At 38.3% G+C, this 60,912-nt stretch overlaps 2 protein-coding genes across 22 annotated transcripts; one reads left to right on the top strand and one right to left on the bottom strand.

Annotated features, from left to right (window-relative positions):
- The first annotated feature begins 22,574 nt into the window (after window positions 1–22,574).
- On the top strand, window positions 22,575–50,373 carry LOC147509245 (Tetratricopeptide repeat (TPR)-like superfamily protein). 21 transcript variants are annotated; one of them, XM_086601580.1, is made up of 9 exons: window positions 22,575–24,261; window positions 24,608–24,690; window positions 24,796–24,836; window positions 25,153–25,312; window positions 32,464–32,520; window positions 33,447–33,496; window positions 33,721–33,828; window positions 35,270–35,345; window positions 49,665–50,373. In XM_086601580.1, the coding sequence occupies exon 1, from the start codon at window positions 22,674–22,676 to the stop codon at window positions 24,255–24,257; it is 1,584 nt and encodes a 527-aa protein (XP_086457706.1). In that variant the 5' UTR covers window positions 22,575–22,673; the 3' UTR covers window positions 24,258–24,261; window positions 24,608–24,690; window positions 24,796–24,836; window positions 25,153–25,312; window positions 32,464–32,520; window positions 33,447–33,496; window positions 33,721–33,828; window positions 35,270–35,345; window positions 49,665–50,373. The 21 variants fall into 21 exon arrangements, with proteins under 21 accessions (XP_086457706.1, XP_086457712.1, XP_086457709.1 ...); XM_086601586.1 differs by lacking the exon at window positions 33,447–33,496 and having other exon boundaries at window positions 33,790–33,828; XM_086601583.1 differs by lacking the exon at window positions 35,270–35,345.
- Window positions 44,058–52,353, bottom strand: LOC147509244 (desmethyl-deoxy-podophyllotoxin synthase-like). Its single transcript, XM_086601595.1, is given in 4 exon segments — window positions 44,058–50,747; window positions 50,749–51,059; window positions 51,062–51,143; window positions 51,268–52,353. Coding segments are annotated over 4 exon segments (1,422 nt in total). The 5' UTR covers window positions 52,174–52,353; the 3' UTR covers window positions 44,058–50,624.
- Window positions 52,354–60,912: the final 8,559 nt, after the last annotated feature.

Below are 60,912 nucleotides of genomic sequence, written 5' to 3'. Positions count from 1 at the left end.
GGTTGGCTAATTGCAATGTCAGGGTGGTAGGTGTAAGCTCGTGGAAACCGAGTTGTTTAAATAGGCAGTATGGAAGGAGGTTAACACTTGCTCCAAGATCAAGCAAGGCAGTTGTAGTGTACTTGTCTCCTATAGTGCAAGGGATGGTAGGACGACCAGGATCTTTATATTTGACGATTCTGTTGGTCTCTGTGAGGGATGGAAATTGTTCTGTAAGGAAGACATCTTTTGAAATGTTATTTTTCCTTTTGTTAGTGCACATATCCTTAAGAAACTTGGCATGCTTGGATAAATGTTTGATGGCATCGAGAAATGGTAGGTTTATGGTTAGACTTTTAAATGTTTATCTGATTTCATCAAAATTTTCATCCTCCTTGGGTGTCATTAGGCGAGCTGGAAAAGGTGCCTTTGGTTTGTATTGTCTAACTGGGTTAGGTGGACGAATTGATGGTTTAGGGACTGGAACATTGCTAGGGATATATGGAGGTATTTGGTTTTCAATTTCCGGTTCTAGTACTAGAATGGTTACCTCTATAGGTGTAGGGTCTTCTAGTAAGACTACTTTGTTGTCAACAGTTTTGCCAAATCGCAAGGTTGTGACTGCCTTAATGTCTTGGGTTTTAAGGTTTTGAACTTTTTGGCTTGGCAATAAACTTTTCTAGGTTTTATCTTGGGCTAACAAATTCAGAGATTGTTGCATGGATGCTAAGATTTGGGTTTGTTGTTGCATAACAAGTAGCATTATTTCGGTGAGCTTATCTGTTTGGACACTAGTTGATGGTGTAACGGGAACTAGGTCTCTTTCGTTATTGATAGTTCTAGTTAAACTGTGATGGAACCAATGCTCTATTCTGATTGTTATAGGTACCTTATCCTTGTCTTTGTCTGAATGTATTTGTTGGTTTGTTGAAACCTGGTGGTGTTTGGTTTTGTGGAATGTTGGTCCATGCGAAGTTTGGATGTTGTCTCCACGATGCATTTGGTACGTTGAAAGCACATACTTCTTCTGGCTGAAGTGATGATAGGTTTGCGATCAAGGGACAGGTGGCATCTATATGATTTAAGCTTAGACATAAATTGCATGGTGAGGTATTTACGTTCATGACAGGATGAGGTATTTGGTCTTTTTATTTGGTTGTGAGGGCATCTATCTTTCTTGTGAGGGTTTCGATTAAGGTTTTGATTTCTAGATCTGATTTCACTTCAAAAATACCGCTAGCCTTAGATATACTGGTTGGGCTATTCTGGAATTGTTTATGTCGCCCCAATGGGTACTCTTTTCAACTTGGTTTTCAAGAAAGGTTAATGATTCAGTTGCACCTCTATCCAAAAAATTACCATTACTCATGATGTCGAGGGTTACTTTATGATCTTGGAGAAGGCCTTTGAAGAATCATTGGACAATAGTGGATTTTTCTAGTTTATGGTGAGGACATGAATGGAGTAGGTCAAAGAATCTATCTCATGCTTCGGAAAATGTCTCACTCGGGCTCTATCTGAAGAACTGCATCTTGCTTCTTATCTCTTCTCTTTTCTTATGTGGAAAGTACTTCTTCATGAAGGAGAACACAATATTTTCCCATGTATCAAAAGATTCGGCCTTCTGTGAAAGAAGCCAAGCATAACTCCTACCAGCTAGACTGAAAGGAAACACTCGTAGCTTAACCTGATTGTCAATGACACCCAGATGATGAAAAGTATTACATACTTCATGTATCCGGCGTAGATGCTCGTACAGTAATTCATGTTTTAACCCTTAGGGCATCTCCAATGCGGGGTGTAAAATTACACCTCCACCTAGGCTCCACATAGGTGCCATTAGGATTTTACACCTCTAATTGTATACTATTATATAGCTTATAAATATCCACACTCTATACTCCCTAATGGAGAAGTGTAAAAAAAAATAGATTTTAAACTCGGACGTCACTTTAAGTGACGTCTAAAGTGACGTCCCTCTTTAATTTAAACTGGGACGTCACTTAAAGTGACGTCCGAGTTAAAAAATTACTTTAGAATTAGAAAGGGACGTCACTCCAAGTGACGTCCGAAAATTATTTCACTCAGACGTCAGTTCGAGTGTCGCCTGAGCTTTTTATTAACTAATAGCGAGAGGGGGAATTCCCCACCCTCTCTATTAGCTAATACACTATTGCCTATGATATAGCACCCCCATTGGAGAGAGTTTTTTATATTTGGAGTGTAAAATTTCCACTCTATACAGTTTACACCCCCCCCATTGGAGATGCCCTTAAAGGATGGGCAGAAGATTGAACACGTTCGGTGGAATGTGAAAATCCCTTGCGAGCAGTGTGAGTTGTATACAAGATGGAGGCCAATCTTGCAACGGTGTGTAGAAGTTGGAGAGAGGCTCTTCAGCTTGCACTACTTCTTCAGCCATCTTATGAGATGGAGGACAGAAACAGGAGATTGTACAGGGCGACGAGCTATCCTACATGAGTAAGTTTTATTCTTGCTAAAGCTAGAAGTGCCTGAACGCAGTATCATACACTTTTAGCAAGATCCCAAAACTATCCTAATATGTGCAAACGGTGCAATGTATGCTCAAGAATTCGAAATTCATTTTTGTAAGTATGGAGTTTTGAAAACTTTGCTTTTGGCCTATATTTTACTATGCCCTATTCAGAGGAACAATTAGGTGTAGGACTAGGATGGCTCTACTACGCATCTCAGAAGAGTAGGCGGTCACTTCACTAAGTGGTGCGCTACCAAGAATCTCACTCACGATGAATATGAGGGAGGGGAGTGAGGAAGGTAGTTGGTCCACCGGAATCTGGTAACTGATTACTCTAAATCCTCATGGCTATATTTTTGTCCTTTTCTAGAGAAACATGACTACTTTGGGCTCTAGTTGATTGATTTTAATTCATTTTTTTGGTCTAGGGGGCTTTCAAGAATCAAGCAACATCCAATTTACCTACATTATGTAATGACTTCCCAATGGTTGTTATGTGGCTCGGGTTCAGCCTTATGCACAAATGTAAATTACAATGTGGAAAGTAAATTTCAAACAATCATGTAAGCATGCTTGAACACACAAGGTATCATACTTGGGCTTCGAGGAGGTTTAGAATTTACCTCTCAAGCTGTGCTTACACGCTGCTTGAGGAGAAAGCAACGTCGGTTGGCGCATGATCTGAGAATCAGGCCCAACCTTTCGAGCTTTACCCTATTTTAAATTACAATAAAAGCCCACTTAGAAAAGCCCACAAGTTGGGTTTTTTATAATTTATACAACTTTGCTTTCAAGGGCCCAAACTTAAAACAAAACTAATATTATACTAATTTAATAGATTAACTAGTTTTAGATTGATAAGCTAAATTAACTATAGTCAAATGGACTTAGAGTATTGATTACCAAGTTGATTCATAGTGTATAAGCTATGATCCACAACTTGCCTCACACACTTGAACTTCCCAAGGGAATTAAAACTCTAATCCCTTGGTAAGTATATAATAACTTAAACCAAGTTTAACTCATGTTCATCATAAAGAATCAATCAAAAACCAATTTTTCCTAAATTTTTTTGTTTTTCTTTGTATCTCTAACTATTACAAACAAGTTCCACTAACTTCTCTTACTCTATTACAAAATCTGGGCTCGGTGTACAACTATTCATCAAAAACCAACTGAGCTGCCAAAAAACTGGACCCACGTCTCTGGAAGTGACTAGGCAGTCGCCCCCTAGTTAGCTCGTGATCGCCCGCGCGGTCACTTGCCGACACCGGAGAAGTTTGGTCGTCTTTTGGCTGTGTCTTCAGCTCCTCTCCAGGTTGTTGGTCTCATACCCTGATTTGCAAGAAAGTAGATCAGTACTGAAAAGCAATAAAATAAAATGACGAAAAATTGAAAAAAAAAATAGGAATGGAGGGATGAGAATGATGCTTCCTTCTTAGATTCTCAACCAAGCACTCTTTCTCCTTCAATCCATGACGGCGGCGCCATTTGAAGGCTATTGTATTGTGGTGTGTTACTTCAAAAAGTTTGTTTAGAAGTGAGGTTCATCCTAAATTGTTTAGAGGTTGAGTTTGGGAGTTGTGAAGAAGAAAGGTAGACTATTTGTATAGATTAGATTGGTTTTAAGCTAATGAAAACAAGAAAGCTTTAGTTGTTGGTATTGAAATGACTTGAAAACATTAAAAGAAAGATTGATGATGATTGAAACAAGAACAACAAAGATTGATTGAAGATTGAAATAATAACAAATGAAAATAACAAGTTTTAATTAAAAGGAAATGAAGAACAATAAAGTAAAAACTTGAATAGAAAAACTAGACAAGAAATTAAACAAACCAAATGGTTTGGATCCTAAGACAATGGATGTTTTCTCTTTCCCTTACTTTTGGATTATATACCCCTACTTTTGCCTTTTACAGATTTGTCCTTCTCCATTATAAATGAGACACCTCACACTTCACTTTTGCTTTTGCTTTTTAATTTCTTCTTGACCAAGGTAGGTTTTGGGAGAATGTCTTATTTTGAGATAAGGGCATCCATCTCTGGTCTTCTGATTTGAGGGCTTTGACTTTTGACCTTATCTTTTGACTTTGACCGTTGACTTTGACTTTTTCAGCACTTTTCCATAGCTGCTTCTGGTCTTCATAATAAGTGTGATTAAGGCTTCTTTTGGTGTTAAGAAGCAGCTTTTAGGATAAGTGGTCTGAAATACTCCATAACCTGAAAAATATAATAAAAGCTATGAGTTATCTTTTCGCTAAGCGTAAGACGGGCTATAATACGGCAATATATGGGTAATAAAATGGACATTTGGGAGCTGATCAGTAGCTAAGTTTGGTTTAGCCTTAACCCTCTTTATATAGGATAGGGTTAGGGTTACATTTTCACGCATGGACCAAAAAAGGAGACTTTGGGCCTCTAATGTGAGCCCAAAGTCCATTAGGTTAAGTCTAAAGAGGCCACAGCTGATGGAAATTACTTTAGTACACTTTTAGTCTACTTTTACAGATTTGGGCTTTAAATGTAAAAACTTCCTCAGCAATCATCTTGACTCATTTTCAATGCAAAATGACATCTTTAAGCACATAAACAACTTCAAGACCTTAAATACACAAAAACACATAAACATTACTAATTCTTATTTATTATAAACATAATTGGCCTAAATGTAATACTATTAAGGGACTTAAACTACACTTTTGGGTGCTTATCACACCACCCCCAAACAGTATTTTGCTTGTCCTCAAGCAAAGATGAGAAATAAAAACAGATAAGTGGCCAAAAATGTGGTTCTAATTAACTAATATCATTTCGCAGAGTGCGATTGCATTGACAATATGCAATAAGGCCTTAAACCACTAGGATTCCCTAGTAAACTAGTTATAGCCTCGTGAGAGTTTTCCAGAGGTGATACTCACAAACTTCATTTATACTACAACGACTAAATAATAAAAGTAATTGTCCCCTAATTTTATCTCAAATATCTATACATCTCATTAGCATTTAAACAATGATCATCAATCTAACTACTAAATTATTATATGCATAATAATCAAATCATCTTAAGATAAACAACTATACAATGAACTATGCTATGAAATGCAATGGCAGGTATGTTTATGAAACTTTTGGGTAGCGTGCCTAAGTAGGTTCTCACAAGGAATATGTCAAAACACATAACACTCTAACTTTTCTACTCAAGTTTGCTAACTCCAGTATGCAGTGGGCACACGTTTTCTCACAATCTCAATGACAATCTAAAGAAGCCGAGGTCGATCAAGCATATCTACCACTTACTATCACACCAACATATTCCTAATTGAGCTAAAGGTCTTTATTAGGTGATACGGGGTTTAGGTGTTTGTTAAAGAATGAAGGAAATGGATAATCAAAAAGACAAGTCTGAGATAATAAAGTCTTCAAAATATATATGTAACTAGAGAAAACTTTGTTCTTACTTTGCTTCTGCACTTTGTTTCCATCCTTAGCCCTTTTGTTTTGACTTTTGACTCCTTTGATTCTGTTTTTAGAGTTCTAATTTTTTATTTTATTTCTATTTTATTTTTATTTTCTTTGGATGGAAACTTTCTTTCTCTTTTCTTTTTTTCTATTTCTTTTTCTTTTGAAGCAGCTAATTAATTTTTGTTTACATAAGTTTTTCTCTTCTCTTTTCTTCACTCATCCTATTTCTCAGACTTATCTAGATAGGTAGGCTGATTTTATTTTATTTTTATTTTGTTTTATTGGGTAAAGGACTTGTGGTTTGTGAAAAGGTTAATGAAAAGGCTCAATGGGGCAACTACCGGATAATTACTTAGGTCAGAATTTCAGGCTATATCGATTCAAAGAGGGCCTAAATTCTCGCTTAGGATATAGTATGGTGATCAAGCAAGTGGATGTGTGATTTCTCTACTCGGATTTGACTTCTCCCTTGTGTTATCGCTCATATATATCACTCTTATGAGGCTTTTAGGCTAGATGCTCACAAGATATGTATTAAGTACTCTAACCTAGGTCTCAGAAAAATACTGCCAAATACATTCATAGATGCTCATGCAAGATGTTCAATAAAAGATACAATGACTATTACCTACATATTAATCTAAGTTTCAAAAATTAAATCCTAATTCAAGTACTACGTGAGATTTCTAGACTAATATCATCATGGAGAAGGGAACAATACCATTATCACTAAGTGCATTGTATAAACTATTTTTATGATTTTAACATTTTTATAAAGAAAAGTGCGTAATATACAACCTAATATATGCTTAAACATTTACAACATGTTTCTATCCCCCAAACAGATTCATGCTTTGTCCCCAAAGTATGGAATGAAATTAAAGGATAGAGAGTACCATAGAAACGTACTTGTAAATGGGAGCACCTGAAAAAAAAAAAAAAAAAAAAAAGGGTTAATCTATACTAATATAAATAAATAAAAACATACAGAACTCCTATATGAGTTCCTCGCGTTATAGGGATGACATGAAATAATAAATAGCGTTTGGGACATAAGCAGACTCTAACATAAATAAAATAATACTATAAATTCACAAATCAAGCATGCGCATATCGTGGCTCTTATAAGATTAGCTTCCGAAATTCCACTAAATAGTTAAATTTTATGAAATTAAGGTACCTAATTACATTATGCATCCCAATTAAATCAACAATGCACATGGGGTTCTATATTTTGATATTTATACATGCAATTTTAATACGTGAATGTACAATATGCTAAAATTAAATATACCACCCCCAAACAATTTGGGAGAAGGGGGTTCATGAAATAATTCAATATCACATTTAAATTACTTAACTAACTAACCTAGACTTTACTGGAGTAAACATGACAGGCAAAAAGATGGCAAAAAGTTTTGAAATGAAATACCAAAATACTCCACCCCCAAACAAAATTTGAAAACACTTTTTAAGTTTGAAAAATTTTGTTTGGCCTATACTCTAGAAAGGTGGTATTTTACAAAAACTTGGGTCTTTTAAAGTCAGATTCCCTAGACTTACTAATACATGTTTATGTTTTAATTTTTTAATCTTTATATGTTTGATTTTTGGAAAAACAAAATTACAAAGAAAAAATGAAAATGAAACTCATGGTGTATTCCCATAATATAATATTGGAATGGAGTACACTGAAGAATACTATAAGTCTTTTATAGTCAGATACTCGAGACTTTATCTAATATATATTAACATGCAGTTTACCATATATCAACAATCTAAAGAGTTGTGGGTCTTTCCATAAAAAAAATTAACACAGAAAGCACCCCCACACATAATTAGGCACCAAGATTTTATATAATGCAGCTTAGTGGAATGAGAGTGAAGTCTAATGGACCTAGAATCAAATCGAGCATGCAATTTTTTCTTTTTCCTCCATTGAAAGGGTCTTCAAGTAAATAATCGTGAGAAAAAGAATGGTTGTGGAAAATATGTTGAATCTGGATAAGTGTTAGAAAGAAGGGATGGAAAAAATGAGAAAGTGTCAAGTGGCTTGTCCATGGGTATTACTTCTTCACTAGATGGATTTAGAAAGTCATGAAGCACAGGAGAAACAAGAAGGTTTAATGCAAACTCAAGGTGTTTTTGAAAAGGTAGAGGGAGCGGAATCAAGGTGGTGGTAAATGATTGGTATTTATTAGGGATTAGCTCATGTGGATGATGGTCAGGTGGTGCTCTAGGTAGTTCTGGAGAGGGTGGATCATCACAGGCTCTTAGAAACTCGTCGAATTTCTCATCTAGATTGTTCACATCTACATAATTATGGTAGTCATCTGCATCTTTAAGCAATTCATCTATCTCATCCATTGTGAGATTGACTCCATCTATCATAGGGTCGGAAGGCAGGGTGGAAAATTCGTCCTCTATTTTAGTTATGTTCAAAGAGTCAAAATTGTGATCATTGTCTTCTTCCCTAAGAAGGGTATCTATTAGTGTGGGAAGGAAAGTGTCGGAAGCACTAATGTGATATACAAAACTCTTAATAGATTTCACTTCTCCTTCTACAGGCAAACCTAGTTGTACATGCTTGAGTCTAAACATATTAACTTCCACAGAAATATTTCCAAATGAAAGAATCATTGATCCATCCCGACAATTAATTTGGGCATTGGCAGTTGCCAAGAAAGGGCGCCCAAAGATGATGGGAATAAAATCATGAGTAACTTATGTGTCAAGAATAATGAAGTCGGATGGGTAGCAAAAATCTTGAACTTTAACTAGAATATTTTCAACTACGCCTTTGGGATACTTAATAGAACGATCGGCTAATTGCAAAATCATTTTGGTTGGTTTAAGTTCATGTAGACCTAGTTGTTTATAAAGGTAAAATGGGAGTAAATTAACACTCGCCCCCAGGTCTAATAGTGCAACTGTTATGAAGTTATTGCCTAAGGTGCATTATACAGTAGGACGACCAGGGTCTTTGTACTTAACAATTCCGTTATGTTCAGATAAAGAGGGATATTATTCAGTTAAGAAGGCTTCTGTGGGTATGTTGGTTTTCCTCTTCGTGGTGCACAACTCTTTTAGAAACTTAGCGTGTCCAGGTAGACTTTTTATATCATCTAGAAAAGGTAGGTTTATAGTTTGATTTTTAAACACTTCCCTAATCTCATCAAAATTGTCGTCCTTTTTAGACACAACTAGTCTTTGGGGAAACTGTGGTTTTTCTCTATACTTAGCATATAGGTCAACATTAATATTAACCTTGTCTTTATCTTTGGCCATTTTCCAACTGGGTTTCCATATTGGAACCTCTACAGGTGTAGGATCATCAATTTCTATTATTGGGTCTTGTAAGGTTTTCCATTTTGGTTGTGGTTGGATTGGAACTTCTACAGTTATAGGGTCTTCAGTTTCCATGATAGTATTTGGTATGGTTTCATTCTTAGTTTGCCGGCAATCTTTAGGCATAGTCACTTGGTTATCACTTGGCCTTACCCGAACGAAGGGTAGTGACTGGCTATAGGTTCCCTTAGATTATATTACCATTATAGTGAATAATGTTTACTTCAAAGGTGATATTTGTATATTTAGGATTAGGCACTACTTGACCTGGAAACACGCCTGTTTGGTTATTATTTTCGTTAGGAGATAGGTCAATTACCTTTCGGCACAAAGACTGCATCATTTGCATCGTTTGTTGTAGCATGTTATAGTTTTGATCATGCTGATCTTTCATAAATTTGCAGTTTTGTTCATTTTGTTCCTTCATCAAGTTAGAGTTTTGTTGCATAATTTGATTTTGATGTTGCAGCAAAGTTACTACTACGTCCTTTGTAGATGGTTTAACTAGTGAAGTGGTCATAGGAGGAGTGACTGGAAATAAGGCTTGTTGAGGGTTAATGTCTGGATGTTGATAGTTCTCGGTCATGGGCACTAAACTTCTATTCTGGTCACCTAATTGTCCTTGTCCTAGATGTTGGTTAAATTGGTGGAAATTTGTAGTAGGCCTAACATTTTGATTATTAAAACCTGGAGGTGTATCTTGTTGTTGTGGATTATAATTAGTGTTTTGCCTCCATTATGTGTTAGGGTTGTTATTAAAAGCACAGACATTATCTGGTTGTGGTGGTGGTTGTTCATAGACAAGAGGACAATAGAAGTCGGAATGCTCAAAACTAAAACAAAAATTACAAAGAGGAGAGTTTATGTTCATGACAAGAGTGGGTTTCGCTTCTTATTTATGAACAGAGAGGGCATCGACCTTTTGAGTGAGGGATTCAATTAAAGTTTTAAGTGCAAGATTTGGTTTTACCTCAAACATACTAGTTGCCTTAACTATTGAAGAAGAAGTATTAGAGCAGGAGTAATTGTTACCTCCCCAATTGTTGCTTTTCTTGGATTGATTATCTAAGAAGTTATATGCATTTATGACTCCTTTACTTAAGAAATTACATCTGTTTATGATATCTAAAGTTTCCTTGTGGTGTCGGGATAGGCCTTTGAAGAAGGCACAAACTAGTGTGTCTTTACCAAGATTATGATGGGGATATTCTACTAGAAGATCAGTGAAACAATTCCAAGCCTCAAAAAAAGATTCTTGAAGCTTTTGGTGAAAGAAATGAATATGTGATAACATCTCATCAGTCTTCTGTGGTGGGTAAACTTTTTCCATAAATAATTCAACTAGTTTTTCCCATATGTCGACAGATTTTGGCTTTTGTGCTGTTAGCCAAGCTGCTGCTTTGTCAGCTAGGATGAAAGGAAACACCCTTAGCTTTATTTGTTCAGGTGTTACGTTAAGATGATGGAATGTAGTAATAACTTGTTGTATCCTACGTAAGTGTTGATAAGGCTTCTCATTGTCTAACCCATGGAAAATAGGTAGCGGATTAAATATATTGGGGGGGATTCTAAAATCTCCCATAGTATCTGCAAGAATTATGCAGGACGTAGGTCCATCGTTCAAAGCCTTATAAAAATCGGAGAGGGGTCTCTACTATTTCTTCACCCATTGTTACAAATGTAGTTGGGGGTGTAGGTGGTGTGTGTGTGGTGATGTGTGAATTTCTAGATAGACGATTATTTTTTAGTCGATGATAAACTAATAAGGCAGGTTTATGCGTACCAAATCTTAATCATATGCAAGTTTTAAGTCTAATAGGCAATTCCTAATGAGCATGCAAAAATAAGCCTGATTATAACTAGAAATAGAATCCTCTTATAGTAGATTCGAGGATGTAAAGAGGTGTTACCTAGAGCGTCCTTGCTACGCGTATAAATAACATCTTCAACAGCCTTGAAGCACGTCTACTAAAAACTTTTCAAACCAACGGCCAGGCCAATTAAGAATTGAGGGAAGTTGTCCGTGCGTGCACGTTCCTTAATTAGATAACCACCCCAATTCTTTGAGTTTTCTAGACACCGTAAAGTATGAAAAAAAAATTTATGCAATTACTTTAGCGGTTGGGCATATGAGTATTGTATTGTACTCGTGAGGTAATATTGCAATTAATATAAAAAAATAAATTTATTCTACTTAACCTAGGCGTACACTCAAAAATATGCTAAATTGGCCGCGGGTCGCGCTTTATTTTTTTTTCGTAAATTTAAAGGAGCGCGGGACGCGCTCTAGACATGCAAATTTAGGGTGCGGGTTGCGAATAAAAGTAGTGTGCAGGTCGCGCTCTATGAAGACAAAATGAGGCGCGAGCGCGCTGTCAAGTAAATAACGAAGTGTGAATTTTTTAGGATCAAGTCACGGGAGTGGAAGGAGTTTTTATCGCAACTTGTATGCACTCAGGCAGTAGCATAAATTTTTCAAAAAATTGTGAATAGTGAAAACAGTGTTTTGGTGGAAGAAATAGTAAACAGTTTTGATTATTCTAAACACACTATACGTAACAAAGCAAGATGGCAAACGCCGCCATTTGATAATTAAAATTTTGATAGCGTAAAAACAGTATTTCTACATACTAAAACATGCTAATCAATAGATAATAATACTCTCAATACATATTGATATATGAGAGCAATCGTTTTCGATCCACTCTTGTTTGCACGTACTTGACACGAATTTAGATTAAATAACTATTCAATAATGAGAGAACAATTTATAACATGAAAACAGTAGATAAAAGATACGAAATAGTAGATTTAAATGAGAGAAAGATAATTAGAGAGGTAATCCACCACGTGATTCGATTAGTTATTAGTTTAGTCATCGAATTGCTTTTCTTTGATCTCTAGTAAACAACCTACATCTCTATAGTCATTGTTTAACTAGCATGAGAGATTAGCACCCCCACAAATCTCTTTGATGGGGTTTCTAATCTCTAGTTCTCCGTTATGAGCTCTACCTCTAGACACTCACAACGAAGAACTTGAAGTTCTTATGCAAAACAATAATGAAAACTAATTTCTAACCATCCTCACGTGGCTTCATTAACACCTCTAATAGAGGTTTTAGCCTTGTGTCATTGGATTAATTAAATTAAGACAATACTGTAATGACAAGAATTGAAATTAACTAAAGGCTTTTATTGAATAGGGTTTAATGGAGGCTACACTATAGACTAATTAATTAAACCTAAACTAAACTAAAGAGGGAGAGAGAGAGAGAACCCTAATTACAACTAAACTAAAGTGGGAGTAGCCAAGTTAGGTTTAGCCTTAACCCTCTTTATATAGGAGAGGGTTAGGATTATATTTTCGTGCATGCATGGGCCAAAAATGGGGACTTTGGGCCTCTAATGTGAGCCCAAAGTACATTCCGTTAAGTCTAAAGATGCCACAACTGCTTGAAATTATTTAGTGCCCTTTTCATCCACTTTACAGATTTGATTGGGGAAAAGGTGGAACCATTGGGAAGATTATTCCGAGCCGGTCATTTTGCCATAAAGTAGGCCCAATTCCGAGGCCCAAGTCTAAAGATATGCCCATTTGAAGTTCTGTGGACTTTTATGTTCATTTTCTACCCAAATTGACTTTGACTGGACTTGAAAAAGGTTTTTCTTAATGATTCTTGGGTTTAAAACGTAGAACTTCTTTAGCAATCATCTTGACTCATTTTCCATGCAAAATGACGTCTTTAAGCACAAAAACAGCTTCAAGACCTGAAATACACAAAAACACGTAAATATTATTAACTCTTATTTCTTATAAATATAATTGGCCTAAATGTAATACTATTAAGGGTTTAAACTACACTTTTGGGTGCTTATCAGCTAGCAATGAAGACTCTCTATGGACTAGGTGGATAAATGAGTATTTATTGAAAAGGAAGTATTTTTGGACACTTAAGGAACATATAGATTGTTCATGGGTTTGGAGGGCAGTTCTTAAGTATAGAAAGAAGGTAGTCAAGTTCATTACTCACTTGATAGCAAATGGTCAGAGCACAAGTCTTTGGCACCAACCTTGGTCCGCAAATGAATGACTACACTTCAATGCAGAAGCAAGACAATACTTTCAATTACCAAAGGAGGCCATAGTAGCAAACCTGATTCTAGAAGGTCAGTGGAATGATAGGGTAATGAGTCTACCAGAAGGGGATCTAAAGAGGAACCTTCTGAGTATAAAACTCCAAAATAATTTCAAGAAGGATAAGATAGTGTGGAATGTACCTCCATTAGGGCATTATAGCACAAGGTCTGCATATATAGGGGCGGAACATTAGAGAAAAGATGAAATGGTACAACTTAGTATGGGGGAAGCTGATAGGGTTATATACTAAAAACATTACTTTTGTAATAACTCTAATTCTTTATATTTTGAATGAGAATCATATGGGCAAATGTTATGCATATTATATATGTTATTAGTTATATGTATGCGTCTAATACTTTATGTTGTAGATGATATGGTATGTGGTGACACACAGAAGATCATATTATCAGTACCTTATAAAGTATAAGTAAACGTTCACAACCTAGATGGATTTGGACAAACCATTGGTACGGTTGTAGTATAATATGGTATTAGTCTATCTTGACTATTGGATTACACTAGTACACTTTGTGTGTATTGAACAGGACTAAGTGAGATTATTTCTCTTTATACTGACTATATAAGAGAACAAATACGTCTGTTATTATGGATGCTTGTCCTCTTAATCCGGATATAATAACGGGCACTTACATGCATTGTACATTGCTTTAAATCATCAATGAGTGAGATTCATTTGTGAATCAACAAACTCGATAGATTGGATAATGACATTGTATGTAAGGTGTGTTGTTGATTATAGAAGGAATATGTGACCCGCAGGAAGTCGGGTTAATGATGTCCCCTTGAGAAGCTCATAAGGATTGTCATGTAAACCATGCAGGTAGATTTAATCCGACATAACAATGAGGTTGAGTGGTACTACTCAAGGACATAAGAAGTTTATTAATGTAGTTGTCAGTAACTTGACTTAATAAACAGGCATTCGATATCTTAAACACGGGGAGATCAACAAGCATATAATATGGAGCCCATAAACATAATTTTAGGATTAGGGCGGTAGTGCAACAATGGCGTTTAATGGAATAAGCCATTTGTTGACGGACTTGGGCCGTGTGTTCTGGGCGAACATGGGAAGCCCAAGCTCGTCAGGAGACCTAACCCTAATTTCTCCTCATGGTCCCTGTTGTAGCCTATATAAAGAAACCCCTCTTTCTTTGGCCGAAATACTCAGGTTTTGCTCAAGAAAAGTGAGATCCAAATTCGGTTCCAACTTTGTGAGTGAGAGAAGCCAAGAGAGAAAGAAGAGGCTGGAAGATCGTTGCCACACAACGTCCATTCTAAGGATAGGAATACAACAGAAGATCAAGAGGTTGCTGATTCATAGAGCTTGGATTCTCAGAGATAAGAAGTTGTTCTAAATGTATGATTCTAAACCAAACCGTGAACACCCCTTATTCCGCTACGCGTGGGTTTTCGCGGTTTGTAAATCATTCAATGCGACCATAACGGTTCCTACAATTGGTATCAGAGCATGTAGATCTGTTGGTAGATGTAGAACTACTCTAACTTGGTTTTGTAGGCATCTAGACCAACTGTTATGATCAGAATAATTTCTAGAAAAAAATGGATTGACTTTGTTAAAACAGCATGTTTTCAATTATTTTACAGTATTTGTTTATTGGTGGATGTAATTAAATCACAGTATGTATCGTGTTGGTTGTTTTTATCCATGATGTAATCTACTGTAAGATCAAAAGATCTAAAGATCAAGAATTGGATTTGTCAAAATCCAAAGTTGTGTTCTTTTTGGTGAAGCGCGGGTTGAGTACGGGCTGCGCTCTAGCATTTGCAAGTCGCCAAAGGCATGAGCGCGGGCTGCGCTCTAGCGTTTGGAAGTCGCCATAGGCATGAGCGCACCACGGGCCTTGTACAGGCGTAAAAAGGAGCGCGGGTCGCGCCCTAAACAACAGAAAGAGAGAAATTTTTTTTCTCTACAAAGTGATAACTATTTGCTGTTCAAGGGGTCTATGCAGTGATTTCGTGAGGTTTCCAGTGAAGGAAACCGGCCACGGTTTCTAAAAAAATAAAATCGGGGTGCTGCCTCGAACCCCGCCGAACTATGCAAAGGCAACTAAAAGAGTTCGGCGAATAGGAAAAAGCAATGGATATGGCTATAACAGTTGGGAATTTATTTTCCTTTTTATTCTTCATATTTGCTTATTCGATATGCATGTTTTTATTTGTGGATGTTTGCTAAAAACTAAGCCCTCATGAATAATAGATAACATGAACATAGGCCTGACCAGTAAACAGAAAGATCCTCAGTTCTAAATAACTAAGGGGAACGGGAATTTTGTTTCGTATAAATCCCACGGTCTCCATTACTAGTTTGTTGGTAATGTAATTATACTTGAGCGTCGGTTTTAGTGCCTTCCTCCATATCGGATGAGTCTAATTAAGGATTACCAGAACAAACTTCTAAAGGACAACTATATGAAATTATTAATGAATGGATTCACTTCTCCATCTGAAGGGATTCATTACAAATAATGGACTTAGTGTTGAGTAATGGTATACACTTAGATGCAAGTAATGGTATCCTCCCCATCGGAGTCACTACTATTATTTGTAGGACCGAAGAAAGGTCAGCAGATTACTTTTACTTGTCTAGTCCACTCTAACAAGTGGTGTACTGTCAAGTTGACGAGAAATAGAACTAATAGGAAAAACCTCTCTACACGAATGTAGAATGGTAAACGTCCACACTATCGTGGCTTACTACTTCTCGGTGTGTAGGGTGCTGACGGGTTAATTAATTAATTTTTAAGTTAACTCCAAAAGTATTTCCACGAATGTAGAATGGTAAACGTCCACACTATCGTGGCTTACTACTTCTCGGTGTGTAGGGTGCTGACGGGTTGATTAATTAATTAATTTTTGTTATTAACTCAAAAAGTTTTTGCCCTACATAATAGTTATTTTATGTGATTCTTATTACTTTCAACCCACTAGAAACTATTCTTAAGGAAAACAAACTCCTTGGCCCTAATTACATAGACTGGAAACGCAACTTAGATATCGTGTTGACTGCTGAAGAGTACAAATTTGTACTCAATGAGGAATGCCCACCTAAGCCTAAAAATGATGTTGGAGAAGAGGAGAAATGAACATATAAGAAGTGGATCAAGGCAGATGAGATGTCGCAGTGTTACATTCTGGCATCTATGTGGGGTGTGCCGCGCAACATCGACGATCGCCATGACCACGGCTTATGATATGATGATCAATCTCACAGAACTCTTTAGACACCAGAATAGGGATGCTAGGCAAACTGCCATGAAAAACTTGATGAACACAACTATGACTGAAGGGACTCCTGTAAGGGATCATATACTCAAGATGATGGCTTATCTGAATGAGTTGGAGATCCTTGGAGCTGATATCGATGCGGAAACGCAAGTCGATATCATTCTCATGACGCTGCCTGAAAGATTTGAACCGTTCCGCCTAAACTACAACATGAACAAAAGGTTATATTCTTTGGTGGAACTTATGACAGAACTTCAGTCAGCTGAGAGTCTCCTTAAGCAGAGTTATGTTTAGGTTTATGCTACTAAGAAGGTTTCTACTTCTATGCCAAATGGCGGTAAGAAGAAGAATAATGTTAAGAAGCATAGGAATATGGCAAAGAAGGGCATGGGACCTCAAGGAGCTATGAAAAAGCCTAAGGGCAAGTGCTTCAAATGCAAGCAGTCAGGACACTAGAAGCCAGATTGTCCTCTTCTCAACCAAGAGAATAATGGAGGTATGTCTCATGCACTAATCGTTTAACATGTTTAGCGGTGTTATCTACCAATACCTGGTGTGAAGATACGGAAGCCACTAACCATGTCTGCATTTCATTACAGAGGTTCCAGGAAACCAGAAAACTTAGTGCTAGAGAGATTACCATATCTTTGGGGATGCTACGATAGTAGTAGCTGTTGCAGTGGGAGATGTTTGTTTATCTTTTGGTAGAAATAAGACTATGGTGTTAAAGAATTGTCCTTATGTGCCTAATTTTAGAAAGAACTTGATTTCAGTTTCTATGTTAATTAAGAATGGGTATCCTATTTCTTTTAAATGACAAGATCGTCATTAAGAAAAATAAGCATTTTATCTGTTCTAGTACATTAGAAGGCAATTTATACATCATTAATCTTATTCCACCCACAGTGCATTAAATTATTACCCCGAGTAGTATTATTCTAGAAGTATTGAGAGGAGAGACATTAAACTCCTTCAGTACCAATAGTACAGGAACAGGAACCACAACGTGTCACTAATGACGTACAAGAACAAGAGGTGCTTTATCGTAGTGGGAGGGTTGTTAGACAACCTGATAGGTGGATTGGTTTGGGAATGTCTTCAGACATAACCACTGATAACCAAGATCCTGATCCCTGGACCTACAATGAAGCACTCCAAGATAGAGATGTAGAATCTTGGCAAAAGGCAATGAATTCTGAGATAGAATCTATGGATTCTAATCAGGTCTGAGAGCTTGTAGAGCCACCCAATTGTGTAAAACCCACTGGATGCAAGTGGGTCTATAAAATGGATATCAAGACAGTTTTCCTTAATAGAAGTCTTGAGGAAACCATCTATATGAAGCAACCATGAGGATTCATTGAAAAAGGTCAAGAGTATCTTGTTTGTACAAGAAATTTGATGGAAACGTAGTGGTATTTCTTGTGCTTTATGTAGATGACATCTTACTCATTGGAAATAATATGAAAGTGTTGTCGACATAAGGGTATGGTTATCAAAGCAATTTGATATGAAGGACCTTGGGAGAAGCGGGTCACATCCTTGGGATCAAAATTATAAGAGATCGCAAGAAAAGGATGTTGTGCTTATCTCAGGCTACCTATATTAATACTGTGTTGACTCATTTTAACTTGCAAAACTCCAAGAAAGGTTTCTTGCCTTTCAGGCATGGAGTTCCTCTATCAAAGGATATGTGTCCCAAGACACCAAAAGAGATAGAGGACATGAAAACGGTTCCTTATGCTTTGGTTGTACGAAGCTTAATGTACGCCATGCTATGCACGAGGCCAGACATCTGCTTTGACGTTGGCATGGTTAGCAGATATTAGAAAAACCCAGGACAAGAGCAGTGGACTGCGGTAAAACATATTCTGAAGTACTTGAAAAGGACTAAGGATTATATGTTAGTATACCATGCAGATAGTTTGGCTCCCTTAGGGTATACAGATTCTGATTTTCAGTCAAATAGGGACAAGAGTAAGTCTACCTCAGGTTGTGTGTTTACCTTGTGAGGTGGAACCATAGTATGGAGGAGTGTGAAGCAAAAATGCATGTCTGACTCCACCATGGAAGCTGAATATGTGGCAGCTACTAAGGCAGCCAAAGAGTCAGTTTGGCTCTGGAACTTCTTGTAAGCAAGTAAACACATTGAGCGCAAGTACCACCTGGTACGATCAATCATAAAAAAAGGAGATGTTATTGTTACCAAGATAGCATCAGAAGATAACCTAGCTGACCCCTTTACAAAGAGCTTAACGGCTAAGTCTTTTGATAGGCATGTTGAGGGGATGAGAATCAGATGCTTGGGAGCATAACTTTAAGTATAAGTGGGAGATTTGTTAGTAGTATACTAAAAAGCATTGCTTTGAGTATAAGTGGGAGATTGATATGGTTATATACTAAAAGCATTATTTTTGTAATAACTCTAATTCTTTATATTTTGAATGAGAATCATATGTGCAAATATTATGCATATTATATATGTTATTAGTTATATGCATGCGTCTAATACTTTATGTTGTAGATGATATGGTGTGTGGTGACACACAGAAGATCATATCATCAGTACTTTATAAAGTATAAGTAAACATTCACAACCTAGATGGATTTGGAGAAACCATTGGTACAGTTGTAGTATAATCTGGTATTAGTCTATCTTGACTACAGGATTACATTATCTTGACTCTGGCCGAAATACTCAGGTTTTGCTCAAGAAAAGTGAGATCCAAATTCGGTTCCAACTTTGTAAGTGAGAGAAGCCAAGAGAGAAAGAAAAGGCTAGAAGAATAGTAATACAACAGAAGATCAAGAGGTTGCTGATTCATAGAGCTTGGATTCTCAGAGATAAGATGTTGATCTAAAGGTATGATTTTAAACCAAATCGTGAACACCCCTTATTCCACTGCGCGGGGGTTTTCGCGGTTTGTAAATCATTCGATGCAACCATAACGATTCCTACAGAAGCTATGTGTGCCTAAACATTCTTTTGTTGTGTGGCAACTTTGTAGTGGAAGCTTGTCAACTCATGATAAGCTCGTTAAAAAAAACATTCTTCACCACTCAGAGTGCATTTTCTGTAACAGAGCACGAGAGAATTCCCACCATCTCTTTTTTTATTGTCCCTATTCAAAAGAGGTATGGTCATGAGCTAGGAAAACTTTGGGCTTGTCCCCCAACTGTGATCGCTGAAGTTGTTAGTTGTGTGGTAAGTAAGGTTTTAAGAAGATTGAAGATGAGGTTCACCATAAATTGTTTAGAAGATAGATTGATGGGAGTTTATGAAGAAGAGAATGTAGTATTCTTAACTTTCATGACTTGTTTTTTAATGACTCAAACTTTGTATTGAATGAACAAACTTAAATGAAACAACCTTGATTAATGAAAGAAAACTTGTACTGAAGATTGAAATATAAACTTGAAATGAAAAACAACTTGATTGAAGATTGAAACATAAACTTGAAATGAAAAGATTGAATTGAAAATAACTTGAAAAATAAATCCTAATCTACTCCTACATGACACTAGAATAAGTCTAGGTGCATTCTCTCCTCACACTTTTTGACATTTATACTACACATTTTGCCAAAGACTGATTTGCCCTTTCCCTCTACAATCAAGACACCTCACTATGTTGTTTTATGCTTTTGCTTTTGCTTTTGCTTTTTCATATCTTCTTGAGCAAGCTAGGTTTATGACAAAGTTTTCTTTTGTAGCAAAGTCATCCATCTCTAGTCTTCTGAGTTAAGGACGTGACTTTTAGTTATCTGGTTTTGAGTCATTGACCTTTGACTTTGACTTTTTCAGCACTTTTTTATAGCAGCTTTAAGTCTTTATAATAAACGTTAATAAGGCTCCTTTTAGCGCTAAAATGCAATTTTTATGATAAGTGGTCTGAAATGCTTTGTAACCTGAAAAAAGCAATAAAAGCTATGAGTTGTCTTTTCATTATGTGTATGAAGGGCTGTAATACAGTAATGTAAAGGTAATAAAATGCATATTTGGGAGATGATCAATCACTTCTAATCAAGAATGGTATTTAGTTTTGAGAAGAACCAGGAATAATACAACTGATTCAGAAAATCATAAGGGGAATGGTTTGCGCAGTGATTTATGCTTTGTGGAATGAAAGGAATTGTAGAACGTTCAAACATAGATTTCACTCATCTTCTCAAGTTTCGAGTGATATTATGAAGAAAATGAGATTGTACTTTCAGCAGGTGATGAAAGGTGCAGAGAATACAGGAGCAACAAGGCTAATAATGGACATACTTTGTATTCTTACTCATTTCAATGACAAGGTACAACAACAAGTGTTATGGAAGAAACCACCAAATGGTAGTATTATATATGCTGAACACAGATGGAATGCTGCAAGCACTCAAAGTTGGCTATGGAGGAGTGTTTAGAGACACGGATGGGAGAGTGTTACCCTTATACAGTGGTGGATCGAAAAGTAAGTCGATATTATTTTTGGAATTGTTAGCTATTAAGATAGGTCTGAGAATAGCAGTTAGAATGGGATACCAGCTACTGATGGTGAACTTTGACTTAGAGAGGGCAATCAACATTGTCAATGGGACAAAATCAACTCCTTGGTAGTGTTTGAATCTTATGTAGGCTATCAAGACACATCAACAGCACATTTCTACCTTAATGGTAGAACATATCTTTAGAGAAGGAAATAGGGTTGCTGATTGTATAACTAAATCTTGTAATTTTGAAGATATAAATGTAATATGCACTATAGGTCTTTTGGAGGAAAAGCTAACGAGAATAATGTCAGAGAATGCATATACAGAAGGAGTTAAATGAATACAGGTTTGGGTCAGCCTAACCCATTACTGTTTTTTTTTTTTTTTAAAAAAACGAGTTCTATTACTGACGGACCCCATATTGTGTTGGGCAGACAAAAAAAAAACAATTATTACAAGTGTGTCATTGGTCCCAAAAAGTCCAAAAAAAAAATAATATTACAAGTGTGTCATTGGTCCCAAAAAATTGAATTCGAAAACCCCAAGCTTAAACGACCCGGCTAGGTCATTCATTGTGCAAACCCAACGATATGACCACACTGTTTGGGACTTAGTCTCCAACGATAGTCCCAAACAGTGTGGCCATATCGTTGGAGACTTAGTCCAAACGGTGTGCCCACACCGGTCAAGAGAACAAAAATTATAACTTTATATTTTTTCAAAGTTCAAATCCCAAACAGTGTGACCATATCGTTGGGGACTTAGTCCAAACGGTCACACCGTTTGGGATTTGAACTTTGAAAAAATATAAAGTTCTATTTTTTGGCATCTTAACCGGTGTGGGCACATCGTTTGGACTAAGTCCCAAACGGTGTGGCCAAGTCGTTTGGGACTTAGTCCAAACGATGTGACCATATCGTTGGAGACTTAGTCCAAACGGTGTGGCCATATCGTTGGGCTTGCACAATGAACGACCTAGCCAGTTCGTTTAAACTTGGGGTTTTCGAATCCAATTTTTTAGGACTAATGGTACACTTGTAATAATTGTTTTTTTTTTAATTTTTGGTACTAATGACACTTGTAATAATTGTTTTTTTTTTGGGTCTGCCCAACACAATATATGTCCGTCAATAACAAATACCAAAAAAATGAAGTTTCAACTGTCACGACTCAAACGTGGAAAAAGGAGGATGATATTTTGAGTGGTGCTTCGATATAACTCTCATATATACACTTTAAAACCAGCGTCGGTGTTTCAGAGTCCACTAATTTTCGACTACCCAATGTGCATATTTAACCGACCCGACATTCTGAAATCTCAATTCTCAGATTTTATCTCTGACTAAAAATTTATCCGTCCCACATTTTTCCCGTAAAACCGAAATCTCGACATTTCGCCAAACTATAAAGAAAATTGCCACGAGCACATGAAAGTTGAAACTCCACTTCTCACTTAGAGAGAATCCAAGCTCCTCCTCAATTCTAATACACAACACACCATGTATCTGTCGCGTCGTCCATTTTCCACCACATCAACCACATCCAATATTTTTATCAAAATTTGGAACCCACTCCCCGTGCCCCACCGAACCATCCCAGACCCAAAAGGTGCAGACCTCGATTTCATAAACATTGCACACAGTCATCTTCTCCACACCGAATGGACTAACCTCAATTTAATATCAACTCATTTAACCACATTTCGTGTCAAACACATTTTATTAAAAGTCCAAAATGACCCTGTCCTTTCCTATGAATTCTTCAACTGGGTTGAACAAAAACCAAATAATTTACATACCCTCGAAACGGTTTCCATTATTCTTCACATTTTAACTAAAGCTAAAAAGTTTAAATCCGCTGAGGCTATTTTAAAACGTGGGGTTATTACTACAAAGTCTTTGGATTCTTGTTTCAAGGTATTTGATGCTTTGATATATTCTTACCGGTTATGTAATTCTTCCCCACGTGTTTTTGACTCGTTGTTTAAGACTTGTGCTCATATGAATAAGTTTAGGAATGCTACGGATGTTTTTTGTAGAATGAAAGAGTATGGGTTTTTACCAAACGTGGAGTCATGTAATGCGTATATTAGTTCGTTGTTGAAGTTAAGTCGTTGGGATATTGCGTTAAGGTTTTTTAGAGAAATGAGGAGGTGTAGAATTAGTCCGAATGTATATACGTTTAATATGGTCATGTACGCGTTTTGTAAGTCTGGGAAGTTGGAAAAGGCTGTGGAGGTGTTTAAGGAGATGGAGAGTGTGGGGTGTAGTCCTACGTTGGAGTCGTTTAATACGTTGATTGCTGGGTATTGTAACTTGGGTCTGGTGGATTCAGGGATGAAGCTGAAGAATACAATGGGGAAGAGTGGGTGTCAGCGTAATATTATTACGTATAACACTCTTATCCATGGTTATTGCAAGGAAGAGAAATTAAATGATGCGAGTCGGATTTTCAATGAGATGAAAACAGTGGATGTGGCTCCTAACACCGTTACGTATAATACTCTTATAAATGGGTATAGCCAAGTCGGTAACAATGAGATGAGTGGCAGGTTGTACGAGGAGATGTTAGTTCATGGGGTTAAGGCTGATATTGTGACATATAATGCCTTGATATTGGGACTTTGCAAGGAGGGGAAGACAAAGAATGCGGCATATTTAGTTAAGGAACTAGATAAAGAGAACTTGGTGCCAAATGCCTCAACCTTTTCAAATCTTATTATGGGGCAGTGTGTGAGACAAAACTCGGAAAGGGCTTTTCAAATCTATAAAAGCATGAAAAAGAGTGGTTGCCATCCAAACTCAAATACTTTCAAGATGTTAATTTCTACTTTTTGCAAGAATGACGATTTTGATGGTGCTGTTCAAGTATTAAACGAAATGATGGAGAGATGCTTGACTCCTGAATCTGGTCTCCTAGTTGAGCTTTGTGAGGGACTACGTAGGTACAGAAAATTTAATTTGGCAACAAAAGTGTGCACGGATTTACAGAGAAGACGCCTTTTGCCAAAAGGTTTTGAAGAGCCTCAAATGATCACAGTTGATGGTGAAACTGACGATGATGATAAACATGAGAAGTTCTAATGTTGTAAGTTTTAGCATCACATATTTTTTGAATTTCCATATACTTCAAATATTGTCTGTGACTTTTCCACCTCTGATTTTATCTGTGCATTGCATTCCAATCTATGTTGTACTACAGTGTATCTTTCCTGTGGGAGAAAATAGAGTAGACTCTTTAACGTATTCAAATTAGAATTTTGTGTTAGGCATATCAGTATATGCTTGGTATTAACCGAGACAAGTGTTGGAATAATATTCTTAATAGATTTGACAATGAATGATTTGAAATCAGATAACAATCCAAATGTCTCTGTGATTTTCTACTTCTTTGGTTTCATTCTGTGGGAATGTTTTTTGTCTCGTTGCCACAGATGGGCAGTCTTGCAAATTTAGTTCAGCTCTGGATAAGATTTGGTGACAATCTTCCATCTGCATCAAAAATTGATAAGCTGAAGTGAGGGATTTTTATATGGCATTCCTTCTTTTCCATATGCCCTTATGTGGCATTTATTATAAATGATAATACTTATATCACATTTCCCTTTGACATGTTCAACAGGATGTGCATGGGTGCATGACCACAAAATCATCTTATATCAGGTATTTGTCCTATCTTAGTATCTATGTTACATGGACGCACCATAATTTTAAAAATCCACGTGTCCATGTCAGACACACCATGAACACATGTTGTGTGTGATATACCTCAATTTTTGATATTTCGCCGTGTCTGACACCCCATCTCCGTGTTGGGTATGGACACACGTGTGAGTGTCAATGTAACTTAGCTTATTGTATATGTGTATGCTTTTCCTAGAAAAAGGCTTAGATGGACAAATCATTTACACATTATATGTATTTTCAATGAACTTTAAGCTCTTACTCATGTCAGATTAAAATTCCGTCATTGGGCCAGGTCCTGCTGAAGGTGGTAAGTTATAGCAGCTTAAAGTTCGATGGAGATGTTTAGGCAACATTCTTACCACTCTCTAATTGTATGGACTCAAAGCTCGGCCCCGTGAAGATAATTGAACTTGCAGCAATTCTCCTAGAGTCAACATCGATACTTCGGAGAAGTGAGTACTTGATGGTGGTTAAGTAAGCTAGCTGTACCAAGTGTTTGCTGGTAGATATTTTTTATTCATTAATTAAAACACCACTAGATTCTCTTGAAATTGCAAAGGCCAGAAATTGAAGGTTGGTAAAGAAAGTTACTTCTTCACTCAAGATTGGGAAACATGGCATGCACCATATTGTCATGTCTCTATGGGTTTCAGTTAATTCCATTAAACCAATTTTCCTTCCCGATTACTGTATCCTGCCTTCCGAGTCTTAGGTTCCCATTCCTCCTTTCTAAAATGGCCAAAGAAACTAAAACTGGTAAGTTTTAGGAAGAAACAAAGAAACTTTACGTGTAACTGGTATATGCTTGTGTCATAAAATGGGTTGTAATAAGGAATGAGGGTACCCCTAGTAGGTCGAGTAGCTCCTTTCTACAAGATTGACTTATTGTAATTGTGTTACTATGATACAAGAAATTGAATTCAACCGAACAAAAGAAAAAAAGAAAAGAAAAATACGCCTATTAGAATTTGGAATGTTACTCCTTAAGTTTATGTGTATTGCTCCTTAAGGGTAGATCAGTAGACTCATGTTGTTTAGTTTTCTCAACTTTGACAAAATTCCTCATGTTGTTTTGTTTTCTCAACTTTGACAAAATTCCATGAAAGTTCGTTTATTATTTACTTGTTTTTTATTTTCCTTAAAAGAGCCTTTTTGCAAACCATGCATCGATATGGAGTCCTTGGGAATTGTTCGCGTCATGTTTTTCTTATTTCTGTAGAGATATGTAGTCCAACATTGAGTATTTAAAGCCTTGCATCATCATATATAAGATATGTTAGGCCATTCCAGGTCCCACTAATTAGTTTTGAGTTTGATGCTCCAAATTTAAGATGGTATCAAAACCGATAGTTTGCTGGGCAAGGGGGAGATTGTTATGTATTGAGTGGCTACAAAGCAATTCTTTAAGCTAACTAGTGGGCTCTCACCCATATTGCTAAGGTATTTTGAGGTTCAACCCCACACAATGGAGGCGGCCCAAGGCCCCTTGTGGCCTAATGGTGGCTACAATCAGGGTTAGTATCGGGCTATGATGAGATTGTGGGCACCATTCGTGGACCAAGATCTGCTACATGTCAGGCCTGATAACTGATTGCCTATTGGTTTTCAGTTGAATGCTCGAAATTTATTGTAAAACCCCATATTTGGGCTTGATAGAAAAACAGAAAACAGATTGGCTTCATACTAATGGACATTTGAGTAGGTTCGAGTAAGGAGCCCATTAGCTTAGAGTTGGGTTTTCTAACCCATGAACCAACGGGTACAACCCGATAGACATGAAGTGGGAAAGAAACAGAAACCTCTCGACTCCTCTTGTTCCTTCTCTAGGATTCACGTACCAAAAGCGAGTCGGTTATTGAGGGAAACTCGAAGAGCTAATGGAGAAGATGATTAGGAATTTGTGGTTATGATTTTTCAATTCAATAACCTCCTTAGATCAACCCTCACAAAGAAGCTAATGGATGATTTTCGGTTTTGGTAAGATTTGACACCCTTTCACGAAAATAGGTATAACTTTCTCCACAAGGATCGGTTTCGGATGCCGTTTGGATCCTCATAATCTACATTCGAAGGGCTTTGTTTTGGTATATGGTTTCGTTGGTGGTTTCAGCTCGAGACGCGTCAGAATTTCAATTCTTTTGGGTAAATTCAGCCACCTTCTTTTGACGAAAAGAGATGTAATTGGAGACTTGTGACCAGGTCGTTGGAGACACTAATATATATATATATATATATATATATATATATATATATACATTGAAGAAGGGCTTTGTTTTGGTATATGGTTTTCGTTGGTGGTTTATTTCGAGACGCCAGCGTCAGAATTTCAATTCTTTTGGGTAAATTCAGCCACCTTCTTTTGAGGAAAAGAGATGTAATTGGAGACTTGTGACCAGGTCGTTGGAGACATATATATATATATATATATATATATATATATATATATATATATATATATATATATATTATTTTCGGTTTTTTTGATTTGAGGCAAAGTACATCTACATGTTTTTCTTTTTATTTCAAATAAATTGATAATGATTATAAGTATGGTGGTTTTGAAGTCACTCCTGAATATGGTGTTTGATTATTTTAGTATCTTGTTAGTGATTGTTGTTTTGAATTAGAAGTTGATACTATTAATAATCGAATCGTAATAGGTTGAACACATGACTAAGTTAATTATTATGTGATGTTTGATTGTTGAGTTTGAGCTGTTGAGTGGTTATGTTGGATTCCGACTTTGATTAGTCTGCCTTGTTTGTGGTTATTTCATCTGTTCTTATTGGTGGTTGGATTATTATGTTTGATGCAAATATATTTACACGGTAGTAATTACCCACTAAATATTTGGTAATTAATGTCATGTCTAAGAATATGGAATATAGTTGGCTTGTTGATTTGTTTTAACTGGATGTTAGGTTCGTATGTTATGTGAAGTGCTATGAAATATAATTTTTTTTTTATTATACTATGCTGTGTAACTCTTTTTATTTGGATGTAAAAGATTAGTTTGTAGGTGATACTTACTGGGCGCGTGGGTTTTACGCCCTTACAGATTTTGCAGGTGTTTGATTCTTGATCACGTGGAGAGAGAAATTGGGATATTATTCGGGTTAGAACTTAGACACTTTGTTTTTGTTTTATATTTATCAGTTATCACCCGTATTTGACTTATTATAATGGTTTCATTTTGTAAAACCGGTTACTTGACTGCTCTGGCACTTGTCGAGACGGTTAAGTAGCTGGGTTCTCTGACTCATTATATATTGGGTTGGTCAGCTAGGATATAGTGGGTTTGGGGCGTTACAAAGTGGTATCAGAGCTTTAAGTTTAAGTGTCCTCACGGGTAGGGTACCTCTAAAGAGTTTTCAAAACCACGCTTAGATTTTATTTTGAGGTGTACTAACTGAGTGAGGGGTGCTTGTTTAATGTTTGAAATGTTTGTTTGCATGTCATTGGACTTGTGTTTGCATATTTGAATCTTCGTCGTCCTCGTGTTTTAAATTTTGGTAGGTGTAGTTACTAACTTAGGCTTGGTGAAATGAGTTTGTCCTTTTCGAATTGTTATTATCTGTAAGTTATGATTAATTCATGCCTTATTGATTTGTCAGACTGAAATGGTTTGTTTTGCTGTGATTAAAATGTTTTATTATTTTGCTGAGTGAATTGGTGTTTTGAAAAAGAATTTGGTAGTATGTATTGTAATGGGAATGATGACTGCAGTGTTTGTATTGTGTTTGTGTATTGTTGCTCATTGAATCTCAGGCGGTTCATAACGATTGTTTTTGAGATATTGATTTTCGTGTTAATTATTTGTGTAATTAGAACTTGATTGAAAAATATATTTGTTTTTGGGTGATCGTTTTATACTTTTTGTTATTGTGGTGAACTTGATAGTAATGGATATTTAGTATTAGTTTTATTGATGTGTTGTTGGGTGCAATACAAATTGTATGGCAGTTGATAAAATGATGGATTTGGGTTCCCTTAGTTATATGTGAATATATGATAAGTTAAATGATGATATGGTGATTATATATGATTGGTCGTTAGTGGGAGGTATGTGTATGCGCATTTGGGGTTCATACCTCTCAACTTTCAGGGGGAAGATGACTGCTTGTGAGGCCATAGGGCACAAGTGACCCTAAAAGTTTTGTAATTGTTATATATGCATGTTTAGTGGGGGGCATGTGTGTGTGCTTTTGGGGCTGTACCTCTCAACTTTTAGGGGGGAAGATGACCACTTGTGCACAAGTGACCCCTGAAAGCTTTGTAATATTTCCAAGAGGGTGTATATTATTTTTAGCCATTTGCTTGCGAGGCGCCAAAGGGCTTTACCTCATTGGCGGGCTGCAAGTGTGATCCCTAGAAATATCTATATATATGGTTTGATATGGATGTTGAAAGCTTTGTAATATTTTCAGGAGGGTGTGTATTATTTTTTTTTGCCACTTGTCGAGGCCATAGGGTAGTACCTCCTCATTAGAGGGAGTTTTGTAGCAAGTGTGGTGGGCGGGCTGCAAGTGTGATCCCTAGAAATATCTATATATATGGTTTGATATGGATGTTGAAAGCTTTGTAATATTTTCAGGAGGGTGTGTATTATTTTTTTTGCCACTTGTCGAGGCCATAGGGTAGTACCTCCTCATTAGAGGGAGTTTTGTAGCAAGTGTGGTCCCTAAAATATCTATATATATGGTTTGATATGGATGTTGACACTATGTGTGACTGATTTCTAATATATATAATTTTGTGGTTAGTCAGGAGGAAGATCTTTCACTTGTGAGTGAGGTCTTTGTGTTAGTCCTCCTGAACAAGAGGGAGTCTTACAGCTTGTGAGGCCTTCGTTGGAAGGATTTTACCACAAGTGAGGTCCTACGGGGATGGTACCTCTTGTGAAAGATTATTAAGTTATTACTTTATTAATCTTGTAAAAGATTTTTAAGTGCAAAATTATTGTTTCGAAATTATATTTTATTAGATACTCTCCAATTTCAGTATGTTGTTTTGAAAATTCTGTAGTTACATTTTATTTTATTATGTACTTACGTCATTATTTATTTTTGGTGTGGTTATACTTGCCATATAGTGTTACGAACTATGTGTATATAATGTCAATGATATCGTTGGTTATCTTCTACATAAAACCTGAACAACATGTATGATGGAACCCCATATATGGTTGATTCTTACACGTGATTAAGGGAGGAAGGAGAACTTGGAGATCAAACACTTCGGTAGTGAAAATGAGCTTGCTAAAGATTTTGTGAATGTTAGTTTGTGGTTGGAATTAAACTTTTCTTAAAGGATTGACCGGAGGAGTTTTGTTTCATTCAATTTCGCGGTGAATTTTCACTTTTGAATTCAAGCTAATAATATAATTTGTGATTATTGATGATTATGAGATCTATTAGTGGTAAAAGCGACTATTGGGTAATCTAGTGGAGAATCGTGGAGTTGCTATGATTGAGTTAATACAGGTTAATATTTTAGTTTACATATTTGGATTTGGCTTTGGATATCTAATGTGAACTTTAAAGTAGGAGACTTCAATTGTTCTTATTGTCACCCGAGCCTTTTACGATTGTGATTGTCTTGTTGATTCCTTTCTCAGTAATTTTGAGTTTTGGGAAGCGCTTGTCGATAATGTATGCATCTTTTGTATATTGAGGTATGATATGGTTTTTTTAGTTCAAAGTTTTAAGAGTTCCTGTTACAGTCTGCCCCGGGTTTGATTTTGTGGTGAATTTCGTATTGTTGTTTAGAATTACCATGTTGATTTTGGATTGAAAGTAATGTCATCTAGTGATGATGATTGACGGTGAATCCCGTTGGCGATTGAAGGTAATGGATAATCTAGCAGGGAATTATGGGATGGTTTTAATTGAGGATTGTTTGGGTTACTATAAATTAATCTCTTAATTTTCATATTTGGAGTCGGTTATCAAATGTAAGTTTAGAGTTGGAGACTACTACTCTTATAGACCACTTGTTCTTTTGCAATTAGCGTTGTTCTATTCTCACAACTCTCGCGCTTTGGAGAGCGCTTGTCCATAATACATGCATCTTTTGTCTATCGAGATATGATACAGTTTTCTTAGTACACAATTTTAAGCGTTCTTATTGTAGCTGGTCTAGGGATTTGATTATGTATGGACTATCTAAAGGAATTTGTGGTCAAATAGCATATAGCGTATATTAATTGAACTAGCTGGGTAGCGTGACTCTGCTCACAGAAGTGATTATGGTGATTTGTTTGGTTTTGGGTAGCAACTTTAGAATGTGTTGAGCTAAGTGATATATCTCTTATTACTTTTGTATGGAGTATGACGTGATAGCTAATTTGATGAGGATTGTTATTCAATTGAATTTCGAGGATGATTTTTTTTTAAGGTGGGAAGAATGTAAAACCCCATATTTGGGCTTAATAGAAAAAATAGAAAACAGATGGGCTTCATACTAATGGACATTTGAGTGGGCTCGAGTAAGGAGCCCATTAGCTTAGAGTTGGGTTTTCTAACCCATGAACCAACTAATACAACCCGATAGACATGAAGTAGGAAAGAAACAGAAACCTCTCGACTCCTCTCGTTCCAAAAGCGAGTCGGTTATTGAGGGAAACTCGAAGAGATAATAGAGAAGATGATTAGGAACTTGTGCTTATGATTTTTCAATTCAATAACCTCCTTGGATCAACCCTCCCAAAAAAGCTAATGGATGATTTTCGGTTTTGGTAAGATTTGACACCCTTTCATGAAAACAGGTATAACTTTCTCCACAAGGATCGGTTTTGGATGCTGTTTGGATCCTCATAATCTAGATTCGAAGGGCTTTGTTTTGGTATATGGTTTGGTAGGTGGTTTCAGCTTGAGACGCGTCAGAATTTCAATTCTTTTGGGTAAATTCAGCCACCACCTTTTGAGGAAAAGAGATGAAATTGGAGACTTGTGACCAGGTTGTTGGAGACACTAATATATATATATATATATATATATATATATATATATATATGTATATGGGTTTTGCTGATTACAGGCAAGTACATCTACATGCTTTTCTTTTTATTTCAAATAAATTGATAACGAGTATAAGTATGGTGGTTTTGAAGTCACTCATGAATATGGTGTTTGATTATTTTAGTATCTTGTTAGTGATTGCTGTTTTGAATTAGAAGTTGATACTATTAATAATCGAATCGTAATAGGTTGAACACATGACTAAGTTAATTATTATGTGATGTTTGATTGTTGAGTTTGAGCTGTCGAGTGGTTATGTTGGATTCCGACTTTGATTAGTCTGTCTTGTTTGTGGTTATTTCTATCTGTTCTTATTGGTGGTTGGATTATTATGTTTGATGCAAATATATTTACACGGTAGTAATTACCCGCTAAATATTTGGTAATTAATGTCATGTCTAAGAATATGGAATATAGTTGGCTTGTTGATTTGTTTTAACTGGATGTTAGGTTCGTCTGTTATGTGAAGTGCTATGAAATATAATTTTTTTATTATACTATGTTGTGTAACTCTTTTTATTTGGATGTAAAAGATTAGTTTGTAGGTGATATTTACTGGGTGCGTGGTTTTTATGCCCTTACAGATTTTGCAGGTGTTTGATTCTTGATCACGTGGAGAGAGAAGTTGGGATATTATTCGGGTTAGAACTTGGACCTTTTGCTTTTGTTTTATATTTATTAGTTATCACCTGTATTTGACTTGTTGTAATGGTTTCATTTTGTAAAACCAGTTACTTAACTGCTCTGGCACTTGTCGAGACGGTTAAGTAACTGGGTTCTCTAACTCATTATATCTTGAGTTGGTCAGCTAGGATATAGTGGGTTTGGAGCGTTACATTTATCGTGGTATCATAACAAACTATCGTATCTAGCCCAACGAATCACGTACTCCACATCACCTAATAACATAAAACATGTGATTGGCTCAAGTTATGCCACACTTGCGGGGCGTGGTGAGATGTGTTTTCCATTATTTACATATAATTAACTGAAGTGGATGTCTCATATTTCATAGGATCCTGGGCCCGCTCCACTCATTTCGATTTGGTTTTGAGTTGGATGCCTCAAATTTAAGAATCTTATGATATTTTAGTTTTTGACAAGTCTGTTGATATGATAGCAGTAGCCAGTGGGTAGGTGCTGAGTATTACTTAAGAACTCTTTGAGTTGAAGCCATGAACTGGTGCAAGTTCCAATCTATGTATGGCATGCGATCCCCATGGATTTTTCTGAACTAATAGTAACCACTCTATGTCTATCAGATGGAACATCTTCTTTTTGTCACTTCATAAATTCTTATCTGAAAGTTCAAATATCGTTTTATTGATATATATTTCATACCCGCTATTGCCACTAAGACCTGGTGTGACCTTTGCTATAAATGATTATACATTTCCCTGTTGTTAATGAGCTGATTAAAAGTACATTCATAACAACGATATGGGCATGCATACTTATTCAGAGAGAGTTCAAGAGATGTAGTATATACTATATACACATGTCATGTTTTCAATAAACTCAATGTAAAGGTCTTTCATGACCAAATGTTGTTGCTTTGTTCGACCAGGAACTCCCGCTGAAGTGGGAAGTGTGGAAGCTACTACAAGTTCCATGGAGGCAAGCTAAATGACATATTTAGACAACCTTTTTTTTTTTTTTTTTTTTTTTTTTTTCCCGATAATCTAGACAACCTTCTTACCAATTTCAAATTGGACGGATTTAATGCTCTGCCCTCAGCAGTTTTTTCTTGACTAAAATGTCTCTCCCTCCATGAAGTCTCTAATGGTTGCTTGATAGTCCACTCTGCACCAAGGAATTACCAGTATTTTATTGCCCAACAGATATTCTTGGAACTGTAAATGCTGGATACTGAAGGTTGGAGACAACTGACTGCTTGTTATTGGTTTCAGATATTGCTTTTCTACACCTTCCCAATCACTCACATGAAGGTTTGCATTGCTCTTTCCTAAACAATATCTAATTTTCTTTATCTTAATTATCATACACCCCTTTACTATAGAAAAAAACTTTCAGAAGCATCTGTTTGTCTATGAGCATTCCGCAGAATAGCTCAACTTTCTACTTGTTAACTCCGACCTAGTTTTCAAAATTTTATGAAATAGGTACTGTTTTTCACTAGCTTTTATATTCTAAGCATGGTTTTCTGAACCGGATCGGGTCAGATCAGTCTCAGTTCAAACCACTGGAAATAAAACCCAGCTGGTTCTTTGTTAATTAAACTTGTCTGGGTTTAGTAAATAATACTATATATTTTAGGTTAATTAGAGGAAAGTATTTTATGTTTGGGTTGAGTCAACTCGGCCAGTTGAGTGAAAACTGCCAAGTTGAACCGATTTGTTAACCGAGTTATATTTGAACCACTGGGTTTACCGGTTTTTAAATTGATTCTGGCGGTTTAAACAGGAGATGAAACTGGTTCAACATTAAAAAATTGACCCGTGGAGCTCCGACTCTGGGTCAAACCGGCCGGTTACCGAGTCGTAAAACCATGATTCTATGTAGGGTGAACTAGTATTACCCCCCCACTAGATGAGCCAATTAGGATTTCCCCCCACTAGATGGGAAATTAGGGTCTCCCCCCTAAATACACACAAAAAAATTTCGGTCAACCCACTTTGACTTTTTTTTTGTGTGTATTTAGGGGGGAGACCCTAATTTCTCATCTAGTGGGGGGCAAATCCTAATTGGCTCATCTAGTGGGGGGTAATACTAGTTAACCCTTCTATGTATTGTTTTGGCTGTCATAATTTCTTTCTGTTTTGTTTTTTTGTTGTCCTGTTTTTTGTTTTTTCTGTTTTTTGCTCTGGTTTTATAATGATGTTGTTGATCCCCTAATTATGAAAAGCAGTATCTGATTAAATTTTTAGGGCAGAAGCAATTTGAAGGAAGAACACCAACGGAAATTGATTTAATTAGCACCTAAGTTTAGGCCTCAAATTTCCAACTGGAAGCAAACAATTCTATTAGTGAAATATTGAATAACAACTCATCTACGAATGAAGGCTTACTTGCCTTTTATTGAACACTTCCTAATTGGAATTCCGAACCAAATAGAAAACAACCCAAGTCCCAAGTCCTACTCCTAATTAATTTAGGAAACCAGAACAGAAAACCTACTAATAATCTAGCTCTATATTAAGTAGGGAAAAAACCAGAACAGAAAACCTACTAATAATCTAGTTCTATATTAAGTAGGAAAAAAATAATGAGTAATGATAAAATAATCAATTAGGAAAGCCACTAAATTATCCTGCTATGACGTCATTTCTATTATGATCATGCATCAGTTTCAGCTAATGCTACTACTAGTAAATTGGCGACCAGTTAAAGCACTCATGTTGTGCCGATGAAGTTTCATCTTGTGGACAGAAAAGGAGAAAGGTGGACGGGCGGAGATTGGGTTTTAGGCTCACTAGCCCAAGGACCCGTTCCACTTGTGGACAATGTAAGTGATCATTCTCAATGATAATATACTCTTAGGCTACAATTAGAAGTAGATTTTGTTTTTCCCATTAGTTTTCAGGTGGTTCAAATTTTATAAAACAAATCAAATTTGTTAAATACATTTTCCCAGAACTACTGAAATCGTTGTAATATTGAACACTCATAGAGCATGGCCAACCATTTTATTGTAAATCCTAGAAACGTCATAGTTGTATAGATTATTCTAAGGCAATGGGGTTAACTATCTTCAGTAAATCCTAGAAACGTCATAGTTGTATAGATTATTCTAAGGCAATGGGGTTAACTATCTTCAGTATTATTGCTACTAATCAATATCCAAAATCTAATCAATTTTACTAAAAATGGATTATCAAATGACTCCTTAATTTTTCTGTAAGATTGTCATTTCTTTTGGTTAAGAAGACAAAGCTGAAGCCCAATGCCTATAAACATAATGTTTATGAATTAGTTTTTCAGACTATACAGATTGAGACTTTACTTCATAATGAAGTGTCACTCAAGTGATAAATTGTAAGAATGCTGAAGGGATACAAAGATTAGTAAAATTACTACTTTGACAAGTCGGCTACCTGCCAATCCAGCCATTAATACACTACCACTATTTTCGTTTTTTTATTTATTGACAAAGTAGAAAAATAATAGCAAAGATCCACCTTAAAAGCTGGATTCCTCTGGTTAAGTGCAAACTTCATTGTTTCCTACTGGAGTCACTACACAATCTGATCAAAAAGTCACTACACAATCACATAATAAGAAACAAGTCAACAACGAGTACTAAGAACATCTATGCTTGTTGAGATGTTTATTATAGTCCCACATGGAATGTGAGCCTTGCATTATAGTATAAATGTTCATAGGGTTCTCTACTTATCTCTAATTGGTTTTAAGTTGGATGCTCATAATGTTTAAGAATGCTAGCTGTGAACTTAAATAAGGCTGATGTGTGTTGGTTATGGCTCGAAGTAACCATGAAAGTGGAGAAGAAGCCGAGGAATAGGCTTGGTGAGTCCCAACAATGAGTCGGTCTCAAATTAATTGATAGTCCAACTCAATGTGCTTGTTCCAACCATGAAACAATGGGTTGGAAGCCATGTAATTAGCATTGTGATTGGTGATAGTGCCTAAAAGTAAGAGTTGGAGCTCTCGGAGCAGGTAGTTTTGGCACACATATGAGCACGTGAGATGGCAAGTGAGCGATACTCGACCTCAACACTAGACTGTGAGACAGTTAGTTGCTTCTTGGCAGTACACAAAACCAGTGGTAAATAACGAGAATTAGGACACCCTGCGAAGCCAGCATCATAGTAGACTCGAATTGCTAGTGCCGTAGGAGAACGACGAATTAGTAAGGCATACTCTTAAGAACCCTTAAGATGCCAGAGAATATGCTTGCCAAGTAAGTGATGACTACATTGAGCACGCATAAGCTGGGACACAGGATGAACTTCTTATGCAATGCCAGGGCGAGAGAATGCCAAATAATGAAGAGAACCAACCAGTTGACAATACTCAGTTGCGTAAAGTAAGGCGTGGCAAAGAGTTGAGATTTGGCACAGATAAACTGGGGTGCCACAAGGTTGCCTTCTGTCAAAGATTAAGGACGAAGTTGATCAACGATGTAGTTGGTATGTGATGATGGAGACCAGTGAGAGTAGATGTGATCTTAATACCTAAGAAGTATGAGAGTTCTAAGGTCCTTATTCTCAAATTCTACTCCAAAGTAGGGATGAAAGAGGATAGCAGAGATGGAGCGTTCCCAATGAGCAATGTCATCAACATAAAGTATTAGAACCATTAGATTTGATGGGGGTCGAAAACAAATATAGAAGGATTTGCACGACTCTGAAAGAACCCGTACTGAAGGAAAAATGTGCTTAGTCGTTGAAACCAAGCCATGTGTGCCTGCTTAAGACCATAAATAAAATTGGAACTCCGGCATACATGGTTAGGACAAGAAGGATCAACAAAATTAGGTGGTTGACTCATTTAGACGGTAACATCAAGAAAGCCTTAAGGCATTCTTAACACCCAACTGTTGCGTCGCAAGAACCAATTATAATTTAATTGTCGCATAGACCAATTAGATACAACAAAGCTCAAGACAGTCTAATTAGTAGTGGGTTTCACCACTGGACTGAACGTCTCATCAGAATCAATAACATGAAAGTCTTTAGCCACTAACCGAGCCTTGTGCTGCTCGAGAGAACCATCAAATTTCTGTTTCCTTTTGTAAATACACTTGTTTAGTACAATATGCTGACCTCTAGGAGGAGGGACGAGTCCATGTCTTGCTCTTTAGAAGAGAATTAAACTCTTCTGTCATCGTCGCCTGACGATATTCAGGAAACCGAATTATCTGTAACAAGTTGGTTCCTCAGTGGAGGAGGTAAGCTTGGTAGCTAGAGCACGAGGAAGAGGGTACCAAACTGTCCCATTAGTGTGAACCAGAGGTTGACGTGTTCCATCCCTGTTGCGCATGGTTCTTTGTACTGTTTTTTGAATCAAATCCGCCCATGTCGATCTCGGTTTTTTTTCGGTTCCATGCAAACCGGCCGAATCTATGTTGAGAAAAAGAGTTACAAGGATATTATCTCGCGGTTTCACTGATGTTAAAACTTGTGGGCACCCTACCACTTCTTTAACTTCATACCCATCATTTTATAAAGACTAGGTCACTGATTACCCATTTCTTTCTCCTCATACAAGTTGTGAAAAGTAAGTTTTGATCTTCATTCCTCCTGTTTATTAGGTAGATACGGTTTTTGATGTTTGTTAGTGGATTCTTGAGTTTTGTTTTAAATGGATTCTAGAACGTTCCCTACCGATTTTGTTGGTTTGTTTAAAATTATAGAGATTAGGTATCTCCAAACTTTATTCTTTCATAGCTTCCCAATTGTATTATGAAAGTCTATCTGTTTTCATGCTCAAATGAGGTTAAGAACATAAATATTGAATTCAATAATAGAGAACTTGTGTGAGTGATTAAGATCTGATTTTGTACTGATTTTGATGTAGACATAAAGTTCAAGTCAAGCCCATGGGTTGCATTAGGCGGCCGTCTTTTAGTTGGTTTATTTTATTTAGTTATTTGCCATGTGGTATATTTTCATTGGTTTGCTATGTTGTCAATTAGTATAAATAAGGGTTTGGTAGTTGTTTTAGTTATTTTTGTGTTTATGAATTATTGAGTGAGATTCAATAAAAGGTAAGATTTTTAGGGTTTTGCAAAGTGTAGATTTTGATTAAGTGTTGCTTCTGCCGCTTCAATCTACATTAGATTTACTGACCAAGTCAACCTAATTATTCACTCTATTCAACCATCCCAACAATGTTTCTAAAAAACCATCGATTCTAGACCAAGTCTCATCTAACTAAGAGTACAATAATTAGTATTGAAATTTCGAGTCGGGCAGCACCAATCCCTATTCCCTAGTCGGCTTTACCAAGTTCATGTCTGACGACCGGTTGGTAAAACAATGATGTGTCATGTGACCATCAAATGTCCGGTAGTACCCATTTGTAGTGGTGGTGGGTGACTAATAGTAGTGGTAGTCGTTGTCGTAGTTGTAGTCGTGTAGTCGTAGTAGTAGGTAGAGGTAGTGGTAGTCGTAATCGTAGTCGTAGTCGTAGTAGTAGGTAGTGGTAGTGGTAGTAGTAGTAGGTAGAGGTGGTGGTGGTAGTAGTAGTAGCAGGAGCAGGAGTTGTAGTAGTGGTAGTAGTAGTAGTAGTGGTACCCCCTATTTAACGGCTTAGTTAGTTAGTCAACTATTTACATAAAATACTTGTCGTTGACCGAGTCAACAGTTGACTGATGGGAGCTGTTAAATAGGGGTATGTCTTTCGATTTTCCAAATGGGGGATATCTAAATAAAATTCAAAACAGGGAGATATCTCAAATTAACTTTTTTTTTGGGATAAGTTGAGGCTGAGAAAAGAGCGGAGGGGGGCGTAGTCATTGTAGGATGAATAGGAGCAAGTACTATAGTATTAGCATGGAGAGCTTGGTAGCGGGTGTAGTTTGTAAATGCCATCTTTACACTTTCCTAATGGAGACAACCATTAGTTTTATCAAAGATATAGAAGTAATGAGAATCAAATGCACAGGAGACATTATTATTGTAAGAGAGTGATATCCTCCTTCAAGGATATCAGGCGCGTACTCAGCATGATGGAAATACCACATCGACCTGTGGAACCAGATCGTACTTACAAGCTAAGAGAACACTCTAGCATAGTTCGTGCCAGCACGCGAACCAAGTTATAACGTGACTCAGCTTACCTTCTAGAAGCAATCATGAACAGAGATGCATATGCACAAATCACTGCCACCAACTACTGACCACTGTCGCAAGTTACTTGCCCAGACTACTAATCCCCATCATCACAGCAGACCTATAAAGACAGTTCTCGCATGCCTCCTCAATCTAGATCCCACGTTTGTGGTACACTTTACACGTGGTAGGCGAGGATTCACTCTCAACATCTATAAATACCCCTCCTATAAACTACGCCAGACCTGATTTTTCTCTCCCCTCACAATGAGAGCAAGATACGTAGGCAGTTCGCTCCCAAGCCGAACTCGGTCCCTTCTATCATCCATTCCAGTTCCCATTCAACTGTGTATGTAAAGGAAAGCTGAATCACGCATTTACATTGGCACCGTCTGTGGTCTCAATTACTTGAGACACCGTTTTCACACAACCCAAACACCAAAAACCAAATATCTTAAGCCCACGAAGCATGGCAAGCCTCGAAGCTCAAGTTCAAGGCCTCGCAAACCAGCTAGGCTTAACCAATGAGAGCATTTTCTTCAAGGCCTCGCAAACCAGCTAGTCAAGAAAATGCTGCTCTTCGTGCACAAGTTGACGCTCAACAACAGCCAGCTGGTAACGTCGCGGAGAACGGCATCAATGAAGTTAATCAACAGATTAACGAGCTGTCGCAACGGATCGACCACAGCGCAGTACGCAAAGACGCAACCCCGATCGTTCAGAAAATGGTCAAGACATACCGCGCTTCCCCGTTCACCACAGAGGTACTCAGTAAACCCTCCGTCAAGATTTTGTTGACCACGTTTCTCGATATGCGATGGCAAACATGCCCCCAACATGTAGCCCACTACATTCAAAGTCGGCTCTTTCTGACTACCGGAGTTTGACCATCTTCGCGTCGTCTCTTTCCCCGATCTCAAAGATGGCCCACTCGATTAGTTCTTTTCACTTTCGAGTCGGACTTCGATCAAGACCTTCGGCGGATTTCATCGACCGTTTTGCCGGTCGATGCCCAACCGAGGCGTAAAAAGTAGATCTGGATTCACTCTTCCAGTTATCCTTTGGAGAGGATGAGACCATCCGCCAGTTCCTAGGTCGGTTCAAAGCCGAACTGTTATACATGGAGAGTGGCCTCAAAGAGTCTTTTGCCACATTGGCATTCTCCAACGCCTGTCGGGTGCGTAACACAGACCTCTCCAAGTCGCTGATGAGGTCGCGTCCAGAAATCCTGTCAGAGCTGTACGCTCGGCTTGACAAATATATTAAGAAGCAAGAAGATTTGCGACACCACGGTCTGCCAGACGACCAAGAAGTCGCGGCGATCTCTGACAACACTCCACCTGCCAAAAAGCGGTCCAGGCCACAAGCACCCAAATCGGCAAACCGCGGATAACAACGTAAAGAGTTATTTGTCTTGACACGCTCTCCCAGTTACATACTGGAAAAGATCAAGCAAGCTTCATATTTCCAACCTGACGTACGGCAACCAGCAGACCGACCTGACAAGCCCTACTGCGCATTCCACAAAGCAAAATATCACGAAACCGATGCTTGTTGGGGGCTCAAGTATTATCTCCAGGATCTCATTGAAGCGGGACAGATCAAATAGTACACCAACATTGCCGACGGCGACTTGCGCCATAAGCTTATGGCCCGCCGAGTGCGTAGTAGATCTCCACCCTGCCAAGAGCGCCAAGGCATCCAAGCTCGCTCCCACAGTAGAGGACGCCCCATAGACCGTTCTCGTCATGATCGACGCCCACACTCGTCAGATCGCAACAACGGCAGAACCATCCATATGATCACTTTCCCAGATGATTCTGTTACTTCTTCCAGAGAGAAACGAAGGTGTGTAGGCACTCTTCAAGAAGTTTATCATTTTTCTTCACAAGCAGCACACGCCCTGCGACATTCGGGTCGCCATTCAGGGGATATCACCTTCACAGAGGCTGACCTCAACAAGGTTTGCCTCCCTCACAACGACGCTTGTAAATTCGGATGTCAATGTCAAGATAGGCGGTTAAGCTGGCGTCCGATGAGACCCTGGCAGCTCATGCGACATTTTGTTCTACAACACAATTCAGGAGATGAACCTACCCAAGTCAGTCTTCATAGATCCTATTGCTCCTCTTTATGGGTTCAATGGCTCCAGAGCCGACCCAATCAGTGACATTATACTCCCGGTTTGATGGGATCAAGGGAGGATAAAGTCGGCTTCAATCTGGCGTTTCAACGTCTTAGACATCAAGTCGTCATACTGGCGCCATCCTAAGGCGGCGTTGGATCCATCAAATGCGCGCAAAGCAAGTCCAGTTCAAAAAAAGGCCGTACTATCTACATCGCATCAAGTCCTTCGCTTTCCCCCCGAGGGAATGCGATGGAGCTTCCACAAAGAAACCGGTTGAAGCTTATCATTGTAATCAAATCCTACCAGCGAACAAGAAGACCCCGAGGCTCCCATCGGATAACAAACGAGCCCACCGGCTATACCATGGCAAAGACTTGGTCGGTCCGAGGTCGATTTTATAGAAAACGCGACTTCAGGGCGGGGGCTCTAGCAGAAAAGGTTTATCCATCAATATTGGACCTCGAAAGTCGCAAAAAAGCGATTCTTGATTCACTCGTCGGACCCGGTACAAGGTCGCTTTTCAAACATTAACAATCATATTATATTCAAAAATTGCTCCACTGTTCGGACCCGAGAGATCGCCCACCGGATCCCATCTGACCAAAAGCTTAAGCACAACGTACTCCGGACAAGAAACTACGACACCAAAATCAGAGAGGCAATTAAACTGAATGAATCTAGGAACGGAAGAAGCGACCCTAAGTTCGTCTATGTAAGGCTAACCTCGACCCACATCTCCCTCAAAGCTTAATTAAAAACTTGTAAACTTTTTATTCATGAATAAAGATGTTTTATAAGATAGTTGCTTTGGTATTCATTATTTATTATATTGATGTGCGGTATAGATCCTAAGCGTTGCATCCAGCAACCATAAGTTGAATGTCAACCTAGTGCGAACCGGTTCGACAAATGACTAGGGAGACTATCACTATGTTTTCAAAAGCAATCAATGGCGAGGTCGATAAACTTTAAAAGCAAGTCGGTTTCATCACGAAGGTCGACTACCCAGTTGGATCGCTAACATAGTGGCGGTTCAAAAAGAATGGTACGATCCGCTGTGTTAACTTACTACAAATAAATTAAATGTCGACCAAGAAACACCCAAAAACGGCTTCCCATTACCAAGGATCGACCGACTTGTGGACCGGGGTTGCGACATAAACGAGCTCCTCTCCTTCATGGATGTCTATAGTGGGTACAACCAAATACTACTTGGCGAGGAAGATCAAGAGAAGAGGCGTCCTTCATTCTGAGCGATGGGGAATTTATTGCTATAACGTCCTCCCCCGTTCTCGTAGCATCCTAGGCCTCAACAAAACGTTGGAGCGGACGTCTGATAATAAGTAACCCGACATGTTCCGGGACATGTTAAATAATTTCAGAACACAAATACCATGGAAGTCTATATTGATGACATGGTCGTCAAAGAGCAAAAAAAAAGCGGTGACCACCTCACTCACCTAATGGAAAGCAAGCATTCTCCATGGCTTAACGCCGAGCTTCGCGAAAACAAACCTGTGATATTGAAATTGAACCCGGAAAAATGCTCTCAAAGAAGAATAAAACAACCCGGGCGTCTTAACAATCAAAATTTCGGGCTATCTTAGGGAGGTCTCTAAAGTTGTCAATGAAAGCAGTTTGATCAACAAAATCTTGGATGCGGGATCGAAGCTAACCCAAGATCAAATCCGGCGTTCTTGGATATGCCCGACCTGCAAAGCAAAACAAAGACAACAAAATAGAAAAATTAATCTCAGGTTAAGAAGAAAGATTTTACGGGTAATAAATCCAGATATTTAAATTCAACCGATTCATATCCGGGCCATCACAACAAGTCCCACTAACCGTTCCTACAACTCCTCCGAGAAAATCTTGGCGGCGGTTTCTCATGGAGCGACCAATGTCACACAGGGCTTTTCCACTCTCAAAGAGTATCTCCAACAACACCTCCATTCTTGGATCAGGCAAACCAACGGAGTGTCCAGGAATTGGTAGTCCCATGGATACATACCGGGCTTTATCTTGCGACTCGGATTTTGCAGAACATCTAAATCAGGTAGGTTCGGTTCTCAAGTTAAATACCAACTACGAGGGCGACACTTCTAAAAAAATTCCACTCAGAAAAAGCCAATCTACTTTACAAGTAAAACTACTCTTACATCGAAAAAAGAAAGGGTTTTACCTGATTCGTCTTTCCGATTCATCGTCCTTCAAAAAGAATCTGGTTCAAACTGATTCATCACGTAAACTGGAACTTAGTTAGCACTACTATTATATTCTACAAGGAAGTTCAGGCCGTATTTTCAAGTGCACCCAATCAAAGTGCTCACTGACCTCCCGTTGAAAAAAATCCTTCAAAGTGCATATTAGGAGTGCTATTACATCTACCATTATCAGAGCCAACATCCCTGACAAGCTTGTGTGGCAATTCACCAAAAAGGGTAACTTTTCTACCAAAAAAAAGTAACATATCATGTTCTTTGCATCTTTTAAAGCCATATCTCCCCAAGCCTCCACCGGTTCTTTTAATCCTAATTTTGTATTTTTTAATCAAAAAATCTAGCAACTCAAAATCCCTTACAGAGTCCAAAACTTCATTTGGAAGGCTTCTCACAATATTCTTCCTACTTGTGAGGTTCTTATCAAACACCACCTAAATATTGACTCCATATGTTGTTAATATTGTGACAACACTTCAGAGGATCTTTATCATCTTTTTTTTTTGTCCGTGGTCAAGAGGAGTATGGTTTAATTCCCCGTTTTGCCTTAGAACAGATGAGGCCAATTTTAATGTGGCTAACTGGCTCTCTTTTTGCCTAAATATCCAAAAACCTATTGATATGAATGATCTGTGCTCTCCTGCTCTTTTCTGTGCTATTATGGATGCGATATGGCAAGCTCGGAATAATAAAAATTTTCAAGGTTCTAAATCTAACTAGCAATCAACCCTTCAACATGCATATAATATATTGCAGGATTGGAATATAGCTTTTACTAATGATGTAGAGGTTATAGATGAACATCTCGAGAATGATAGCCACTCAACCCCACTGGAATCCAGTTGGATTAATCCTCCTCCTGGTTGGGTAAAACTGAATTTTGATGCCAGTTTTCATCAGGGTTGTTATTATACAAATATAGCTGTGATTGGCAGGGATAGTCGAGGAGAATTCTTGGGAGGAACAGTTAGCAGAGTAAAAGCCAATTCACACGAGAAGCGAAGCATTAGCGGCCAGAACTGGCAGTAAATTATGCAATCCAGCAACATTGGAGAGAGGTCATTGTAGAAGGAGATGCTAAATCAGTCATCTTAGCATGTGCAGACATGATTTCACCATCTTCATGGACATGGAACCAAGCTCTGTGCAATATTTCTATGAGAGCTAGTAGTTTTAATTCCATGTTATTTAGATTCACTCCTCGAACATGCAATACGTCAGCTCACAAGCTGGCAAAATAGGTAAGTTCGAGGGAGTATTTATCTGTGCTAGATGTCTGTAATAATTTCTTAAACCAGTTTTTAAGTAAGGAATAAATAAGTTGCCCATGATTTGTTCATGGGTCATCACTATAAAAAAAAAAAAAAAAAGTTAGCAGATAAAAGCCTTTGATGTTTTGTCTGAAAACGGATTCAATCAATTAAACGAGCGGCACAAATGAGTCAATAGTGCTTTTGTTACGACCAAAGAAAAATAAATTCTTCTTTGCAAAAGTGATATCATGTGAGAACGCATTGATAAAAGAAATATATCAACGGAGAGAAAAAGGTAACTAGCCCGATGAAGTGGCGGTTAGGGTTCGGAAAGGTCCTTCCTAAAACTGATTTCATGAAGATTGATTCTTGGGATACAAGCAAGGTATAAATAGGAACAAATCACTAATTATATACTGCACATGTACACCATAAAATTGATAGGGTTATATATTCAAAGCATTATTTTTGTATTAACTCTAATTCTTTATATTTTGAATGAGAATCATATGGGCAAATGTTGTGCATATTATATATGTTATTAGTTATATGCATGTGTCTAATACTTTATGTTGTAGATGATATGGTGTGAACACACAGAAGATCATATCATTAGTACCTTATAAAGTATAAGTAATCGTTTACAACCTAGATGGATTTGGACAAACCATTAGTACGGTTGTAGTATAATCTGGTATTAGTCTGTCTTGACTATAGGATTACACTAGTACACTTTGTGTGTATTGAACATGACCAAGTGAGGTTGTTTCTCTTTATACTAACTGTGTAAGAGAACAAACGCCTCTGTTATTATGGATGTTTGTCCTCCTAATCCGGATATAATAATGGGCACTTACATGCATTGTATATTACTTTAAATCATCAATGAGTGAGATTCATTTGTGAATCAACAAACTCGATGGATTGGATAATGACATTGTATGTAAGGTGTGCTGTTGATTATAGAAGGAATCCGTATTCCGCAAGAAGTCGGGTTGATGATGTCCCCTTGAGGAACTTAAAAAGATTGTCATGTAAACCCTACAGGTGGATTTATTCTGACATGACAATGAGGTTGAGTGGTACTACTCAAGGACATAAGAAGTTGATTAATGTAGTTGTCAGTAACTTGACTTAATCAACGGAGATTCGATATCTTAAACACGGGGAGATTAACGAGCATATAATATGGAGCCCATAAACGCTGATACGTAATTTGGGATTAGGGCGGTAGTGTAACAATGACCTTTAGTGGAATAAGTCATTTGTTGACGGACTTGGGCCGTGTGTTCTGGGTGAACATGGAAAGCCCAAGCCCGTCAAGAGGCCCAACCTTAATTTCTCCTCATGGTTCTTGTTGTAGCCTATAAATAGAATAATCTCTCTCTGGCCGAAATTCACTATTCATTGTTCTGAAAAAGAGACAAGAAAAGTAGATCTGAATTCGTTTATGATCTTGAGAGAAAGAAGGGGGTTGGTAGATCGTTGTCCACACAACGTCCAATCTATTCTAAAGGAATACAACAAAAGATCAAGATATTGATTTCAGATTTCATAAAGCTTGGATTCTCAGAGTTATCTAAACCGATTCTCAAAGGTATGTTTTCCAATCACAAATCGTGAGAACCCATTAATTCCGCTGCGCGTGGTTCTTGCGGTTTGTAGAAATATTGATTCTGAAAATAACGGTTCCTACAAAAATACACCTTACATGTGTGCATAAAAACTCCAAGTGTTGCCCTTTGGTTGGCTACCGCTAGAGGGTAGTGCCAAAGCCCCTAATCTATTAACCTTTAACAAAACATTCTCTGCATGTCTATGCTTGTTTGCAAAGACCTCCAAAGATGAATTCGCCAAGAGAAATGCCTCTAGGGTAATTGTCCTTTGTAGGCTATGGCCAAGTATCTTGGCCTAAAACCTTAGACTTTTTACAACCCCCACCCACCCCAATAGGATTCTAAGTGGCTCCTGAGCTGGCGAGTTGGGTTAGCACCATATAAGCTTACTACTGCCAAGCAAATTGTGTTCACTATTTCTCAATGCAAGTGGTGGAAACCTAGCACTGATTCCTCGCACTTTTGGTTTTCTTTGTAGGATGATTCTTAGAGTCTACAGGGGCAATATAGTTTACATTAGTATTACAGTGGTAGGTGGCCAGGTGGGTGTCTGAGGTGTTTCTAAATATTGATGCAACTCTCTTGTGAGAGTAACAACGCATTATAATAATAAAAATTATGTTCCTGTTCTTCCTTTCTTGTTCTTCCCCAATGTTTTCTTCTCATGATCCACAAATTCATTTTTTCTCAAAATTTAACTAAAAAATGCTGTTGAAAATCTGATTCTAGCGAAGTACAAGTGCCTATTCTCTGTCAAAATTTAATGTTGAATCGACTGGATTCTACTAATAATCTACTTTTGTACATATTTAGTTTCATTAACCTTCAAAGACATCATTGATTAGCAAACCCAGCTTAAAATAAACCAGAGTCCTTTAGGTTATTGTTGAGACATAGGTTTTGTTAAAGTTGTTTGAATGTTTTTGGTTAGTCCCACATAGATTAGAAGAGAAGTGTTTCAGTGTTCCCCTCCTTTCATAGGGAGAGTATCTTTGTAATCTTTATTCTGGTCTATATAATTCTGTTACTTTGGATTTTAACTTGGTTCAGAGCAGTAAAGGGACAAAGCTCTTTGGTGGTTTCTGGTGGCATAAGCTCTTAGACCAAAAATACATTGTTTTTTTCTTAGTTTACTAGTTGTTTTCTTTCTTTCTTTTCTATCTCTTTCTCTTCTCGTTGGTTGTAGTGTTGTGGATGACTGGAGAATGGTCGGGTTTCGGTGACACCTTATCTTGACATGCAAAACCTAAAAGTGAACTTGTCATTGATCTAATGGCTGATTTTTGGTAGAGAAGATCTCCCTACTATGGATAGAATCTCCACCAATACTCGTCTCAATTGGATTTGTCTAGCTTTATCAAAACGAGTGCTAAAATTGTGGACTGTTGGATAAATATCGAACTTGAACACAATTTTTGACAAGGTTAGACATGTTCAAATGTTTTGATAGTTTGTGGAGATGATCTCCATTGTATGGAGAACATATTCCTAGAAAATCAGCCCTTAGTAGTTGTGGATGTCACGATAAGGTGTCAAAACAAAATGTTAAGGTAGCCTGTCTTTTCCTCGTGCTTGTCTGCTGCCCTTTGTTACCTGTTGATTTCCAGCAATGAAAGTGTATTTCCTTGTGTGGTTTTTTAGGTAATCAAGTGAGCGGAGCGAACGTTCTTGCGGGGGGAGAGGTATATGGCCAAAATGTCATTTGGTTCGTTTTTGTTTGTCCTCATCTCTTCTCTTTCCTTCGCCAGTAACTCCTCCCTCTCCCTCTCCACTCTCCACGCCCTTCCAATTCACTGCTCACGCCCCCACTGCTATGCAGTATACTAGTATAGTGTGGTGTTATGCTGTGTTTTAGTGCAACTCCGTCAATCGACTTTGATATGCGATCAAAGTAGCACATTTGACGAAGTCGGGCGTTGTTGTTAGATGTAGCACTGTTTTTGAGCTGAGAACTAGCACATTACTCTTTGTTTTGTGCGGAGAAGAAACACAGGTTTCCTGTTTTCTTTCTACAAGGTGTATCAAATAGAGTATCTGACTGGGTTACTCTCCGTTATATGAGTATAATGGTCAATTGGTGTTTTTCTTTAGGAATGCTGGATGCATATAGACAACAATTGCTCCTCTTGTTTCTTGCAGGCTTGGTGTTTGGAGAAATTCTAAATTACTGTTTTAATGTGCTTGGTAAAAAAAAATGTGGAGTTGGTGCTGGAATTTATTTGTGGTCATGGATCAAGAGTTGGCTTATGATGGAATTATGCACTCTGTTGGAGAAATGGGGCTATTAGATTATGTGAATCAGTTTTTTCATTGTTGACGCTCCCAATCTTTGACATCAAAATGATTTTCCATTGTACTTCCCTGATGCATCGACTATATAGATATTGATTTGAAGTGAATGTGTACTCGTGACTGATTGTCATTAAGTTGTACCTACTATCATGTAGATATCTAATCAAGCCCCATCTCTACCATGCTCTCTATGTACCAAGAGTGGTTCCTCATGTTAATGAACAATTTCTATGCCATAGTAAGTGATGCTATCAGCCTTGTTGTATTTTCCCTAGTACTACATGATACTAGTTGCCCATTGTATGCCCGAGGCAAGTGTCTCTTAGGCTATTTGTGTGTTGTTGGGTGCATGTGTTCGTGGTTTGTTGTGGTTGTTGCTTGAAGCTTGGGGATGACAACTGACGGTGTGTAATTGTTTTCTATAAAGGGGGGTGTCAGAAGCCATTTTGTCCCTCTGTTAATATTTGATTTATTGTATACTTTAGCCATTTGGACCTATGATTATGTGGATTACATGCAGTCAGCCATTATTCGTCGTATTGGTCAAGCTCATCCATTGTGCTTTGCCTGGTGCTCGAGCTACCACTAGCTGAGGAGTTTTTGTTGGTGGAGCTGCAAAAGCCCAAGTGTCTGGAGCCTTTATTAGAGGTATTGAGGCCTACGTGCCTGGAGTTTTTGTTGGTGGAGCTGCCAAAGCCCAAGCGTCTGGAGCCTTTATTGTTAGAGGTATTGAGGCCCACATACCTGCCTGGAGTTTTTGTTGGAGCTTCCATGGTCTACGTGCCTGGAGCCGTTGTTGTTGTTCGTTCTCTTGCGGATGGATCTTGGAGATGGAGACATTATCTTTCAATTATCTCTTTGTTCGGTTCAGGAGTCTTATCAACTTACTTTGTTAGGGTTAGTGTTGTAATTGCAAGCCTAAAATATATAGAATGTATGTTTCGGCTTGAGAGGGAGTGTTGAGATATGTTTTGCTAGAGTAGTTAGAATGTGTTGGGTTAGTCTCACATAGGTTAGAAGAGAAGTGTTTTGGTGTTCTTGTCCTTTTATATGGAGAAGGAGAGTAGTTAGAATGTGTTGGGTTAGTCTCACATAGGTTAGAAGAGAAGTGTTTTGGTGTTCTTGTCCTTTTATATGGAGAGCTTCCTTTGTAATTTTATTTTTGGTCCAATATCATTCTATTACTTTGGAATTTTACAGTTGTTATAATTCTATTACTATTTAGATTTTTTGCGGTGATTCTGTATTTGTAACTTTCTCGCAGATAACAGAAGTCCATATTCATCAACTAATGTTCTAATACATGTAGTTCGAGTACAAATATATATTGATGTTTTGAACATTTTCTACATTAGTTCATTACACCACCCCAAACACGTTGGGAGAAGTGAGAGGAAGCTATCACTTTGGCCGTCTATGGATTGTAAGGGTAGGGAATTACATACAAGGTGTTCTTCCTTCTGACTATTGCACCAAAGGCTTAAGCCATGTCAAGTTCTTCTGGTTCAACCCCATTGGAATATCTAAGTGGAAGCTCAACATTAGATATTCCAAACAATATACCTGGACATATCCTCCTGCCAGCCCCGAATGGTATATATTTTAAAGTTGGTACCCTTATAATCTATAGATTTATCTTCAAACCTCTCTGGCTCAAAACTTTCCGGATCTCTCCACTGTTCTGGATCTCTTCCGATAGCCCATGCATTAACAATGACTTTGCTCCCCTTGGGTATCTCATACCCATCCATTTCACATCTCTCCCTACACTCTCTTGGTACAAGCAATGGAGCAGGAGGGTGTAGTCCTAGAGATTCTTTGATAACTAATCTCAAGTAGTTTAAACCTGTCATGTCTTCATGATGGATCTTCTTTTTCCCATGGAATATCCTTCTCACCTCAGCTTGTGCCTTTTCATAACTCTTGGGTTTCTTAGTAGTTCTGAAAATGTCCATTCTACTGCCGTTGATGAAGTATCGCTCCCTGCGCTGAACATGTCCTGAACAATGATGAATATAGGAGTTTAGAACGCAGAAAAGTTGCAGTATACCTGCGGTAACTTGATATTTTTTATTCATTCCATCGAACATCGTGAAGTAAATTGATTTCATTAGAATGCTTACCAAAGTAATAGCTTTAACATTGTCCATTGTGATAGGGAATTCAAGCTCTCCACCCTCTTGAAGCCTGAGAAGCACATCCACTAGATCCTCTTCGAGTACTTCCTCGTTGAGATTCTTGACTGCAATCCTATTCTCTTTATGTTCTCTGATGATATCGTCAAGCATATTGTCAACCTTCTGGTGTATCCTCTCTAATTTTGGCTTCGTTCCACTGATCATTTCCAAGAAACTTAGTGAAGGAAATAAATCAGCAATGGCAAAACCCGATGCCAGTTTTACCACTTCTTTCATTACTGTTATGAATGCCTGTTTATCTTTGCATGTTTTCCCAAAGGCTGCCCTTGCAGTTATATCATTTGTCAATGTGAAAATATTCTTGCTGAGATTCATCGGCGATCCGACCATCAAGGAAATTGTTCCAATGAGATTTGAAACCTCTTCTTCCCTTACTGCCCAGAATGACTGAACACGCTTAGGGCTTAATAGTTCTAGGATACAAATCTTCCTTACTTGTCTCCAATATTCACCATAAGGAGCCATTATAACATCTCCACCGTTATAAGACATGATCTTTGTAGCAAGGTTTTGGGGTCTGTCAACAAACATGAGGTCATCTGTTTTCATCATCTGTTTAGCCACACTTGGTGACGATATAACTACAGCAGAAACCTCCCCAAGCTTTAGATGCATGAGAGGTCCATGTATCTTAGCTAGATTTCTGAGTGAGTGGTGAGGCAGGCCTAGCAAGTGGTGTAAGTGTCCAATAAGTGGTAGCTTAGATGGCCCTGGTGGTAATGGCAAACTATAATTCTGGATTTTGATTTTCTTACTTCGCTTGACCAGCATGAGCATGAAGAGGAGGAAAGCAAAGACGAAGGGGAAGCTGATTAATTGCTGCGGCTCCATAATAGAAAAGGTGTTAAGAGATGCTTTTCCATGCTTCCTTTGCAAGGTATTTGTAAGGAAAAAACATGTTCTACATCTTGTTTTTTCGTCTATTTTAGAGTATAATATTTGTATTGTTGTATGTTGCTATTGTTGTTTTATAATTATTTTAGCTTTTTTACATTGTTTTGATTATAGAAATGGACAACATATCATCTTGGTCTCTTGACATTTAATTTACGTGATCATGACTCATGACGTACAAGACGTTGTAGATATTGTGGCTGCCAAAAGTAACATTCATTTTTGATTAGTTATATCCTGATAATTTTGATTGTGTAGTGGGTGGTCTTGACTAGTAATAACATACTAGGTGTGTCCTAACATGAAGAATCTGTAAGCTCTGTGGTGAATCGTATGTGGATCAGGTCGCCTGGTGCTATATATTAATCTCAGTCCATTTGTACATATTTGAGTTCAGAGAAAGTGGAATGATTATAGGGTGTATACGCTACACTAACGGAGAGTCTGCTCTCTCTATAATATGGAGAATCAACCGTTTGACAGCCTATATCTTTTTTGTCCCCTATCTAAGAGCCCTCATCCTTGATCTATACAATATACAATTAAGATCACAGTGATTGAGATTGTTTACCACGCATCAGCACATATGAAAATATAGTGGTTTTGAAAGGCAAAGAAAGAAATATTGAAAGAGAATGGAACAAAAGATGATAAAAATGGCCTTTGTTGGCGCGCTGAAGGTGTGTCAAGGCATTAAGCAGTGGTGGTTATGCCTGAAAGGCACGAATTAGTGCTAGTAAGTAGTAATGATGGCGTAATGACACAAACACAATGATAATGTGAGAAATAACGCGCGCTTGTTTGGGGAAGGATAGAATGATAGATACAGATTGGGATTTGATGCAGAGTTTTGAGTAGTATACCAGTAGTAAATTGATTTTGAAGGGTAGCTGCATTCTGAACTGAGTGACCCTATCACGACTAATGATTTCAGACCTCTGCAGGTTTTTAAATATTTGTTGGAAGATCCTGTCTGTATACAACATTAACAATATTAGTATGCCATGCATCTTGACTTCTGTTGCCTAACAAAATCTGTGACGCCCTGTTGGAGTTATCCCTCACATGAGGAGAGAAAACAAAGCTTGAGAGAAAGAAAGGCGAGTCGGCGTTGGAAATGTCGAGGCCACCAAGGCGCTCGAGATGAAGCGACAAGGCTTTCGGGGTTCCGATAGACTAGAGGCGACCAGCGCTCCAAGATCTCGATTACATTGGCCAAAAGAAGCCGCTTCGCTCGAGTCTAATTTTCGTGGGCTTTGCTACACGAACCCTTGAAATTTGGTTTTGGAAAAAACCAAAAATCAAGGTTTTGGAAAACCTAACCTAACAAGTCGGAAGGATTGGAATCCGGACTAAAACAAAGAGAGAGAACCTTCTGAGAGATACAACCTCAGTAAAGAGATAAGAGTGACCTAGTAAGGTGAGATTTGAAAAAGAGAGATTGTAATCTTCCTTCCCACTTTATTAAGAACCGGCTCTTGTGGAAGTAGGCATCATTGGCGAACCACGGTAAATCTTTGTGTTGTGGTTTGTTTTCTTGCTTTACATTATTATCACATTTGTTAATAGTTGTTTAGCGAGTTGGACATGTTAGTATAGGTAGTTTGTGATATTTGAGATTTATCGGAGTTGAAGTGTGTTCATACAAGTTATCCGTGTAGTGGGGAACCGATTGGTATTGGTATAATCCCCAACAAGTGGTATCGAGCCTTGGTTAGAATAGCCTAGGGTGTTATCCGAATCTTGGTCGGAAGGTGTTTTGAAAATCACGAGAGAAGATTTGAGGTTAAATAACTTGTAGAGATGGACCATTCCGTGAACACTCGTATATGATGAGTCCGAATAGGAAGAACTACACCATCCGGAAAGCCAAGATGGAAGACTTGCTATCTTGCAAGGACTTGGCACTCCCATTGAGAATGAGGGAGTAAAACCAGAAAAGACCGATGAGGCTTAGTGGAAAAAGCTTGACGAAAGCGATTGGATACATTCGACGGTGGATTGGCGGCGGTGTCTTTCACCATGTGGCCCAAGAGACTACGACCTTGGCCATGGAAGAAACTTCGAAGACCTTTATGAGAGGAAGTCGGGTGGAAACAAAGTGCTAGTCGTTAAGAAGTTTGCGAACCACGAAGTACCAAGAAGGTTCTTCAATGTCCGAAAGCATCTTAATGAAGTACGAATATCATCAATCGATGCATTTGATGAAGATCAATTTGGGAGGCGAAGTTGAGGCTTTGTTTCTATTAGGCTCTACCGAAAGTTGGGAGACATTAGCAGTTTCTCTACACGGGGCAGCCAAGGATGGAATTGTTACCATGGAGATGGCTACCACGTCTCTGTTGAATGAGGAGACTAGAAGGAGTGCAAGAAGCAGCTCTTCTCACTCAGAGATCCTTTTCACGGAGAAACGGGGGAGAGGTCGAAACAGAAAACCATCTCGTTCTAGAGGTGATGACAGAAGTAAATCTAGGGGTGAAGCTAGAACTCCTAAGGCAGAGAGGCAATGTTACTATTGTGCCACCAAAGGCCACTTCAGATATGAGTGTAGAACACTGAAGAGGGATGAGAAGAATAACTGTGTACATGAAGACATGGTGCAGAGGAACGGAAACACAGGCAGAGATACTACCGCACTAGTCGATGACCTAGTGGGAATCAGGTCGGATTGTGGTGTGGCCGCCTTAGTACCTCATGTCGATATCTGAGTGGGTGATAGATCTGGGAGCATCCTATCACGTCACACGCCCGGGGAGATTCTTCACTACCTACGGTTTGTGGTGAATATGGTGAAGTAAGGATGGGTAACAAATGGAGTCTCAAGATTATAGGCATTGGAGATGTTCATATAGAAACCAATGTCGGCTACACCTTGACACTCAAGGATGTAAGACATGTCCCCGACATATGGCTAAGCCTAATTTAATTTGGGAAATTAGATGACGATGGCTTTGTAAACTCGTTTTGGTAGCGGGGTATGGAACCGAAAGGATGTTCCATTGTAGAGCCGGAGGAAAGAAAAAACTTGCTCTCTTTACAAAACACAGGCTAGTTTGTGTAAAAGCGAATTTAATCGCGTGAAAGAAGAAGCTTCATCCGGGCGTGGCACAAGAGACCGCGTGTCACATGGGCATAAAAGGGATGAAAGTTCTTGCTAAGCAAAAGGCCTTGCCAGACATTAAAGGTACACATTTAAATACATGTACTCACTGTTTGGTAGGAAAGCAACACAGGGTGTCTTTCCAAAGATTCCCGTCTCATAGAAAGGACACTGTCCTTGAACTAGTGCACACAGACTTATGTGGTCCTATGAGAGTAAAGTCCCACCAGGGAGCTTCGTACTTCTTGACATTCATTGATGATGCGGCAAGAAAGATATGGGCCTATAGTCTGAAGACCAAGGATGAAGTACTTGGCGTGTTTGAGAAATTCCATAGCATGGTGGAAAGAGAGACTGGGAAGTTGTTGAAGTGTATTCGCTCAGATAATGGGGGTGAGTACATTGGGCCATTTGAAGAGTATTTCCAGAGTCATGGGATTCGTCATGAGCAGACCGTTCCCAAGACACCGCAACAGAATGGAATAGCAGAGAGAATGAACCGTACCATTGTAGAGAGGATGAGATGCATGCTATCTCACTCTAAGCTACCTAGAAGCTCTTGGGTAGAAGCAATGCGCGTCTACCGTGCATGTGATCAACCTGTCGCGCCGGCAAAGCCCTCGAATAGTGATTATCCGAGAGAGAGTATGGTCGGCAGAGATGTTGATTATGGATACTTGAGGGTATTTGGGTGCGGGGCATTTGTGCATAATCCGAAGGATGAGAGATCCAAGCTTGATGACAAAGCCAAGCAAATTGCATTTTTCTGGGTTATGGAGATGAAAAGTTTGGTTACAAACTCTATGATCCGATTAACAAGAAGGTAATCCGAAGTCGAGATGTTGTGTTCTTAGAAGACCAAACCATAGCGAGACTTTGAGGAGGTGTGAGAAGTTCTGAGGCTTTCACCAATGATCTTGTTGATTGAGAACTAGAAGTTCCCTACCGTGGAACGCGTCGCGAAGGCATTGAGAATGCAGAGAACCATGAGTTTGAAGCTCATGATGAGAATCCTATTGCTCATGATGGGATAGAACCTATTGGTATAGAAGATGCAGATGAGATGCATGAACCACCACCGAGCAAGTAGAAGTGCAACCTCCGAGGCACCGGTAGATGGGGCAAGGAGGTCCGACGAGAGGAGACTAGCTTCAACTAGGTATCCACCACATACGCGATGCGTGCTACTATCGGATGGTGGAGAACCTATGTACTATCAAGAGGCACTTGAAGCGTACGAGACAAAGAAAAGTGGTTGAAGGCCATGCATGACGAGATGGATTCTTTGCATAAGAATCACACTTATGAGTTAGTTGAGAAACCCACAGGGAGAAAAGTTCTCAAGAATAAGTGGATATACAAAGTCAAGCATGAGGAGAACAATCCTCACCCAAGGCACAAAGCTCACCTTGTTGTGAAGGGATTCGGTCAAAGGAAAGGGATTGACTTTGATGAGATCTTCTCTCCTGTAGTGAAGATGACTTCTATCCGGGTGGTATTGGGTATGACCGCAAGTATGAACCTAGAGGTTGAAGCTGGCTAGATGTTAAGGCGGCTTTTCTTCATGGAGACCTTGAAGAAGATGTCTACATGGACCACCCGAGAGGGTTTGAGGTCAAAGGCAAGGAGCACCTAGTATGCAAGCCGATAAAAGAGCTTGTATGGGTTGAAGCAAGCACCGAGACGATTGGTACATAAAGTTTGATTCCTTTATGGGAAACAAGGATACAAGAAGTCCGCTTCCGATCATTGTGTGTTTGTTCGAGAGATTTCCGGATGGGGATTTCATTGTGCTATTCTTTGTATGTGGATGATATGTTGATAGTTGGCCCAAACATCAACAAGATATCCAATTTGAAGAAAGACTTGAGTAAGTCCTTTGAGATGAAGGATTTGGGTCAAGCAAAGCAGATATTGACGCGGATCACTTTCGTGTGAGAAAAGAGTGGGAAGTTGTGGCTTTTCAAGAAAGCTACATTGAGAAAGGTGTTGAAGAGATTCAACATGGATCAAGCGAAGCCGGTCGGTTGTCCGCTTGGTGGCGGTTCCGCATGACCAAAGAGATGTGTCCTAAGGGTGAGCATGAGCAGAGTCAGATGGAAAAGATTCCTTATGCATCCGCAGTGGGCAGTTTGATGTATGCCATGGTGTGTACTAGACCGGATATTGCTTTCGCCGTTGGGGTTGTAAGCAGATTTCTGTCAAATCCGGGTAAAGAACATTGGGAAGGTGTTAAGTGGATATTGAGATATCTCAAAGGCACTTCCAAATCATGTTTGTGCTTTGGTGGAAGTAAGCCCTTACTTGAAGGCTACACTGATGCAAACATGGCAGGTGATGTTGACTTCGATGAAGTCCACCTCCGGTTATCTGGTTACTTTTGCAGGGGGAGCAGTTTCTTGGCAATCTAAGTTGCAAAAGTGTGTTGCCCTCTCCACTACAGAAGCCGAGTATATTGCAGCCACTGAGTGTTGCAAAGAGTTGCTATGGATGAAGAGGTTCTTCGACGAACTAGGGCTAAAGCAGAAACAGTTTGTAGTTCTATGTGTGTGTCGAGGCGCCATCCACTTGAGCAAGAATCCGAGTTTTCACTCTAGATCCAAGCACATACAAGTGCGTTATCATTAGATTAGAGAAGTACTCGAGGACAAGCATTTGTGTATCGAGAAGATCCATACCGACAAGAACGGGTCGGATATGATGACCAAAGTCTTACCGAAAGGTAAGTTTGATGTTTGTTGTGCTATTGCCGGAATGGCAGCACACTCCTCCTGTTGATTTGGAAATTGCATGGAGGAAGCCCCTCACTGTTCGGGAGGGGGAGATTGTTGGAGTTATCCCTCACATGAGGAGAGAAAACAGATTCGAGAGAAACGGGCTTAATTCGGGCGTTGGAAATGTCGAGATGGGGCGACAAGGCCAGGGTTCCGATAGACTAAGGCGACCCGCTTCGAGTCTCAATACATTGGCCTTCAGTATTTCAAAAAGAGGGCGCCTTCTTTCAGGTCTAATTTTCGTGGGCTTTGCTACAGTACCCGCGAAATTTGGTTTTTGGAGAAAAAAACCAAAAATCAAGGTTTTGGAAAACCTAACCTAACAAGTCAGAAGGATTGGAATCCAGACTAAAACAAAGAGAGAGAACCTTTACAGAGATACAACCCTGTAAAGAGATAAGAGTGACCTAGTAAGGTGAGAGACTGAAAGGAGAGATTGTAATCTTCCTTCCCACTTTATTAAGAACTGGCTCTTGTGGAAGTAGGCATCATTGGCCGAACCACGGTAAATCTTTGTGTTGTGGTTTGCTTTTACTGCTTTACATTATTATCTGTTGTTAATAGTTGTTTAGCGAGTTGGGCATGTTAGTATAGGTAGTTTGTGATATTTGAGATTTATCTGGAGTTGAAGTGTGTTCATACAAGTTATCTGTGTAGTGGGGGAACCGATTGGTATTGGTATAATCCCCAACACGCCCCACCTCGAAGTGTAAGTGTTGGAGGTGTTAACGTTTATTTGTAAGTCGTCCGTGAATCAACTTATTCATTTAGATTGGCATGGTAAACACCCTCCTTTTAGATCATGTTGGAGGCGTTAACGTTTATTTGTAAGCCATACATGACAAAGGGAGATTTTCTTTATAAATCCATCTTTTGTTGTCTTTGTATGAATGGAGTTCTGACTTGGTAAAATAAACAGATTTTCGGGCTACCACCCTTTTCCATAATATGAGGCATATGAAAACTAAAAATGCGTTTGTAGCTTTAAAAATATAATGAAATTTGTTAAAAAAAAAGAAACACTTAAATAAAGCTCAAATATTCTTATTATTATATGAAACTCTGATGACAACCGTCATTTTGGTCCTTGAAGAGCACATAACCTTCCTGTTTTTACTAGCTGATTGCTGACTAGACTAGCACAAAAAACTTCTAAGCGAAAAGCCAATAAACTAAATTATTTTATCTTATTTACTAAGACCATCAGAAAGAAGCGTGCGACGGGCGGGAGATTTCTCATCAGTTCAGTTTGCCAGCAAGAAAATCCTGCACAAACTTAATTGGGTGCTCGAGTTTGGCCCTTGTGTTATCAAATTCATGCTTAACCATGTTCACCATATCCTTGCACCTTTCCATGTCTTTCTGGTCATAAGCTTGGCGGTAGGCTAGGCATGCAGATAATACTTTCTTTGTACCACATGCCATGCTATATCCTTTGATTAGGTGAACACACTTGGTAACCTCATGGAAATCAGCTTCCTTCAAATGTTTGTTTAGTAGGTTTATATTCTCTTGTACCAGTGTGCCATACATCTCCATCAACTCAAGAACAAATTCCAACCCATCCGGATTTTTAACACCTAGTTGAGAAAGTTCCGCACATAGGATTCCCTCATCCTCCAATTTAGTGAGCAAACTATCAAACTTTCCTAGTGCTACACGGGCCATTGCTACTGTCCTCTGATAAAGAAAACCTTCACAACACACTGAAAAAAGAGATGAGCGATATAAACGAAGAACACTACTGTGACCTGTTGGAGGTTCTGTACTAGCCATTTATAAACCATGCCTTAGTTTAGCCTATGATAGAATTTATGCCTTAGCTTTAAAAATGGATATGTCTAAAGCCTATGATAGAGTTGAGTGATCCTTTATAGATAAGATTTTCCATAGATTGGGTTTCAATGAAAGGTGGAGAGTCCTCATCTCCCAATGTTTGTCTACTGTCTCTTTTAAAGTGCTTTTGAATGGGGCTCCTCTGGAGACTATTATTCCTAGTAGAGGTCTGAGACAGGGAAATTCCCTCTCCCCTTATCTGTTTATCCTGGTTTCAGAAGCTCTGTCTAGGATGATAGCTTCAGTTGAACACAAGGGAGAGTTACATGGTATTAAGATTAAAAAAGAAGCTCCTCCTATCACTCACTTATTTTATGCTGATGACCTTATTTTGTTTACAAAAGCTAATCTCAAAGAGAGTGGGAATTTGAAAAAGATTTTAGAAGATTACTGTGAGGTGTCTGGTCAAAAGATTAATTATGAAAAGTCTAGCATATATAGCAGTAGGAATGTTAATAATAAATATAAAAAGATTTTGAAAATTTTTTTGGAAAATGAGGTTTTTTGATAGAAAAGATAAATATCTAGGGGTTCCTATTGCACTCTCTAGAAAGAAAAGAGAGGACTTTGATTACTTGGTTGACAAGGTACATGGGAAAATAAAGGGATGGAGGGCTAAAGTTCTTCCTCTCGCTGGAAGAACTACCCTCATCTAGGGTGTAGTACAAGCCACACCTATTTTTGCAATGGCTACTTATCTTCTTCCAGCTTCTATTTGTGAGAAGATAGATAAGGCTTGCAGAAATTTTTGGTGGCATGGCATAGAGGAGAGTAAAAGCATCCATACCATGGGGTGGGATAACATTTGTAAACCTAAGGCTCAAGGTGGCTTAGGATTTAGGAAGACTCAAGATATGAATAGAGCTATGATAGCTAAGTTGGCTTGGAAGGCTTACACTGATAAGACTTCTCTATGGGCAAAAACATTCATGGTTGTATATGGAAAGAATTGGTTTGATATGAAAG

Source organism: Coptis chinensis, chromosome 3, assembly GCF_015680905.1.
Source record: "Coptis chinensis isolate HL-2020 chromosome 3, ASM1568090v1, whole genome shotgun sequence".
NCBI lineage: Eukaryota > Viridiplantae > Streptophyta > Magnoliopsida > Ranunculales > Ranunculaceae > Coptis > Coptis chinensis.
The sequence above is the reverse complement of the archived record's forward strand: the minus strand, read 5'-3'. Positions and strand labels throughout refer to the sequence as shown.

What these genes read in the sequence shown, in the direction of transcription:
- LOC147509245 (XM_086601587.1), top strand. Translation starts at nt 22,674, where the DNA reads ATGTATCTGTCGCGTCGTCCATTTTCCACCACATCAACCACATCCAAT.